Below are 72,089 nucleotides of genomic sequence, written 5' to 3'. Positions count from 1 at the left end.
GAAAATTAACACATTACAATAATGAGCTTTTACACACATGCTCATTACACAAGCTAACTTAGAGAACAAGTTAACTTAAACAATTGAGCATAACAAACAGACCCAATTCGACATGCTAACAATCCTAGTATATTTCAAGTATAACATGTGGACATACTTCGACGACATGTTAAGGTCATGTCGAATTGTCGAACCAAAAAACTACCCTTCGACCATACTAGAATTCGATCCAATATCTTACAGGTTTTGAAGTTTTCGAAAAGAGGTTGGGAAAAAAAATTCTGACTCAAAGGCTAAAGTGTTCCTTTCATTTTCAATAAGCATGTAATTTTAAAAATCTTAGATTAATCAATGTGACACAACTCTATTTGTTAATGAAAAATTTAAGACAGTTAGTTATTTAAAACCCGAGTTAATATTGAGTTTTTGTGTTAGTACTTCCCTCAACACTTGATAAGTTCATTTCTTGAAAATTCATTTTCACATGTATTCTTTCATGTTCATGTGCGAGCTATATTTTCTTGCAAATTGAAACAACTTCTGTCTCCAACACCACTTAAATGCAACTTTTTCGGCTCCACTCATCAAGATATCTACAATTGTAGCATTTTTATCTACAACTAAACTATATCATCTACTAAAGTTATCCCTTACCTACCACACTCATGTCAAAATGACGAATCCCTCCCATCACCAACCAACAACCACATTTCCCAATTTATTGAAAAACCAAATAGCATAATCACTAAAAAAAACCATTACTATTCAATATCCATTCATCCTCCATTGTATTGAATCTTTTTATAAACCCCTATCACTCATCCATTCAACATAATTTTGTGGAAAAAACTCAATTTAAAAAAAAAACTTTAAACTAAGGGTGGTGGGTGTATAGAGGTCAAAGTTAACTGAGTTTGACCTAATATGTTATTCAACCCTTTTAAATTTAATGAGTTGAGTTATTGTCTAATACGCAATTTTACTATCAAAACCAACTAAATCAACATAATCATCTGTGAGTTAATTTGGATTTCGTGTTGTGTTTTAAATAAAAAAATTAATATTTTTTTATTTAAAAAAGATTATAACACAACTCAATACAATTACAACTATTTCTAATAAATATTCACAAAATACGTTATTTACGTAAATGTTATAAACAAAAATAAGGTTTTGAACGAGGAATTGTGTATTAGACAATGATTATTAACATTTTTTTTATTTAAAACACAAAACACTCAGTCTTTAAATTACAAAGATTTATTGACCTAGGTATATTATTGGTGGTGAATAATTTTTTTTAGTAATATATTAATTTTATATTTTCATTTAAAATAATAATAATAATTAATAAATCATTAATACTATATCAACAAGTTGGGTCAACAGATTGAGAAACTCAAACTCGATACTCGAAACAAAATTATATATATTGTTGCGGTTTGAATTGGATACCCATAAATAAACAGATTCAAATAACTTATAAGTTAGTTCAATTTGGATCGACAAATTTGCGAGTAAATCGCACATATGAATACCTCTACTTAAAAAGTACAAAAATTATGATTGACTTCTTTCTATTTTTAGGCATAGTTAGTCCCTAAGTCCCTTAACTTTAAGCAAAGTTTCATTTTGTTCCTCTAATTAAAAAATGTTATATAATGGTCCTTAACTTCACTCTCGTTAAATTTTTTTGTCCACTCCATTAGTTTGAGTGAAAAAACGTTAACTATGGTTGAGGTGGCATGTCAGGTATGCTAGTAGTATAATGAACACTCAACTTTTATGTTATAAACGATTAAGGGTTCGTGGTTTCCTATTCCTCATCTTCGTTCTTCCATCTTCTATCTTTGTTTTTTACTATTCATCCATCTTCCATTAGTTTGTGGCTTCCTTTTCTTCCATCTTCCATCATGTTCCTTTTTCTTCTCCAAATTATGGTAAAATCACCATCTTCCATCAGTGCTTCAATGTTAAAGAATGCAAGCAGTGCTTCAATATCAAACAACCAAAGCATTAGTACATTTGGATCAATGCTTCGTAGAAATAAGATAATGAAGTGTTTTTGCCAAGATGAAAGTGTTCTTCGTATTGTTACTGATTTAAACAATATCAACTATGGAAGAAAATTGTTAGGTTGTAGAATTTACATGAATCGCATGGATAAGGGTTGTAATTTATTCAAGTGGTTAGGAGATGAATTTGTTAATGAAATGGATTTGAATCTTGAAAGACAAAAGAAGAAAATTAACAAACGGAAGAATGAGGTTATCCACACTAGAGGATGGTTGAAAATATCCATTGTGATTGGGATATTGAGCTTAGAGTTTAACCTTTTGTTTGTAACAATGTATTTTAATTAGGATTAAGGTAATTCATTATTCTATTTTCACATTATGAATTTACTCTTATGTTGGTTTAATGAAGAATGTTATTGTCTATTTTAACACATTAGTAATGTTTGTTCATTATTCTCTGTTTTAACACTGATACATAACTGGTATAAATCTTGGAACAAAATAAAACCTGTGAAACATGTAACTAAACAATATTCAATAACCTAATGTCATAATAAGGCATATCTATAACATTCCAAAAAGTGATACAAAAATGCATTATAAGTCATTGTCAGTAAGTCATTATAAGGCCTATCAATAACATTAAAAAGAGGCATTATAATGCATATCAAAAATATTACAAAAAAAACATTATAAGCCATTGTCAGTAAGCCATTATAAGGCACATCAATAACATTAAAAAAGGCATTATAAGCCATATCAGTAATCCATTATAAGGCATAACAAACATCACAACAGACATCAAGGTTGACTTCAAACATGCTTCCCACCCTTTTAAAGCTTTTTTTTTCTTTTCGGGTAGCGAATGAGTTGAAACTGTTGGTTGAAGTGACTGAATTGAAACAGATGGTTGTGGTGGCTAACTTGAAACAAATGGTTGTGGTGGCTAACTTGGCTCTAGCAGCTACAAAGACAGAGTTGAATGCCTCTGGCATATTATTGACCAAAGTGTCACAGTCTGTACTTGTCCTGAATCTTGATTTACTCCAGAATCGTGGTGGAATATTATTGATATGTTTGAATGCCTCTTCATTAACTCTCTTGATTTCAATAATGCAGACTTAAATACCTGTAACATTGAAGGGACTTAAATAATGCAGACTTAAATAATGTATACTTAAATAATGCAGACATTTCATACAGAACAATAACTGAGTTAAATAATGCAAACATTTTATACAAATAAAGGTATACCTAACACAAAATCTTTAGTCAACATTACCAAGTAACTCCTTAATAGCTGGTAACAAACCCTGCAATCAGAAAGTTTCTTGTTAGATTGATAAAACATTTGGTGATATTTTAAAAATTGTGAAATAAGTAGAATTCAAGGTGAGAGTTAACCTTTTATTGATCACTTATGAAGGTATAGGTTTTTCACAATCTGACTCCTCCCAAATCCGTTGTCAATAATTCTAAAAACCAGCTCCATAGTCTTTAGTTTCACCCTCAACAACAACATATGTAATTGGAAGCATTTGGTCATTTGGGTCTCTCCCAATGATAGCTAGTATTTGTCCATCATAGTATCCCTTTAAGAAACATCCATCCAATCCTATAATAGGTATGCACTTGAAAAAACTTTCCTTGTAAGCTTTGAAGCATATATACATCCTTCAGAAGTGAGGATTCATTTGCCTCTCAGGGTGTTCACTATTTTCCTCTTCTCTTTGAAATGGATAACTTGTAATTTTAATAGTTGATCATGGGTTTTCCCTTAACAGTTCATGGCCATAATCATGGATTCTTATATATTGCTCCCTAAATGAATCATCCACAATGTCAACAATATGTGTCTTTACTCTATATGCAAGTGTCTTTGTTCATTCCTACATTATACTTTTCATGTGTCTTCTCCATAATATCACTCAACTTCAAAGTTGGGTTCTCTCTAACATTGCTTTGAATCTTTTTGCCTAACCAATTGGAATTTAGGAACCTAATCTTATAATCCCTATTACATGTATGTTTGTCCACTATTGTCCTCAATTATAAAGTTTCTTGACCTTTTGTATTTGCACAATATGCCTCCCATGGACAACCATCCTTGCACTTCACTCTCATAAACCATAGTACATGCATGTTTGTCCACTATTGTTCATGTTTTTAGTATGTTACAGGTGATAAATCATACCTTAGTCGTATAGTTTTGTTATCTTCTTCAATGGAGTTGGTTTGTGGAACTATTGTTGCTATCGTCTTCAATGGAGTTGGTCCGTGGAACTATTGTTGATATCGTCTTCAATGAAGTTGGTATGTATAACTATTGTTGTTATCGTCTTCAATGGAGTTGGTAGTATAACTACCTAATCGTCTTCATTTTCCCTAACCTTTCAGCTTCATGCCTTTCTTATATAATTTCACAATATTTACAATAATATTAAAATAAATAAACTTCACATCATAAATAAATAGTCCAGTATGACATCTTTTAACATTTTTTCAATGGAAACTAACGGAAAGGGCCAAAAAAATTAACTAAAGTGAAGTTAAGAGACCACTATATAAGGTTTTTTAGTTAGGAGACCAAATGAAACTTCCTATTGTTAGCTAAGATTTTCGACGCCAAGGTTGGATTAAATATGATGGGCAAAAGAAATATTGTTTGTTTCAAATTCGACGAGAAGAAGGAATTATTGTCGAAGACGTTTTTTGTGTAATAGGGAAATGCTGGTTTTCAGACTTAGAAGTATTTCTGGGTTTATACTGCAATTTTGACAGAAGCAATACTGACGTTGCTTTGGACGAGAGTTTTTGAATTTTAAATAAGGATGATAATTGTCTTTTGTCCTTCTCCATTTATCTGAAAGGGACGTGTGTAAAGCTACGGAGAAGTTAGGACATGCAAGCAAAACATGTCGTTTTATAGAGGAAAGATCATTGATAGAGGTTATTTTTGACTTAGTATAATGTACATGATTTATGTGTGTTCAATCATTATACAAATACTCATAAATTACTCCAAGTATATAAGTGTATCTGAGAAATGTGATTGTTGAGAATGTACATGTGAATCACCATCTTTTCATTTTAATTGAAATTGTTTGCAGTTTATCCATTATTCCTACTTACTGCAATTTACTTTAAAGTTCTTTTATTGCAATTCCTTTACACATTTTTCATTTTACTTTTTAAACTTTAAAGCAACACTCTCAAATCATGAGCATTGTCGAAGTTTTCATAAACTATTTAAAAGAAATATTTAACAAAAACACATGTCCTAAGATTCACTGGTTGATCCTGTAAAGTAATCCATTTTTTGGAAACCAGAGATTGTTTACCGATTTCCACGGTAAACAAATTGGCACGCCCAGTGGGACGGTGCTATTGTTAAAAACAATTTTTCTTTTAGAAAAGGTTTTGTATTTGTTCTTCATTTTACTATCTCTCTAACTTCGTTGCATGAGACTTAGAAGTGGCCAAATAGCCACAAACAACGAGGAAAGACTAGGAAGAGGATACGTAAGGAGGATGGTGAATCAAAATCCACCAAATAATCAAAATCCACCAAATAATGGAGAACCACCTTCGTCGTCTTCGATAGGGGGAACTACGGTCACAAGATCTATAATTGAACCTGTACCATCCACGATAAATATGACGCCTGCGCAGTCGATTTCCCAAAGTGGTCCCATTTTGTCTTTTGTAGGGACACAGGGTCCACCAGTGACTCCCTCTCCAGTGCGGAATAACGTATTCAGGCCTTATATGCCTGAATTCTCGATGCCTTTAAATGGCCGCGAATAACCTTATGGCATGCCAACTTCGATGGTGGCAAGTTTGCACGATACAACATCAACGTTTATAGAACCAGTGTGATCACGACTTCGCCACTACAAGGATCCAACTCAGCCATTAATAACATGGTTAGCATGAATCAACCCTTGGGGATGGGATTTCCTACCGAAACGTCCAATCTTACCAATAATTCTAGGGCAATAATAAGGCAACAGATAGACGAAAGCAACCACGAAATAGTCCAAATGTTGGCTAACCAAATGAGTACAATATTTAACCCTCTGATCTAAAACACTACCCAAACGAACCAATAGATGGCAGCGCAGATGACACGCATTGGTGGCTTCTTTGGTGTTCCACAACCTCCTCGACATCCCTAGAATGAGTGGATGATAGAAAATCAAGGGATAACCTTTGAAGAAGATCCCACCATTAACCAAGTCCAACAAAACCAAAGAAATGTACCCCAGGAGAACGTGGTAAATCAGGGAGTGTGAGTCGAACCCCCTAGAGTCGAACCCTCAAGGGAGAGACAACCAAGGGTAGTAATGGTAAATATGAACCAAGATGTTGACGAAGTCATACATCAGATTCGACATGATAATATGGAGGAAGACAATAACCTAGAAGCCATGGTCAAAAGAACCATGGCGAGAAATGGGATGAATGTTGGCCCTCATAGGCCAAATTACACATCATCGTTGTTTGAATATATTCTGCAATCAGAATTTCCCCCCAGGTGGAAAAACTCCCCAAGTTTACTAAGTTTTCTGGGGATACTAATGAGTCCATTGTCGAACATGTGGCTAGGTACCTAATAGAAGCGGGGGAAATAGCTAATAACGAGAACCTAAGGATAAAATACTTCCCAAGTTCCCTTACAAAAAATGCCTTTATGTGGTTCACCGTGTTGCCAGCAAATTCAATCCATGATTGGACTCGACTGGAAAGGTTGTTCCATGAACAATTCTACATGGGAAAGTCGAAGATCAATTTGAAGGAATTGGTCATTGTTAAATGAAAATTCTCTGAGTCAATAGATGCTTATTTGAATAGATTCCGCTTTCTTAAGGCCTGATGTTTTACACAAGTGTTTGAACATGAATTGTTCGAAATGGCCGTTGGTGCCCTTAATTATTCCATTAGGAAGAAACTGGATACCCAATATCTAAGGGACATGACCCAGTTGGCTGACAGGGTTCGACAAGTAGAGCGCCTGAAGGCTGAAAAAGCTAGGGCAAATAAGAATAAATTGAGGGAAAGGGTAGCCTACGTCAAATTGGATGAAGAAGATCCAAAAATGTATAGTGATCCCCTAAATTTTGACGAAAGCAAAGTGGGTCTCGCTGAATTAAAGCAAGGACCACCTCACTCTTGCAGAGTCCTAGTGCCTACAAATGGAAAAAAACTCAGTCGAACCAGAAAAGAGTGATGCTTTCCTAAGAAAACATACACCTTCGATGTCACCAAGTGTGATGATATTTTCGATTTATTAGTTAAAAATGGTCAGATGATAGCGCCTCCTGGTGCTAAAGTACCCCCTCTAGAACAAATAAAAAAGAGAGGTTTTTGTAAGTATCATAATTTTTTTGGCCATAAAACTTCACAATATTTTCTCTTCAGGAATCTTGTGTAGAAGGCTATCAGAGACGAAAGGCTCAAGTTTGGAGATAGGTCGAAGTCTCAAATGAGGATTGACTCAGATCCTCTCTAGGTGATAGACGCCCACTTAGTTGAACCATCTTTTGTGAATATGGTGGAAGTGTCTACGAATTGCACCAAGAAAGATGAAATGGTCGAAGCTACTGAAGACTTAAACCAAGGAGTCACTGAAGGCTTTAACAAGGGAATCACTGAGGATTCCAACCAAATGATCACAACAAATGAAACTACTGAAGGTTTCATACAGGTCAATAACATAACTGAGGCCAATGAAGGCCTTAGAATCAAGATACATGATTTGGACATCACTGAGGATGCCAACTTAGCAGTTAACATGGTCGAAGTGACCCAAGATACTGCTATGGAGGTTGACGAACAAAGCCTCGGGAAAGAGGAGTATGTTAAAATAGCTTATCCCAAGCAAGACAAAAGCTTGGTCAAATTCCTTCACAGGTTCCAGAGGAATAAATATGAGGTAATGTTATGCCTAAGGTGCAACTCAGTCTTCGATAGAAAGGCAACAGAGAATGTCGAGGGGGTTCGACTAGCCAAGAATAGGAGAAACTGGAAAGACACCAACAATCGTTTTGTCTTCGACAGGAGGGGGTACCCAGGAAGCAAGAGGAAGGATGACCAGGACCCCATGGCTACAGACCAGCCACCTTCAAGCCTAAGATTGATACCCCTAAGGGTAAGTGGGTGAAACTTGTCGAAAGAGGTGAACAAGGCCATAAAAAGTGGCAAAACTTTGAAGTACAACGAGGTTCCTCACTTGCATACCGTAAGGAATCCCAAACCTCAAAATAGTTAGAGTATCGCTCTGAAAACTACAAAGGGAAGAATCCTATGTCAAAGTCTCAGTGGAGGAGACAGTAGAGGAGACGAAAGGATGAGAGAGAGGATGTAGAAATGGCTAAGGCAGAATCAAGTAGTAACGTAGTAACAAAGAAAAAAAGCCCGTCAAAAGGAATCTCTTTTCCTCTCAAAAGGAGAAATCTGCAGAGAAGTTTGACCAAGCAGCAGCATAAGAAGATATGCTGCCGGAAAATTTCAACATAGATTCAGAGTCAACATTGGATATCACGTGTAACATGGTGTCTGTGTTTCCCAAGGAATAAAACCAAATTATGGAAGTAGAGGAACCTGAGGATGCAACTGATGTGGAAATGGCCGGCCATAGGCCAGTTTGCCTTTACGTAATGAATAATGGGTGCGTAGAAGAGAAAACGCGTTTTTGAAAGGCTCGACTAAGGGATGAAGAACCAATTAAAACATTTTTTTATTAGAGGCAAAGTGGAAAACGTCGTAGTGAATAAAATCTTAATGGATGGTGGAACGACTGTGAATTTAATTTTGCACTACATGTTGAAAAGATTAGGGAAGGATGATACTGACACTAAACGCCATAATATGGTTCTTTCGAACTATGAGGGGAATGTGGGTACAATAATGGGGGTAATTCAAGTGGACCTCATAGTTGGCACCATCACAAGGCCAACTATGTTTATGGTCATAGCGTCAAAAGCAAATTATAATCTGCTTTTGGGTCGAGAATGGATCCATGGTATCGGTGCAGTACCTTCTTCACTACATCAAAGTATTTAAATATGGTGAAATGATGGAATATTGGAAAATATAGAGGCGGACCAGAGTTATTACATGGAAGAAGTCAACCATGTGGATAGCAGGCACTTCGACAAACACCTGGCACACATTTCCCCTTGCAATCCTACAGAGTTCGAATTTACGCCAGTTGACAATACATTATATTCCTTGTACCTACACCCAACCCATGGTTTCCAATGGGATATGGAGGTAGTAGGTGAATAGCATTTGGGATTTGGAGGAACGAAAGGAATTCGACCAACTGGTTAGGGAAGTGAATTTGTTGATGATGTTTGAGTCAGAGACATTAAAAAAGATTTCAGCTTATATAGCCGAAAACAATTTAAAAGAAGTCTTAGATGCTGAAGTCAAATACATGGTTGTCGAAGCCAAAAGCAATAAAGCACACTTAGAAGGTCCTGGTAAGGACTTCAATCCAGAACCATATGATAAGGTTCAGGACGAAGTGTAAGGCTAGAGGCTCGACGCCATTTATGATGATGAGCCTTTAGGTTTCGAAAAGGATCCGTTGGCAAACGACATAAATATGCTAGCACAAGATCCTTTAGAAGAAATCAACCTGGGAGAAGGGGAAATCGAAAGGCCAACATACACAAGTGACAACATCAGTCCAAAGCTCAAGGTCGAATTAATCCAACTGTTGGAGGAGTACAAGGATTGCTTCGCCAGGGATTACAATGAGATGCCAGGTCTAAGCAGGGAACTGGTCGAACTAAAGTTGCCTATAAAGCCTGGGAAGAAGCTAATCAAGCAGACTCCAAGGCGTTTCGCACCTGAAGTTCTATCGAAAATCAAGGAAGAGGTTGAGAGGCTTCTCAAGTGCAACTTCATTCGTACGACCAGGTATGTCGAATGGATTGCCAATATTGTACCAATCATTAAGAAAAATGGAACTTTGAGGGTTTGCATGACTTTAGAGATTTGAATGTTGCAACCCCAAAGGATGAATATCCAATGCCCGTAGCATAAATGTTGGTTGATTCCGCCACAGGGAACGGATATCTTAGCATGCTCGAAGGATATTCTGGGTATAACCAAATTTTCATTGCTGACGAAGACGTGCCAAAAATGGAATTTCGATGCCCCAATGCCTTAGGCACCTACAAATGGGTAATGACGACCTTTGGTCTAAAAAATGTTGGGGCAACTTATCAAAGAGCAATGAACTTTATATTTCATGACTTCATTGAAACTTTCATGCAAATTTATATTGATGACATTGTGGTTAAGTCTGTTTCAGGAAAAAGTCATATAGACCATCTTAGACAATCATTCGAAAGAATGAGGAAATATGGTCTAAAGATGAATCCTCTTAAATGTGCTTTTTGTGTGCAGGCTAGGAATTTTCTATGCTTTGTGGTCCATAATAAAGAAATCGAAATTAATCAAAACAAGACCAAGGCCATCATGGAAGCGAAAGCACCATCAATGAAGAAGGAATTATAGTCATTGCTAGGAAAGATCAACTTCCTAAGGAGGTTCATCTCAAATTTAAGTGGCAAGACTCAAGCCTTCTCACCTTTACTTCGACTCAAGAAGGAAGGTTTTGAATGGGGGCAAGGGTAACAGGAGGCTTTCGACAAGATCAAAGACTACCTTGTTCATCCTCCAATTTTGGCGCCTCCTTGTAGGAATAGAAGTATGAGATTGTACATATATGCATCTGATATGACTTTAGGGAGCATGTTGGCTCAAAAGGATGAAAATGGCGTCGAAAGAGCCATGTACTACCTTAGTAGAGTCTTAAATGATGTAGAAACTAGATACAATATAGTCGAAAAATTATGTTTATGTCTATATTTCTCATGTACAAAATTGAATCATTATATAAAGCCAGTTGATGTTTACGTTTCGTCACACTTCGACATTATTAAACATATGTTATTGAAATCAATTTTGCATATTTGAATCGATAAATGGGCACTGGCCTTGACTGAGTATTCTTTAACTTACATGCCTTTAAAGGTTATTAAGGGGAAAATGGTAGCAGACTTTATAGTCGACCACTCTATAGTCGAAAACTCCCTAAACTATCTGGAGCTTGAACCTTGGAAATTATACTTTGATGGTTCTATTCATAAAGATGGAACAGGTGTGGGAGTATTGATTATTTCTCCTAACAAAATTCCAACAAAATTCAAGTATAAGTTCGAAGGCCTTTTCTCAAATAACGAGGCTGAATATGAGGCTTTGATAGCCAGACTTGAGATCTTGTTGGAATTGGGGGCAACTCGAGTCGAAACAATGGGTGACTCCGAGTTAGTCATAAAACAAATCACAAAAGAGTATAAATGTGTTAAATAAAATCTTATAATGTACTTTGTGATAGCCAATAGACCATTATGAAGGTTCGAAATGACAAGCATTCGACACATACATCGACTTGAGAACCAAGAGGCCAATGACTTGGCCCAAATTGCTTCTGGATATAAGATTTCAAAAGAAAAATTGCAAGATGCAATCGAAGTTAGAGGAAGAATTGTGTCAACTAGAATATCCCCAACAGATTTGGAAACAACAAAGTTAGGGTATGTTGACGAAGATAATTTTGAGATACTAGCCATAGATAGATTGGTAGACAAAGATTGGAGAAAGTGAATTGTAGAATATTTACAAAGTCCAATAACATCTGCTGAACGAAAAATCAAGTATTGCGCTTTAAGTTATATTCTTATGGGGAACAAACTATTTAAAAAGACCCCAAAAGGAGTCTTACTTAAATGCCTTAGCAAATCTGAGGCATATTTAGCTCTCTCTAGAATCCATAGTGGGGCATGTGGGGCACATCAGGTAGGCCACAAGATGAAATGGTTGTTGTTTCCACAAGGGATGTATTGGCCTACTATGCTTAAGAATTGTATTGAATTCACTAAAGGGTGCCAAGAGTGCCAGACACATGCAGACATACAACATGTCCCTGCAAGCGAACTACACTTCATTGTGAAACCTTGGCCCTTTAGAGGTTGGGTGTTGGATTTGGTTGGATAAATTCGACCAACATCATCCAAGAGTCAAAGATACATTCTAGTGGGTATAGGTTATTTCACTAAGTGGATCGAGGATATACCTTTGGTGAATGTTGATCAAGAAGCAGTGATCGAATTCATCCAAAGGCACATCATTTATAGGTTTGGAATCCCAGAAACTATTAAAACTGACCAGGGATCAATTTTCACTGGTTGAAAGGTTCAGGAGTTTGCTAAAGAAATGGGGTTCATGCTATTAACATCTTCACCTTATTATGCTCAGGAAAATGGTCTAGTCGAAGCAGCAAATAAGGTAGTTATTGGATTGATTAAAAAGCACGTGGGGAATAAGCCAAGGAATTGGCATAAGACATTTGACCAGATTTTATGGGCATGTCGAACCTCCCCTAAAGAGGCTACAAATACTACGCCTTTTTGACTAACATATGGTCACGACGCGGTGTTACCAGTCAAAGTCTATCTTTAGTCAACTAGAGTCCAAAGGAAAAATGAGATTTCATCTCAATCCTATTGAAACATGATATTGGACGAGTTAGCTGACTTAGACGAAGAAAGGTTGAGAGCCTTAGAGTTATTAAAGAGGCAGCAAAAGAGAGTGGAGAAATCTGACAATAAAAAGGTTAAATTTGAAACTTTTTTGCCTGAAGACTTAGTTTGGAAAGTAATCCTACCCATGGATTGAAAGGATAGAGCATTGGGTAAATGATCCCCTAAGTGGGAAAGCCCTTTTCAAATTATTCAAGTCTTTTATAATGGAACATACGAGATCGAAGAATTAAATGAAGAATGAAGAGTCCTAAGAGTAAACGAGAAATATATGAAAAAATATAGGTTGCTGCTTCAAGAAGTAAAAATAAGGACAAAATAATTCATACTCAATAATTGAAGCCAAAATGGAAAGTTGAAATGAATAATGCCAAGATGGCTAAGTCGGTATACAAATGCCACGAAGGGCTTAAAGTCATTACATGAAAAACAAAAACATTCTAGAGTCAGAGGTTCAACTATTGCAACGAAACTAAAAGGAAGAGAAGCCTTCATCTTGTGATACTTCAGATTTTGAAGTCTCAAGCACCGTTCGTAGACAGATTTGTTTAAAATGAGGCTGTCAATTTCCTTTTCCAATTTCTAATCCCTTTCAACATGATGCATGCCAATTTGGATTTCCTTGGCCAATTCGTCCTGATCAAGCTTTTGGAGTTCATCTTTGCGCTCATTGGCCTTGGTAATCTTGGCTTGCAATTCTTTCATCTATTACTCCAAAGCCTCGATGTTTTTGTCACAAGCTTCAACCTCCTTTTTGTTCTGCTCAGAGCCATTCTCTAATTCTTCCACTTTTGCAGTAGATTCAGTGGCGACGTCTCATTCCGCTGCTTGGGTTTCTATTTTGTTGTGGATTTTGTTCGAAGCTTCCCTTATACGATTAAGTTCAGCAATGACTTGATCAATCAGAAATCCCAGATCCATGATGACGTCTGCAACTTCTGGGGAAGTGTTCAAGACGTTAACTTGTTTCAGGAGATATTTGATCCCAAAGCAGACAGTGGTGTCGTTTTCCAAAAGTTGGAACATATCAATGTTGAAGGCCTTTTCTTTGATTTTGAGGAGCAATTCATCACCAAATTTGTTAGTAGATTGGCCACCTAACATTGTTGAAGTAGTGGGGATTTTTTCAGTCTAACTACCCCTCGCACTGATAATGGCTTTCAGGTATTCCACTGGTTTGCTCTTTTTCAGTGCTTCGAGTTCTTCTGAAGAGAGGGCATCAATGTTTCCGGTTGAAGTTGCTATGGTCCTCTTGGCAGCATCAGAAGTTGGTTTGGTCTTTGGCATGTCTTTGTTTTGCTCATCCTCTGGTTCATTATCTTGGTACTCATCTTCGTCATCAGGAGGCTCCGTGTGAAGGTTAGACATGGAATGATCCTTTTCTTCATCATCATCTGGACTATCAGTGCTTGGATTTCCAATTGTTGGAGATCCATCTTCAGACATGTCTTCAACGATGTCACCAGCATCCTGCATCTCCTCATCCACTTCCCCTTCGATAGGGGCATTTTTCTCTTCTTCATCCCCATGCTCAGAATCATTGGTATGATATTTTTGAATTTCCTCAATAGGCTTGTCCACTTATTCTTTTGTCGAATCTTTGGGAGATGTGGGATGATAAGAGGGAGTGTTGGTAGGGTGATAAGAAGGATAACTACTACTTACTGGGATTATTTGTTTGATGTTTGATTGCTTTGCGCCATTTGCGACCCCCTGGAAAAGACAAATCAAACATGGATGAGTCGAAAACCAAGAGAAGCAATTAATAACTAGAGAAATTAAGATAGAGTTTTTACCTTAGGACCTTCAACCCCGAGGCTGGAATTGTCACTTTCAAGTTATTCATGAGTCTTTTTTGTTGGTGGTTCAGGATCAGTAAAAAGGTACCTTTGGAGTAGAAGCTTTAATAGCCTTTACTTTTGGGTGAGAGAGAGTATCAGATGTCTTTATTTGCTTATTTTTCTTGGTTACTTTTGTGGTATCCGGTGAGAGATCACCTTCATCTGAGTCGGTTATTTGGATTTGGGGTTCTTTTTGTTTTTGTTTTTTGGGTGTGAGCGGTGGTTTTCGACTTCCCTGAAAGAAAAGATGTCTCAACATAATAATAAAACGTGAAGGCAATACATAAAGCAAAAAAATAATAACAATATATGAAGTGTACCTTTGTTGTTGTTGTTATTTTGTTGGTGTTGCCTTCATCTTTCTCTTCGACGGTGTCTTTGTTTGTAGAAGTAGCTTTCTTGGCAGTTATTTTCACGACTGAAATAAAACCAAGAGAAAATTAAGGATTTGAGAAATGAAGTCGAAAAAGCTACCATTCCACACCTTCATATATTGGAGACTCTATGTTTCATGTTTTATGCCAATATGAAGATGGCCTTTGAAACTGTCTAGAGTATGCTTAGTCGGAACCATCAGTTGGGCACATTTTTGTGATTCTTGTCGAAGAACTTTTACAAAATCTCCATAAATGAACCAGTCTAGAAACAGAGGGCTAAAAGCCACGCCGAACTCGGCACTGGGAAGTCGAGGAAATTTTGGGGGATGCATGTTAAAAGCTAGTTTGTATCGTTGTTCAAGTTTAACGAACGAAGGTAGTTTTAAATCCTATATTTTCTTTGAAAATTTCTCTTTTAAAGTAATTGCCGCTTCACGAATGGTTCGACTAAGATCATCAGGTTTGTAGGCATTTTCAAAGTACTTTTCAAATGCTTGGATTTCTTTGACATGAGTTGAAGCTTGGCTTTGTCTTGCACAAAGGTGAAAGCTTTGGTCATATGTTGAGTGAAAGTAGGAAAATCGAAGAATTCTTCAGTATAATAGTTTCTCCACCAAGTATCAAACTCTTAGGTACATATAAAGTTTGTTTTGAATGCGACGGGAGTGAATTGTGTTCTGCCGGAGTATTGGGTTATTAATATGTCACTTTCGGCTTTTATGTGTATCATATTATAGAGGATAAGGGAGTTCTTTCTGGCGAAGAGTGGTTTTGGCATGATTTGAACAAGTCCAAACTGTCGAGAGACAAGATTAGGATGGTATCTCAAGAGGGTAAACTGGTTCCTCGATTGCTTGAGCCTAGTTAGCAGTAGTCTGGGGGTGAGAAATGCCTCCCATATGGCAAGGGATTCCGCTTCTTGATCTTTCGACAAAGTAGGGAATTTTCTTATGAACCACTCAGGGCCATGCATCTTGTGGGTGAAGGGAGCCATGGCTAGAGTGAAGTTATAGTGTTTGGAGAATATCATCATATAGCCAGTGAAGGTTTGTTGTAAATTCACTTCTTCATCACTAGGAGTCAGCATAGCAAGGCGCATCCCTTCGAACCTCCTATTTTTAATCTCCTCAGCCTCTGCATCTATGGGATTTCGAATTTGTAGAGATGCTTCGAAGGTAGCATTCAACCATAATTGCAGCAACCAGAAAGGACCAGAGAGTAACATGTTTCCTTTAGGTTGAATATTCTTGAGAGTTGTGACGCCTTCCCCTAGGGACTCATAGAGGCTATCCAAGATCATTTCTCTGAGACAAAGGTTATGTCCAGCATGAAGTTGGTTCACCATAGTCAGGAATTTCTTCACTACTTGTAGGGATTTTGAACAAAAGACGAAGTGAGACAACTAAAGTGCAAGGAAAGCAATATGTTCCTGATCAGAAACTTCGACATAACTCTTGTCATGATAGTATGCTATATAATGGTGAAAGCGACTTTGGTAGTGTCGAAAAAGATGGTGTTTTTCATCCATAACGTTTGGGTCATAAGTTTCCCCAGTCGGTTTGAGCCCAGTGATGGAAGTAATGTCGAACAATGTGGATGTGATCATACCATAGGGAAAATGAAAATTATTATGGGTGATATACCAGAAATACAGAGAAGAAACTAACATGGACTAGCAGTATCCTGGTCCAACCTTCGACAATTGAATCATGTCGAAGATACCCATGTTTTCCCAAACTTGGAATTTCTTGTTTTCTATCTTTTTTAACCAGCCTAGATAATCAGAGGGATCCTTGAATAAAGGACACGATCGAAATACCCTAAAACCATTATTCATATAATCTAGGTCAATGGGTTTTTCTATTGAGGGTGTGCTTTGGTTGTCAGGGTGTGGGTTTTCAGCAGTTGCATTGCTAGCCCTAGGTTTCTTCCCATTAGCTATGGGTTTATAGCGATGGTAGGTTGGGAAAAAATCCCTAAGACTATCAGGATTAACCGTTGTGTCTTGTAGGGGTCCTAACATAGCGTGTGTTTTTCCAGAAACAGAAATGGGAATTAATACATGTGATTGGTATATTCTTCTTTTTTCTTCAGCAAGTGGAGGCTCGGGTACATACTGTTGGTTACCCACAACAGTTGGACCTAATAATACCTTGTGAACTAGAGCGAGATCATACGATTTCATGGATTCTTTGTGAAATTCTGGCGTAGTCAGAATTCAGATGTTCTACTCCAAGTCATGACATCTGATCCAACATTGTAACATAGCAAGACAGTTAACACATTAAACCCTGTACTAAAGCACGCTTTCACAGATGTCACGACATCTCCTTCTATGTCACCCTAGAATGAAGGAACCCCTAGTCCTGTGCATCAGTTATACAACCTCAGCAGAGATCAATCATCGTTCTCACTTCTGTTGTTTTCCTACACATGTTATCTGCATGATGTCTTAATATTGATCATCTGTTACATTATTCCAGTGTGCTTGCCTTTTTCTTGTATTTCCTGAAATAAAGGTTGAATACCTTAATCTAATTACCACTTATTAGATTGCTAACAAATAGGCTATTTGTTAGGTTCATTAATTGTAGGGTAGTATTTGGTTTCCTGGATTTTAGCTCAGCTGTTGGATTCCTAAAGAATAGCCTGAGACAAATACTGAAACAGAAAAACTAATCATCCTACACTTTAGCACATGCTGTTAGGAATGAATGTCACAACATTCAGTTTGACATTCAGAACATATACATCATGCTGATTCTGTTATGTTCTTGAGAAACAAACTGTGCTAAATTTGCTGTACTGTAACAGACCAACCAGTCTCTAGTTCAGTATCAGCCTACATGAACAACTGTCTAGACATCCAGTTTGACAGCTTCACAATGATCCTTTGGCCAGGTCTGTTTTCACTTGAAAACCAGACTTAAATATATACTGAGCTGAAGCACAAAAGTCAACCTGCCTATTATTCAGTATATGCTGTCAATGATGAATGTCACGGCATTCTGATTGACATACAACCAGAAGGCTATGTATCAGGTCTGTTATTATCTTGGTAGGCAGACTGAAATGCAAGCTTAGTTATGGCATACAGGATTATAACATATGCAGAAGGAAAACAAACACAGGAAATTGTTAACCCAGTTCAGTCCAACATGACCTACGTCTGGGGGCTACCAAGCCAGGAAGAAGATCCACTATCAGCAGTATTAATTTAGAGTTAAACTCCCCCGTTTACAACTCTTCACTTAATCCCTACCCAATGCAATCTATACCTAGGAACTCCTAGATAGAAACCTCCAGTTTCCATTCCTATCACTACAAATACAATGTAATGTTAACCAACTTGAACTTGCTTCACAGCTTCATTCAAGAACATAATCACTCTTGCCTACAGGCTTTGAGTTACAAAAACTCTCAGCTTTGAACACTGAGAAACATATGGTAACCTTCCCACAGGTTGGGAGGTTTACCTCACACACACCCCTAAATTTTCATTCTATGAGGCTTACAAAAACTAGGTTACAATAAGCTATTTATAACCTAATCACCCAACTGGATTTGGGCCTTCAGAAATCGCAGCAAACTTGTTCTTTGCTGTTACAAATACAGCAAAACATTTCTGCTATAAACAAGGTCTTCAATCCTAAAATCTCTCCATATATATCTCCTTATTTTGAGCCTATATATGTTCTGATTGAGTCTTTAAGACCTCCACATGGGAGTTAGGATATTCACCAAATATCCTTACTAATCCCAGAATATATACTGAATTAATTAATTCAGTTTTCTACACATGTACGATGTCACAGGCATGATGTCGTGACATCGTACATGACATGTTGGTCCAGATGTTGAACTTCTTCAACCCAACATATTAAAACAACAGAGATGATTACATTATTTGTTTTACAAAATTAATGCCAATCCTAAGGTATTAACAATCTCCCCCTTTGGCAAATTTTGGCTAAAACAAATAAACATTGCACTGGACAAAACATCCCAATAAGGGTATGCTCTTCATCTCTGTCATTGACTCCACCACCACAAACACCAAAGTTGGTGTACATGAGGAAGTAGAGGTACAAGAATCAGTTGTACCAGAACCCTTCCCCTCAACAGGAGAGCTTCCTGAAGAGTATGTAATGCTTAGTACATAGGCAATGTAACTCGGATCACAAGACATAGCTGTCTTCTTAACTCAGATCACAAGACACAAGTGGTATACCCAGTTGGTGGATTTTGTGCCTGACGCCAGTTTCTGTTTGCTACCACAACTGTAACACCCTTCTACCCAAACGACATATTTAAATAGATTATCAGAGTACAACATGTAGAAGAGTTTACATTTCTTACAACATAACAATTATCGCATCACAACATAAAACATATTATTTATTTTATTAAAACTTCGCAGCGGACAACAACATTAATATTATCATTCATCATATAACAATTCATAATAATGGTTCAACATTATCTCAACAAAACATCTCAACATGTTAGTCATCATAAACAACGTAAATAATAATCAATTATCTATCGAATCCCATAACCCCGGTGTCACATGACCAGAGCATTTGACTCGACTCTGTAGAATAACTCTACACTTATTCTTCAAACCTCAACAATAGCTACTCCTCTTTATCTGCACATTGCTCATCATAGATGAACATAAACACATGCAGAAGGGGTGAGAATTACATTATTAAATAATAATATAACGACAGAAATATAAACATAAATATATTTCACATATGCCAACACAGCTCATCATAATCATCATAATCAACATATTCATGAACATCAACAAAACAACATATCAAATGCAATGCACACACCCATGCATGACTCAACACGACTCGGTATACCCATTTTGTGACCAACTACAGGATCACCACTCCCAGATTCATCACCATAGAATCCGAGTTCCCCGCAAGGAACCAAGCCTCTCAACAAGCCCGGAGTCAACAACATCATTGGAACTCAGTCCGTTCATCACTATGCATCGGCCTTTCATGAATGCATGCACACCAAGCATGCATCATAATCAACATAGCAACAACAGCATCATATAGTCATGTTATCATCATCATTAACACATTCTATCACAAAAGCATATCACATCATGCCACATAATCAAACACAGTATTATCACACTCTACTAATATCTATACCACTCAAAGCAACGGGAAATGATCCCTCGTATACCATGCATCAGCTAAGTTACCTCGCTCAGCCTAAACAACCAAAAACTGCACAACAACAACCCAGGAAAGACCACAAGTCTGCCCATACGCGTATTGCCTATGCCCATACGCGTATTGCCCACGCCTGACCAAATCCATACGCGTATTGCCCATGTCCATACGCGTATGCTACGCGTATCACATTCCCATACGCGTACCAACAGAGACCAAAACACGTTCAAACATCATCTTCCTCATCCATACGCGTATTGCCTAGTGCCATACGCGTACCAGCAATCTCATACGCGTATTGCCTAGTGCCATACGCGTATGACCAGAAACCAGATTTCCAGATCTGCAATGGCTTTCTCTGCTACGAGATCTATCCAAATTCATCCTTCCACAGTCCAAATTTCACACAAAATCACTCATATCATCTAATACAAATAGTCCCCTATTCGATTTCACAAATCCTAACATCATTGCATATAATTTCTACGAATTCCTTCGATTAAAATCCCAATTTCGTTCATCCAATATTTCACCATTTTCAGCATATTATTGTTTAATAAGGTTCAGACCCCTTACCTCTTTGGATTGAAGGAAGCTCTGAGCAATCTTTGGCCTTTTCCTCTTCCTTCTCTTTCTCTTCAGCGTTTCTCCCCCTTTCTCTGACTCTGAGGCAAAACACGTGAAACAACCTGAGTCCTCACTTTGGCCTCTTTTATCCAATTTCCACTTTTACCCTTCCACTCTTCATATTCCATTTATTTTATTTATTTAATTATTATTAAAATAAATAACATCTATAATAATAATAAAAATAATCCAATAATTCAACTTTATTTAATTAAATTAATAAAATAATATTAACTCAATTAAATAATTCTCTTATTTTAATCGGGGTGTTACAACTCTCCCCCACTAAAAGAGTTTTCGTCCTCGAAAACATACCTCAAGTAAATAGAGCCGGATACGACTCCTTCATCTGATCTTCACGCTCCCAAGTCAAGCTCTCACCAGCTGGACCTCCCCAAACAACTTTCACTAGAGCAATCTTCTTACCTCTCAGGGTCTTCTCTTCTCGGTCATCTATCCGAATTGGCAACACCTCAACGGTCAAATTATCCCTCACCTGGATATCATCCAACTGAACAACATGCGAAGGATCCGCAATATATTTTCTCAACTGAGATACATGAAACACATCATGCAGATTAGAAAGCGACGGCGGTAAAGCTATCCGATACGCCACTTCCCCAACCCTCTTCAAAATCTGATACGGACCCACAAACCTCGGAGTAAGCTTTTTAGACTTTAAAGTTCTACCCACACCTGTCGTCGGAGTAACTCTCAAGAACACATGATCTCCCTCTTGGAACTCAAGTGCCTTTCTCCTGTTATCATGATAACTCTTCTGACGACTCTGAGAAATCTTCATTTTCTCCTGAATCATCTTAACCCTTTCAGTCGTCTGCTGCACAATCTCAGGTCCGAGTACAACACTCTCACCTGATTCATACCAACACAATGGAGTTCTACACCTCCTACCATACAATGCTTCATATGGAGCCATACCGATACTAGCATGAAAACTATTATTATAAGTAAACTCCACCAACGGCAAATAACTATCCCAAGAACCACTCTGCTCCAACACACAAGCTCTCAACAAATCCTCCAAGGATTGGATAGTTCTTTCAGTCTGACCATCAGTCTGAGGATGATAAGCTGAACTCAACCTCAACTTAGTCCCCAACGCTTTCTGCAAACTTTCCCAAAATCTAGAAGTAAATCTGGGATCTCTATCAGACACAATACTGGATGGAATACCATGCAGCCTCACTATCTCCTCAATATACAACTCTGCCAACTTCTCTAAAGAGTGATTAATCTTCATCGGCAAGAAATGCGCCGACTTAGTCAATCGATCCACAATCACCCAAATGGAATCATTACCTTTCGTCGTCCTCGGCAATCCCGTCACAAAATCCATGGAAATGCTATCCCACTTCCATTCAGGAATCTTCAAAGGTTGCATCATACCTGCCGGTTTCTGATGTTCAATCTTTGACTTCTGACAAGTCAAACAGGCATACACAAACTTAGCAACATCTCTTTTCATACCAGCCCACCAAAACAACTTCTTCAAATCTTGATACATTTTAGTTGCACCTGGATGGATACTCAATCCACTCCTATGGCCCTCTTCAAGAATACTCTTTTTCAATTCAGACACCTCAGGAACACAAACTCTACCTTTAAATCGCAGGATGCCATTCTCATCAATCTCAAAATTACCACCATTACCCTGGTTAACCATAGTAATATGACCAACTAGAGCGACATCAACTTGCTGACCATTCCGAATATCTTCCAGAATTCCACTAGTCAACTTCAGCATACCCAACTTTACACTATCAGCGGAAACTTCACAACCCAAACTCATATCACGGAACTGTTCAATTAACTCGAGCTCCCGAACCATCATCATAGACATATGTAGAGACTTTCTACTCAGCGCATCTGCAACTACATTAGCCTTACCGGGATGATAACTCAATTCAAAGTCAAAATCCTTCAGTAATTCTAACCACCTTCTCTGCCTCATATTTAACTCTTTCTGATCAAACAGATACTTCAGACTCTTGTGATCACTGAACACTTCGAATCTGGAACCATACAGATAATGCCTCCACATTTTCAACACAAATACAACAGCTGCAAGTTCTAGATCATGCGTAGGATAATTCCTCTCATGAACTTTCAACTGTCTAGAAGCATAAGCTACAACTTTACCATTCTGCATCAAAACACCACCAAGACCCATCAAAGAAGCATCACAATAGACAACGAAGGACTCACCAGGATTAGGCAAGATCAACACTGGAGCACTGGTCAACCGCCTCTTCAACTCCACAAAACTCGCTTCACAAGCTGTATCCCACACATATACTTGACCCTTCTTAGTCAACTGCGTCAACGGCAATGCCAACTTAGAGAAGCCTTCAATAAATCTGCGATAATAACCAGCTAACCCCAGAAAACTGCGTATCTCAGTAGCAGACTTCGGAGTCTCCCACTGTAATACGGCATCAACTTTAGCAGGATCAACAGAAATCCCACCACTCGAAATCACATGGCCAAGGAAACTCACTTCCTTCAACCAGAACTCACATTTAGATAACTTTGCATATAATTTCTTTTCTCTTAACACCTGCAAAACAATTCTCAGATGTCCTGCATGCTCTTCTTCCGTCTTAGAATATATCAATATATCATCTATGAACACCACAACAAAATTATCAAGGTACGGATGAAATATACGATTCATATATTCCATAAACACACCTGGAGCATTAGACACACCGAACGGCATCACAGTGTATTCATAATGACCATACCTCGTACGGAAAGCAGTCTTCGCAATATCATCTGACTTCACTCGGATCTGATGATAACCCGACCGCAAATCAATCTTACTGAAAACATGAGCTCCAACCAACTGGTCCATCAAATCATCAATCCTCGGCAATGGATACCGATTCTTGATAGTCACCTTATTCAACTGCCGGTAATCGACACACAACCTCATCGTACCTTCTTTCTTCTTCACTAACAATACTGGTGCACCCCAAGGAGAAACACTTGGACGCACAAACTTCTTCTCAAGCAATTCTTCAAGTTGCTTCTTCAATTCAACTAATTCAGTTTCCGACATTCTATAAGGAGACATCGACACTGGACTCGTACCTGGTACTAAGTCAATGGCAAATTCGACTTCCCGTTCTAGAGGTAATTCACTTACATCCTCCGGAAACACATCTTGAAATTCACAGACAACAGGCAAATCTACGCTCACCACTTTCTTATCCGCTTGCAGAGACGCAAATAAAGCGAATATCTGAGCTTCATCTTTCACAAAATCCCCCACCTGCCTAGCAGATAGAAATCTTGCCTCATCATTCTCACCAACTTCAGAAAACCGCACCGTCTTCCTATAGCAGTTGATAAACACGCCATAGAATTCTAGCCAATTCATTCCCAGAATAATATCAATTTGGTGCAAGGGTAAGCACACCAAATCAACCACGAACTCTCTCTCAAAGATCGTCAAATGACAACCTCGACAGACAACAGAAGTCTTCACAGAACCATTAGCAGGAGTATCTATCACCATACTTCCGCCTAGGGACGACATAATCACACCAATCCTGGTCGCACACTCATACGAAATGAACGAATGAGTAGCACCAGTGTCAACAATAGCAAGCAATTCAACATTATTAATCAAGCAAGTACCTTTAATCAGATTATCTTCTTTAGGAGCTTCAGCCCCACTCAGAGCAAACACCCTACCAGTAGTATGAGCTGCAGTAGCCGCCTTCTTCGGTTTCGAGCACTGCGAACTGATATGGCCTTTCTCGCCACAATTAAAACATGTCGGACCAGCATCCTTACATTCCGTAACTCTATGACCAGCCTGACCGCATCGGAAACATCTCAGCACTTTCTTGGTACAGCTATCCGCACGGTGGCCTGGCTCGCCACACTTGAAACATTTACCAGCTATGGGAGATCCTCCTCCACTTGGCTTCTTCTCATCTACCACTTTCTGCTTACCTTTACCATTCGGAGATGCATAAGGACTACCACGATCCTTATTCTTCTTCTCACTAAGACTCTTGTAATGAGCAGTCCTAGCCTTGCTATCTTCATCAAATATCCTGCACTTATTAACCAACGTAGGAAACCTACGAATCTCCTGGTAACCAATGCCTTGTTTGATCTCGGGACGCAACCCGTTCTCAAACTTGACACACTTGGATTCCTCAGCATCAGCATTATTATAATGAGGACAATACTGCACCAGCTCCTCAAACTTCGAAGCGTAATCAGCAACAGACATGTTACCCTGCTTCAGTCCCAGAAATTCCATCTCCTTCTTACATCGCACATCAGCAGGAAAATATTTCTCCAGAAAGGCCGTCTTGAACCTTTCCCAAGTCATCTCAGCACCTGGTACTTCAATCCTCTGTCGAGTGTTATCCCACCAGTTTTCAGCCTCTTCAGATAACATATGCGTACCAAACTGCACCTTCTGTGCTTCAGTACACGTCATCACCCGGAAAATCTTCTCAATTTCCCTCAGCCAAATCTGAGCACCATCTGGATCATAGCGCCCTTTGAATGTAGGAGGATTATTCTTCAGAAACCTTCCCAAATTCTTAAACTCGTCGACCGGCGGATTCTGCTGCGCCTGCATAGCCTGCGCCATAGCAGCCAAAGCCTCAGCAATCGCACGGTCATTTTCTCCAGCCATACTCTGCACGACACAACTACAACCGTTAAATATCGACAGTGTCATTTACACTAATCGACCAACAGGGAAAACATCACATTATGACTCGACTGGACTGACCATGCTCTGATACCACTAATGTAACACCCTTCTACCCAAACGACATATTTAAATAGATTATCAGAGTACAACATGTAGAAGAGTTTACATTTCTTACAACATAACAATTATCGCATCACAACATAAAACATATTATTTATTTTATTAAAACTTCGCAGCGGACAACAACATTAATATTATCATTCATCATATAACAATTCATAATAATGGTTCAACATTATCTCAACAAAACATCTCAACATGTTAGTCATCATAAACAACGTAAATAATAATCAATTATCTATCGAATCCCATAACCCCGGTGTCACATGACCAGAGCATTTGACTCGACTCTGTAGAATAACTCTACACTTATTCTTCAAACCTCAACAATAGCTACTCCTCTTTATCTGCACATTGCTCATCATAGATGAACATAAACACATGCAGAAGGGGTGAGAATTACATTATTAAATAATAATATAACGACAGAAATATAAACATAAATATATTTCACATATGCCAACACAGCTCATCATAATCATCATAATCAACATATTCATGAACATCAACAAAACAACATATCAAATGCAATGCACACACCCATGCATGACTCAACACGACTCGGTATACCCATTTTGTGACCAACTACAGGATCACCACTCCCAGATTCATCACCATAGAATCCGAGTTCCCCGCAAGGAACCAAGCCTCTCAACAAGCCCGGAGTCAACAACATCATTGGAACTCAGTCCGTTCATCACTATGCATCGGCCTTTCATGAATGCATGCACACCAAGCATGCATCATAATCAACATAGCAACAACAGCATCATATAGTCATGTTATCATCATCATTAACACATTCTATCACAAAAGCATATCACATCATGCCACATAATCAAACACAGTATTATCACACTCTACTAATATCTATACCACTCAAAGCAACGGGAAATGATCCCTTGTATACCATGCATCAGCTAAGTTACCTCGCTCAGCCTAAACAACCAAAAACTGCACAACAACAGCCCAGGAAAGACCACAAGTCTGCCCATACGCGTATTGCCTATGCCCATACGCGTATTGCCCACGCCTGACCAAATCCATACGCGTATTGCCCATGTCCATACGCGTATGCTACGCGTATCACATTCCCATACGCGTACCAACAGAGACCAAAACACGTTCAAACATCATCTTCCTCATCCATACGCGTATTGCCTAGTGCCATACGCGTACCAGCAATCTCATACGCGTATTGCCTAGTGCCATACGCGTATGACCAGAAACCAGATTTCCAGATCTGCAATGGCTTTCTCTGCTACGAGATCTATCCAAATTCATCCTTCCACAGTCCAAATTTCACACAAAATCACTCATATCATCTAATACAAATAGTCCCCTATTCGATTTCACAAATCCTAACATCATTGCATATAATTTCTACGAATTCCTTCGATTAAAATCCCAATTTCGTTCATCCAATATTTCACCATTTTCAGCATATTATTGTTTAATAAGGTTCAGACCCCTTACCTCTTTGGATTGAAGGAAGCTCTGAGCAATCTTTGGCCTTTTCCTCTTCCTTCTCTTTCTCTTCAGCGTTTCTCCCCCTTTCTCTGACTCTGAGGCAAAACACGTGAAACAACCTGAGTCCTCACTTTGGCCTCTTTTATCCAATTTCCACTTTTACCCTTCCACTCTTCATATTCCATTTATTTTATTTATTTAATTATTATTAAAATAAATAACATCTATAATAATAATAAAAATAATCCAATAATTCAACTTTATTTAATTAAATTAATAAAATAATATTAACTCAATTAAATAATTCTCTTATTTTAATCGGGGTGTTACAACAACCACAGTTAGCTTGCTTCTGGTACATTCTTAACCTCAGGACTATATTTCTCTCCCCCTTTTTAGCTAAACATTTGTAAAGGAACCCCTCACAGAACCAGATCCAGGCGCAGTTTGCCCAAACCTTAACATACCCCATGATTCAGAGGGAATGGAGTGTTTCTCTTGTGAGAAGGAGGGGGCTATTACATCCTATAAATAGTCCAGCCCGTGCTTAGGAATTAACGGTAGGAATAAATGCTTGGTCAAGATTCATTAATATTTGCTGAGAAACAGTCAGAGAATCACCAACAAAATCTCAGACTATCTTTGAATACCTTTTATAGCTCTTGACTGTTTCTTTTCCAAAACAGCAGTTCCAGTGCATGGAGACTATTCCATATATGCAGTCAGACACGTTGCACGCGATGTCTTAACATTCCACGCGGCTTTTCCCTGCATTCTGCCAGTATTCATCATTTCCTAAGACCACTTTCATACCTCAAGTAGAGACTTGACATCTGGCACTACTAAAGCCAAAATCACAAACACCAGTAGATGGTTACTCCCCCTATAACACACAACTGTAGCACTCAGGCTTACTCTGATATATCATAATTAGACACATCACATCCATATTTCCTAATGAATGTGAGCTTCAGAAGGAAACCTATTGTCCCAGGTAATGTCATGACATTCGGTCAGACATTCTTGTGCTCTCTCAGCATTGACATGCATCACATCATCCCAATAGCTGACAAGGTTCCATGCCTTGTTATCTGAGAACACATAGACCACCCGCTTGATGATTTCTTGCAGCACAAGGATATAACTCCCCCTGTCATGGACATCCAACTCTCCTCTTGATACTTGGTGATCACACAGAAACATATCCAACACCCCAGAGTTGGACCTTCAAATACTTCTTGATTCAAAGAGAACTCAGACCACTTGATGAATGGAAAACATAAGACGCATCTTCATGTCTTCAAGAGCACACCCTCTGTTCAACCCTCTTGGCTGAACACATCCACACTCTGTGTCAATCTCTCTTTTAACCAGAACAGAAATCCGTTTCACAAAATGTTCTAACATTAGTTAGTACATCCTCAAGGCACACCATCTGATAATCTTCAGATATCACTGAGTCACCAGCTTAATCCAAAAGAACCACACAAATTGGGACATATACATTCTCATCCCATTACAAGAGATAATCTTCCATAGATAGCTTAGAGCTCCTACCACAAGCTCCAAGAGATGAATAGAGAGACATCTCCTTTTGTCTTCAACTTACTACTTTTCTGCTCAAAAGTAATTTGTTTCAGACTTTCCTCAAGCATAATCAGCTGCCATATGTTGATTATCTTGATCCTTCGAACTCACTTCTGAGATAGACCAAATGCCACTGGTTGATTACCTCCTTCATGAATCCTCACATGAAAAAGTCAAATGCCACTTTTTGACCTCTCCAAGTTTATCAGACTTCTCCCAAAGATATTCTGACCTTCCAAGTGAGATTTGAACTTCCAGCTTTTTGAAGTGTCCAATCTACAACCCTGTAGACCCTTCTATCTCAAGTTGATGTGCCACTTCACCAACTAAGAATCTGATGTTGAACCAAATGTCACAGCATTGTGTTTTGACATCCATCTATTAAATTCAGCTCCTTCTTCTGCCACTTGAAAGAGCTTCCTCCCTTCACAGAACAAGAGTTCAATGTCTCTCATAGACTTGATTGTGGAACCAAGTTTGAGTAAACAACCTCCATCCTGCAGGTTTGCAGTTCAGTCATCCAAGTTCACACCTTGATGAATCCCTGCTTCTTCTCCAAAGACATCAGACACTCTGGTGCAAGAGTCTTCAGAAGGACCAGTTAGCAACTAACCCTTCAGCTATACCAAGGATTCTTCTTCCTAAAGCAAGACTGTTTCCATGATGTTGAGAAAGTTGCCACTTGTTCTTAACTTCATAGTGTGCATTAGCCAATGCACTTCCTTACTTAGATCAGAGATGAACTGATTCAAGTAACCACCATCAAAAATATGATGTCTTCTTCTTCTTGTACACACCAAGGCTGAACATGTTTCTTGCCAGGAAACCTTTTCAGAGATCATATGCTTTTGCTGCCACCAAAGAGATAGATCATAAACCAATGTACTATCCTTCCTGTGATTCTGCACAGGGTCTTGAAGAAGAGATGTTCCAACATCTTTAAGAACATCAGTTATTTTGAGCTCCAAGGATAATCAATTAACTACTTGTACTTGGCACAAGTTGACATTGATCTTAAATCCTTTCCCAATATTCCTTTCAGATACTTCCACCATAAGACTACTTTGAAAATACTCTTCTAGTGTCAACATCTTCTGCTTGCAAGCACTTCAACAGTTTTGAAACTCTTCTCAGATTAAATTCACCCTTAGGAATGAGAGAGATGAATTTTTCCTTGCAGATGTGTCACACAACCACCAGAACTCATGTGACACAGGTCAACAGCCAACCAGACCCTAGGCTGACGAAATGTGAGGAGGTTAACCAAAACTCCCCCTTAAATTAACACTCATGGAAACTTCACACCAATATCCATGCATTGTACAGGCATGTCTCAACATACACCATCCCTACCAGTGGCACCTAACTCTATGAGTTATACCTATACATACTCCAATCACACCAATCAGACTTCAGTTGACCATAAGTACTAGTGAAAGACAACACCAGTCAATAGTAGATATGCATTTCCAGAGCATACTACCTCAACCAACCTCTGAATCTTCATATTCTCACTCCTTGAAGGAACTGCCACTTCTGAGCGAGGTGTTTGAATAACAAGATTCATGGTCCCAATCCCCTTAAATGGAATAGCAGTCAGGTTACCCCATTATTGACTTCTATCATCCAGGGACTTGTCTTCCAGCACAACATAGTACTTCAGGGAACAACTATCCAACCCTAATCAAGTTATAGGGATAAGGCAAATAGCAGGCAATTGCACAATGTCACATCTCAACCAGCTCCACTTCTAGAGAACAGATTTCTAAAAGTGACCTTCTTGAGCACACACACAGTTGACCCTACCCTTGTCAACTTAGCACACATAGATGTCTCCTCTTCCAGGTCAGGAGTAGGTTTCAAACCAAAGTATCCCTTTGTTTGACACCTAAACACATCTGCTCTTCAACCAGTAGCTGCATACTTGTTGAACAACATGTTCTAACATCACATAGAACATTAGTTTAACCTCCTTGAAGCAAACCCTTGCAAGTCTTCAAGGTCTTCATATACACTACCCAGGAGAGTACAAGAATCAGTGATCAGGTGATTCTTACCACGAAGAGTGGACTTGATGAGACTCAAGTATCTTTGACATCTTCAGTGGAATATGATGAAATCTTGAATACAGCAGCCTTTCATCCACATGGGAGAAAATACATCAGAGTTTGAGTTTTGCCAGGTATTATGCAGCGGAAATCATAATACAACTCAACCTATGAACACGCACTTCACCAGATCAGCCTCCAAGACCATACCAAGTTTGAATGTGATTCAATACAGGCACAGTTGTTCCACACAAAGGCCAATTTCCACCCTCCAGAGACAGGAACACACCATTCCCGTCATGAACAGTCCATCCACCTACTTCAAGGGACCACTCAGGGAGATTACCGAACCTTTCACCGGTTCCAGCATCAGTACTAACATAACTCCTTGTAAGACACCAAAAAGTATCAGCCATGGATCTCATCCAGAAACAGAACAGGATGCCTGCTCTGATACCATTTGAAATTCTGGCGTAGTCAGAATTCAGATGTTCTACTCCAAGTCATGACATCTGATCCAACGTTGTAACATAGCAAGACAGTTAACACATTAAACCATGTACTAAAGCACGCTTTCACAGATGTCACGACATCTCCTTCTATGTCACCCTAGAATGAAGGAACCCCTTGTCCTGTGCATCAGTTATACAACCTCAGCAGAGATCAATCATCGTTCTCACTTCTGTTGTTTTCCTACACATGTTATCTGCACGATGTCTTAATATTGATCATCTGTTACATTATTCCAGTGTGCTTGCCTTTTTCTTGTATTTCCTGAAATAAAGGTTGAATACCTTAATCTAATTACCACTTATTAGATTGCTAACAAATAGGCTATTTGTTAGGTTCATTAATTGTAGGGTAGTATTTGGTTTCCTGGATTTTAGCTCAGCTGTTGGATTCCTAAAGAATAGCCTGAGACAAATACTGAAACAGAAAAACTAATCATCCTACACTTTAGCACATGCTGTTAGGAATGAATGTCACAACATTCAGTTTGACATTCAGATAATATATATCATGTTGATTCTATTATGTTCTTGAGAAACAGACTGTGCTAAATTTGTTGTACTGTAACAGACCAACCAGTCTCTAGTTCAGTATCAGCCTACATGAACAACTGTCTAGACATCCAGTTTGACAGCTTCACAATGATCCTTTGGCCAGGTCTGTTTTCACTTGAAAACCAGACTTAAATATATATTGAGCTGAAGCACAAAAGCCAACCTGCCTATTATTCAGTATATGCTGTCAATGATGAATGTCACGACATTCTGATTGACATACAACCAGAAGGCTATGTATCAGGTCTGTTATTATCTTGGTAGGCAGACTGAAATACAAGCTTAGTTATGGCATACAGGATTATAACATATGCAGAAGGAAAACAAACACAGGAAATTGTTAACCCAGTTCAGTCCAACATGACCTACGTCTGGGGGCTACCAAGCCAGGAAGAAGATCCACTATCAGTAGTATTAATTCAGAGTTAAACTCCCCCGTTTACAACTCTTCACTTAATCCCTACCCAATGCAATCTATACCTAGGAACTCCTAGATAGAAACCTCCAGTTTCCATTCCTATCACTACAAATACAATGTAATGTTAACCAACTTGAACTTGCTTCACAGCTTCATTCAAGAACATAATCACTCTTGCCTAAAGGCTTTGAGTTACAAAAACTCTCAGCTTTGAACACTGAGAAACACATGGTAACCTTCCCACAGGTTGGGAGGTTTACCTCACACACACCCCTAAATTTTCATTCTATGAGGCTTACAAAAACTAGGTTACAATAAGCTATTTATAACCTAATCACCCAACTGGATTTGGGCCTTCAGAAATCGCAGCAAACTTGTTCTTTGCTGTTACAAATACAGTAGAAAATTTCTGCTACAAACAAGGTCTTCAATCCTAAAATCTCTCCATATATATCTCCTTATTTTGAGCCTATATATGTTCTGATTGAGTCTTTAAGACCTCCACATGGGAGTTAGGATATTCACCAAATATCCTTACTAATCCCAGAATATATACTGAATTAATTAATTCAGTTTTCTACACATGTACGATGTCACGGGCATGATGTCGTGACATCGTACATGACATGTTGGTCCAGATGTTGAACTTCTTCAACCCAACATATTAAAACAACAGAGATGATTACATTATTTGTTTTACAAAATTAATGTCAATCCTAAGGTATTAACACTTTGGTAGACTTTGACTAATCTTTAGTAGTTTTAATAGAAGACGCCATTGATGCAGTGGGATTGAAGAAGAAGAAAAATTGGGTTTTATTTTTGTGAAAGATGAAGAGTTTTAGGAAGAACTTTTTCGGTAAGAGAAGTTTTCAGGATGGAGAAAAGTGAAGAAAGATAGTATTCATTGTTTATAGATGAGTGAAGTGGAAACGATTCATTTCAAGCATTAATGACTAAAGAGATGGTAGGACACGTGTCAGTCGGAGAACATGTGATGGAACGGTGGCAGTTGAAGCTAGCCCACAATTTCTTAGGTGCTAGAAACTTGATGATTGCAAAAAAGATTTGCGCATGCTTTTGAGAAGACGTTTAAGAAAACTTGTCATGATGGTCATGACGTCATAGTAGATGGAAAGTCTATAGCGTCGAAAGAGACTTTCAAAAAATGCATTTCTCTCCTTTTGGCCGAAAACGACATTTTGGGGGGGAGGATTTCTTAGCTGAGATTTTCGACGCCAAGGTTGGATTAAATATGATGGGAAAAATTAATATTTTTTGTTTCAACTTCGACAAGAAGAAGGAATTGTTATCGAAGAGGGAGATCTTGTCGAAGAGGTTTTTTTGTGTAATAGGGAAATGTTGGTTTTTAGACTTAGAAGTATTTCTGGGTTTAGACCGCAATTTCGACAAAAGCAATACTGATGTTGCTTTCGATGAAAGGTTTTGAATTTTGAATAAGGATGATAATTGTCTTTTGTCCTTATCCATTTATCTGAGAGGGACGCATGTAAAGCTACGACGAAGTGAGGACATGCAAGCAAAACATGTCGTTTTCTGGAGGAAAGACCGTTAATAACGATTATTTTCGACTTAGTATAAATAAGGGTCTTAGTGTATAGAATTTCTGTGTGTTCAATCATTGCACAAATACTCATAAATTACTCCAAGTATCTAAGTGTATCTGAGAAATGAGATTGTTGAGAATGTATCTGTGAATCACGATTTTTTCATTTTAATTGAAATTGTTCATAGTTTATCCATTATTCCTACTTACTCCGATTTACTTTAACATTCTTTTATTGCAATTCTTTTACACATTATGCATTGTACTTTTCAAACTTTAAAACAACATTCTCAAATCATGAGCATTGTCGAAATGTTCATAAACTATTCAAAAAAATATTTAATAATAGTAAATGTCTTAGGATTCACTGGTTGATCCTATAAAGTAAATCATTTTTTGGAGGCCAAAGATTGTTTATCGATTTTCACGATAAATACCTACAAAATTAAGGGACTAAAAAATGCATTAAATTCTATATTTAATATGGTATTAATTGCATTTTTTATTGTCCTCTTTAATTAATACTAATTGCATTATTTTTAATTAATTAGTTTTAATTTAGTTAATACAATAGGTGACAAAAGTATCAAAAATAAACTTTTAAAACCAAATAAATCCTAATATATATATATATATATATATATATATATATATATATATATATATATATATATATATATATATTTGGGGTTAGACATAAACGAGAGAAAACTAACAAACCGAAAAATTATAATCAAGAGACAAGAACAATCAACATCTCTAATAAGTAATGGCATACCTTCCGGCATGTCTATCCATCTCCCATACCTCCAATATTAAAATCAAGCAAATCATAATTAGGTGATTCCAACTTAACTTTATAGAGCACTTCTATAATGAAATGAGGAATCGAATCTTACCGCTAAAAATCCCAGATCGCATGATCATAATTAGTGAACCTATATGCATACTTGTTAACTTCTATTTAAATATGAGTCAATGTATTAATTATTCTAAGATTTTTGCAATTGGCCCAACTTTTCCGAAGCTCCCATGGCATCAAATCCTTATTAATGATGCAATTAAGAGCTCTTTTGGAAGTCACTTTCTATCCACACTTTTGGCCTACTTTTAATCTCCACATTTCCGAGCACTATCATAATTGAAATAAGTTCGCATGCATCACATTGACCAGACCTAGATTAGTAGCAAAAGCACTTAGAAACCCTCTTTGATGGTCCCTTGCAAATTGGCAAATTGCAAATGTCTCCCTATGTGACTAAGTTATCTTGAACCGGTCGGTCTATGTTTATTTTCATGCACCCCAAATTCGGTTTCTGCCAAAGAACCGTATTTATTCTAGGTGCGTTTCTATATCTATGTTAAATTTGCAATCCATCTAAAATATCCAACTCTTTTTTACGGTGCGCAATCCAATCCTTTGAGATAAAGGAACTAACTTTAGTATGAGTAATAATGGTTCCCACCGTTATTTGAACATTCAGTGTAAAGCGGTTTAATCTCCTCTCATTTCTGACAAGTCAAATGCGATGGACCATGTGAGTCCAAACTGCTATCGTAGTGTCTTTAAGTTTGGAATGTCAATCTAGTATTGTCATATTCAAAAGATCCTCAACTAATTTTAGTAAAATTATTATCTCAAATTTCAAGGTTATCTCCTTTCAAATAGCCACACTAAATTGACAATTAATCAAAAAGAATGTGGACTGAAGAATTTGTATGATTGTTACATAAGCCACACATTGATGTCAAACGACATCCCCTTTTCTGCAAATTCACATCACAAGATAATTTTTTATGAATGAATCTCTTCGTCCAATCCTGGGAATTTTGACGATTCGACAGTTTCCTATGTGCCTCTTTCACTAAAAGAATTTTGTTGCTAGCGTGCTTCCAAACTAATTGATTTTGAAGATAGTCCCCCGAGATTAAGATTTGGGTGATACATAAATGTTTGAGTGCTCAATTGTTATGAAATTAGGGAGAACCCACCTCGCTTGATCAGATCATTGACCATAGTGGACAGTACAGTTCTTCCATGTAAAGGAATATCCAGAACCTCACTGATCGGTTGCCCCTAACCAATTGTTATTGGAGTAGTTAATGTTTTCTTCATTACCTATCATTCATCTGGTATCTACCATAATTGTGTTAAAGTGATGGTTTGTACATGACTATATGGAAGAAATAATGTGTTACAACTTAAGGCGATTATTAGAAAAATATCTCGACCTACATATAATAGCCCATTCTTCCTTGGACGTGATAAACCTCCATGTAAGATTCTGAATCAATGTCTCATTCATCTACCTTGTCGATCTAATACCCAATCTGCCCTGCTCCATAGGCTTAAAAACATCTTTCCAAGCGACGATGCAAATTTGTTGGGTTAGGATATTACCATTCCACATAATTTTTCTAAACCAAGTATCTAATTGGGTGAGAACCTTAGCTAGCCACCGACAGATATGTAAAGAATAGACCAACATGCTTTGGACTATCGACTTTATTAGTTTGGATAAAATTTTGTGAGCAATCCTTTGGAAGTGGATATGTTTTGGTTTTTCTTTAAACATCAGACACACCGGATAATAAGACATAATTCGATCCTGAAGAAAACTCAACCAAGTTTGTATATTGCAAAATAATTACAAAGACGTCACTCTTATATAAATTTTACTATTTTCTTTATTAATGATATACCCTGACGTTGAACCGTAATCATTGAAGATCTTCAGGATGCAGTGAACATCTCTTTTGTTGGCTTGATAGAACATCATGATATCATCATCATAGAACAGATGAGTTGGAAGCACTATCCCCTTAATAATTGTCATCAGTTTGATTTTCCCTTGTCGAGCGGCAAATGTCAATGCCCAACTAAGCACCTCTTCCACTATGCAAAAAAAAAACAAAGGAGATAAAGGATTCGTATATCGCATCCCTCTTTTGTAGCCAAAAAATCCTCTCCAGTTATCTTGGATAAAAATTATGTTGAATATGACTCATATTAGTGAGATAATTATGGATTATTGAGATAACTATAGATTGTTGAGAGTATGATTCAATGTTGAGATAATTATGGGTTGTTGAGATGACTATAAGTTGTTCAGAGTATAACTCATATTGTTGAGATAATTATGGATAGAGATAATGGTTTGTTGAGAGAAACTAGGGATTAGGGTTTTAGATAAACTAAAACCTAGTATTATATATATTGTTTGTAAGACTGTAATCCAATGAAATTTTCACAAGACATAAATAATGGGAAGTATAGTTATTATATAGTCGCAAACGTAGGCAATTAGGCCAAATTGTATGAACAAAGTTTTTGTGTGTTTATCTCTAATCTGATCTATATTCGCGTTACTTTTTTGACAATTGGTATCAGGTGACGCTTAATCCTAGAGGTACGATATTCGAAGTGACTCGATTTGAGGGAATGGGTAATTTCAGTTTATGGAAAAACATGGTTAAGGATTTTTTGGCTCAACAAGGTTTACAAAAGGCGCTTTGGGGTGAGAAACTGACAGACATCAGAGTCATTGATTGGAACGAGATGAAGGAGAAGGACGCATGTTTTATAAGATTTTGCGTTTCTAATGACGTGATGAATTATATCCTGGACCTCGCAACTCTGAATGATGTCTGGGATAAATTGGAAAATCAGTACATGTCTAAGACACTCATGAACAAATTGTTCACGAAGCAGTGTCTCTATAGCCTAAAGATGTAGAAAGGAGGCGATTTACAGACTCACGTTAACACTTTCAACAACATCCTCGCTTATTTGACACGTCTTGGTGTGAAAGTTGATGATGAAGATAAAGCCATTATTTTTTGTGCTCTTTACCAAGCTCTTATGATAACTTGGTGACCACTCTCACATACAGGAAGGAAACAATCACATTGGATTCTATTTCTTCTACCCTTTTTCAACATACATAACATTGCCAAAGTGTAGAGGAAGGTGGAGGAAGTTCAGGTGAAGGTTTTTTTGTGAAGGGAGGTCAAGACTGTGGCAGAGGCAATGGTAAAGCAGTGGGTTCTGGAAAGAAAAAGAGGTTCAAGTCCAAGGACAGAAAAACAAAAGAATGTTGTGGTTATAAGAAAATTGGACATTGGAAGAGGGATTGTTCAAACAAGTCATGCAACAATAGTTCATCAAATGTAGTTCAGACTGATGGTTCATGTAGTGAAGAGGATTTGCTTTGCGTTTCATCTTCAAAGTGCATTGATGCATGGATCATTGATTCTAGGTGCTCCTACCATATGATGCCGCACTAGGAGTGGTTCAACTTTTTAAATTAGGTGATTTTTCATTTTCTCTATTTAGGTGATGATAAAACTTGTATCATCACTAGAAATTGGCAAATTAAAATTTCTTTGGATGATGGTGGCGTGTGCACATTGAGTGAGGTGCGTTATGTTCTGGAATAAAGAAAGAATTTGATTTATCTATGAACTCTTCAAGTGAATGGTTATTCATTCCGGTCAAATGGAGAAAGATACATCATGAGGGTTAGCAAGGGTGCAATGACAATGATGATGATAAAGAGGACCGTGGGAAACATTTATAAGTTGTTGGGAGCATAATTATGGGTGATGAATCATCTATTGAAACTGATAATGATGCAACCAAATTGTGGCACATGCACTTGGGTCATCTCATTAAACTTGGGATGATGGAACTACATAAGAGGAATTTATTGAAGGGTGTTCATAGTTGCACAATTGGATTATGCAAATATCGTGTTCTTGGGAAACCGTGTAGAGTTCATTTCAAGATTGGACAACACAAGACCAAGGACTCAATCTCTACGGTCGTTAGACACATTTCTATCAGAACAGTATTGGCCCTGGTGGCCAGCAGGAATACGCATTTAGAGATGATGGATGTGAAAATAGCTTTCATCCATGGTAATCTAGAGGAGCAAATCTACATGGAGCAGACAGAGGGGTTCAGTGACACTGGACATGGAAGACTTGTTTGCAAATTGAAGAGGTCTTTGTATGACTTAGGGAAATCTCCAAGGCAATGGTACAAGTGCTTTGATTCATACATACTCCAAATTGGCTATAGAATGTGAGATTATGATTGTTGTGTTTATGTGAGGAGCCTTACTGATGTCTCTTTTATTTTCCCGTTACATTATGTTGATGATATGTCGATTGTTGTCAGCCATTTGGATGATGTAAATAAGTTAAAGACCAAGTTGGGTAAGTAGTTTGATGTGAACGATCTGGGTGCTGCAAAGAAGATTCTTAGGATGGAAATTCACAGGGACAGAGGAGCTAATAAATTATGGTTGTCTCAAAAAAGCTATAGTGAAGGTGTTTTAAGCCGATTTGATATGACCAAAGCAAAGCCTTTGAGTACTATATTGGTGAATCATTTTAAGCTATATTTGGAATAATGTCTGAAGACGAACTGGAGATTAAAGGTGGAGTTCAGTTGCATTGTGATAGTCAAAGTGCTACCTATTTGGCAAACAATCAGGTGTATCATGCTAGGACCAAACATATTGATGTGAGGTTCCAAAAGATCAAGAAGTTGTTGACGTCTAGACATATCTTATTTCAGAAAGTTCACACCTCAGAGAATGCGACTGATATGTTTACCAAGTTAGTTGGAAAATTCATACTTTAGGGTTTTATATTAAGTCAAACCTAGTATATATATATATATATATATATATATATATATATATATATATATATATATATATATATATATATATATATATTGTAACAATGTAATTTAATGCAATTTTCACGAGATATAAATAAAGAAAACTAGAATTACTCTATAATAGAAGACATAAATAATATAGTCAAAATGCGTAAACAAATCGATTGTGTGTTTTTCTCTACTCTAATATATATTCATGTTATTGTTCTAATAAATTGGGAGTCTCCGTACAATGAGAAAATCTATATACAAATTGTGTGCAAATTCTACCTAAGGAACATTTCTATACTTGACTCTTTACAAATTAAATTGAAATAATCATAAACTCATGATTCCATTTCAGTTTCACTCTGATAAATAAGTTAACCATAAATAAATAAGTTGGTGGTTCTCTCTTCTAAACTAAATTTCTTTCCACCAAAAAACTAATACATGTTTCCTTTTGACAAAAACATAATTACAGATTTTCAACAAAAAGAAAATCCCTCTTTTTTATAAACACTCAAAGACAAAGTTTAAGATTCGATATTAAAATGTTGATACATACTACAAGACATAAGTCCGGTTCATTGCTGCCTATAATTTATTTGAGATATTTGAAACTACACTTAAAGCGTGGTTCGCATGGACCATATTTTATTAACATAATTCTCCACGCACAAGCAAACTAAACAGAAACACCACTTTGAAATTTTCACACTATCCTCCACCATTTCATGTTCCCTATAACTTTCATTTCACACCCCTTTTCCCTCATCACAAACTTTATTCCTCTCTTCATATCATATCATACCATAGTATCTATTCTATTATCTTCATGCATCAAACTCATGTATCAACCTTGTTACATATTGTCTAGTATGCAATGAAACCTTATCAGTTATCATCATCACATAATAATCTTTTAACCATGTCTTTTTCTTCTTCTTCTTCTTCATGGCTAACTTCACCTTCATGCACCCTTTTACCTATAGATTCATCTTCCTCTACACCAAACCTCGTGCTTCAGTGGTTAACCTTTCTTTTTCTATCTCCATGTCCTCAAAGACTTCTTCTTTCTGCTCTTGATTCGTTGTTTTTGCTCTTTCTCTTAGCTTTTGCAGCTCACAAGCTTTACTCAAGATTCAACTCAACTACCAACTCTACCTCCTCAATCACAAAATCACTTCTGCAGGAGAAAGATTCTGACTATAGGATCACCTTTTGGTTCAAACTACCTTTGTTGGTAACTATCCTTTTGGCTATAGCTTATACTGTTCTAGGAGTCTTGGCTTTTACGCAAACTAACTTTGCTTCATGGAGACTAATAGAAGCACTTTTTCGGTTGTTTCAAGCAATAGTCAACATAGTGATAGTGATTTTAATGATACATGAGAAAAAATTCAAATTTTCCAAACACCCTTTATCATTAAGAATCTATTGGATAGCAAACTTTGTGATTGCTACTTTGTTTGCTGTTTCAGCTATTGTTCGAGTAGTAACTGTTGGTGAAGCAAACCTGGAACTTAGTTTGAGAATAGATGATATATTCTCATTGATTAATCTTCCATTATCTGTGTTATTTTTTGTGATAGCTATAAAAGGGTCATCAGGGATTCATGTGATAAGAATATCTGATGCAGTAGTAGCGACATATAGGTCGATTTCAACCGATAGAGCTTTGAGTCCTTATGCTTGTTCGTCATTTTTGTCCAAAACAGTGTGGTATTGGATGAACCCTTTGATTAATAAAGGTTACGAAACACCTCTTAAACTTGAAGATGTACCTTCACTTCCTCTTGAATTTAGAGCAGAAAAAATGTCAGAGCTTTTTCAAAATAATTGGCCAAAACCAGAGGAAAACAGTAAGCATCCAGTTGGAGTAACCTTATTTAGGTGTTTTTGGAAACCCTTAACTTTCACTGGCTTCCTTGCAATCATTAGGCTTTGTGTTATGTATGTTGGTCCAATGCTGATTCAGAGCTTTGTTGATTTCACATCAAGAAAAGATAGTACTACTAATGAAGGCGTTGTTTTGATATTGATCCTTTTTGTGGCAAAATCAGTTGAAGTACTTAGTGTTCATCAATTCAACTTCCACTCTCAGAAACTTGGTATGCTTATTCGTTCGAGCATAATCACTTCGGTTTACAAAAAGGGTTTAAGGTTGTCAAGTTCTTCAAGACAAGCTCATGGAACTGGCCAGATTGTGAACCACATGGCTGTTGATGCTCAACAGCTCTCAGATTTGATGATGCAGTTTCATCCTATTTGGATGATGCCATTACAAGTTGCAGCTGCGCTAATTCTTATGTATAGCTATGTTGGTATATCAGTACTTGCAGCATTGCTTGGAACCACCGTTGTGTTTCTCTTCACGCTATATCGGACGAAGAGTAGTAACAGCTTCCAGTTTCGGATAATGACGAGCCGCGACTCGAGGATGAAGGCTACAAACGAGTTGCTTAACAACATGCGAGTGATAAAGTTTCAAGCGTGGGAAGATTATTTTGGTAACAAAGTTCGACAGTTTCGTGAAGCTGAGCATGGATGGATTGGGAAATTCTTGTACTATTTCGCTGTTAACATGGGAGTTTTGTCCACTGCTCCACTAGCTGTAACTGTTCTTACCTTCGGAACCGCAACTTTTATTGGAGTTCCTTTGAATGCTGGCACTGTTTTCACCATAACTTCGGTAATTAAGATACTTCAGGAGCCTGTGAGAACTTTTCCTCAGGCTCTTATCATGATTTCGCAAGCAACAATCTCTTTAGGAAGGTTGGATGAGTTTATGGTGAGTAAAGAAATGGATGAGAATGCAGTTCAAAGAGAGGAGAATTGTGATGGTGATGTAGCTGTGGAGATAAAAGATGGGAAATTCTCATGGGATGATAAGGATGAGAATGAGACTTTGAAAGTTGATGAGTTGGTGATAAAGAAAGGGAATCATGCTGCTGTTGTAGGAACTGTTGGATCAGGCAAGTCTTCATTATTGGCTTCTGTGTTGGGAGAAATGTTCAAGATCTCAGGAAAGGTACATATGCATGCTTTTGAATCTTCTAGTTTCTTTATTTTTTTTGCACATCAAGTTATTTGCTTCTTCTTCTATGTGTAATATTTTTGTTACAAGAATTCATGACTGTGCTTTTCAAATTAATGCAAAGTATAATATTGATATGTGAGTGTTGTTCTGTGAGAATTTACTTTTGTCTTTAACATTTGTTATAATTAATTATAAAATCTTACAGGTTAGAGTTTGTGGGACGACAGCGTATGTAGCACAAACATCATGGATTCAGAATGCAACCATCAAAGAAAACATATTATTTGGTTTACCAATGAACACGAACAAGTACCGGGAAGCTTTAAGAGTGTGCTGTCTTGAGAAGGATCTTGAAATGATGGATGATGGTGATGAGACCGAAATTGGAGAGCGTGGAATTAACCTCAGCGGCGGTCAGAAACAACGCATACAGCTTGCTAGAGCTGTATATCAGGACACTGACATCTACCTCCTTGATGATGTATTCAGTGCTGTTGATGCTCAAACTGGATCTTTTATTTTTAAGGTAAGCACAAAGCTAAAATTTCTAGTTTTTCAGATTACAAACAATACATTATAGTATCAATCAAGATGATATTGGTTTCCATTATATATGAATTTTCATTTTAAATTTCTAATACAAATCACAACTGATTCTCCATGTTTTTGCAGGAATGTATCATGGGAAGTCTCAAAGATAAGACTGTTTTACTTGTGACCCACCAAGTTGATTTCTTGCATAATGTTGACTCTATAATGGTATGCATATGTTCACAAGTCCCTAAAATGTTTTGCTTTTTCTGTATATGATGGTTTAATTCAGTATCTCCCAAGTTATCTTACCAATATATTTTGATACAATTTTTGAAGGTGATGCGTGAAGGAAGAGTAGTGCAAAGTGGAAAGTATGATGAACTTCTCAAAGCTGGCCTAGATTTTGGTGCACTTGTGGCAGCTCATGAATCCTCTATGGAGATAACAGAAACAGGTGATAATTCCAATGATGATTCTTCTTCTCAGTCTCCAAAACTCGCCCGCATCGCTTCAAAAGAAAAAGAAAATGCGGGCGAACAACAGTCTTCTCAAGATAAACCTAAGCCTGATAAGACAGCTGCAAAGCTCATTGAAGATGAAGAAAGAGAAACAGGACGTGTAAACCTTGAAGTATACAAACATTATTTCACAGAAGCATTTGGATGGTGGGGAATAGCACTCATGGTAGCAATGTCAGTGGCTTGGATGTTGGCATTTTTGGCCGGTGATTATTGGCTAGCATTTGCAACTTCAGATGATTCTAGCATTCCTTCTTTCACTTTCATTATTGTCTATGCTGTTATAGCTGTTGTTGCATGCATAGTGGTTATGGTAAGAGCTTTCTTGTTTACATATTGGGGTCTAAAGACATCTCAAAGCTTCTTCATTGGAATGCTTCAAAGTATCCTTCATGCACCAATGTCATTCTTTGATACCACTCCTTCTGGCAGAATTTTGAGTCGAGTGAGTTTCATTCAACATCCCTTTTAATGTTTGGTTTATGCTTTAGTAGTGTTTGGATTTGCTAACTCTACTCTTGTTATGAATTGTTTAGGTATCTACTGATCTACTTTGGGTGGATATTTCAATTCCAATGTTGCTAAACTTTGTAGTACTAGCATATTTATCATTATTCAGTATCCTCATTGTCACATGCCAGAACTCTTGGGAGACTGTCTTCCTCTTAATTCCACTGTTTTGGTTCAACAACTGGTATAGGGTATGATATACCTACTCCTATAGTAATGTTATATGGCAAATTAGTACTATTTTGATACTTACATTGTTCTGGTTTGCAGAAGTATTATCTTGCAACATCTAGGGAATTGACTCGTCTTGATTCAATCACAAAAGCTCCGGTGATTCATCACTTTTCAGAGACCCTTTCTGGTGTTATGACAATCCGTAGCTTAAGAAAGCAGAATGAATTTTCTGATGAAAATATTGAGAGGGTGAATGCAAGTGTAAGAATGGATTTCTATAACAATGGTGCAAATGAATGGCTTGGTTTTCGCTTGGACTATATGGGAGTGGTTTTCCTTTGCATGGCCACTCTTTTTATGATCTTTTTGCCAAGTGCTATTGTTAAGCCAGGTAGAGTCCCTTTCATCCTCTTTTCATTTATCAACCATCATGGTCAATCACTATTTTTGATAACTCGTGGAAAGAAACTGGAAACGGCCTAATGTTATGTCATAAGTTGTTTTCACAAATTCTTCTAAACAGTCTTTTAATAATTTCGGTTTTGCAGAATATGTTGGTATGTCTTTATCCTATAGCTTGGCTCTGAGCGGTCTCCTGTCATTTACCATAACGATGACTTGCTCGGTTGAGAACAAAATGGTTTCAGTTGAGAGGATAAAGCAGTTTACTAACCTCCCATCAGAAGCTCCATGGAAAATAGCTGACAAGTCTCCGCCTCAGAATTGGCCTAGTCATGGAACTATAGAGTTAAATAATTTACAGGTATATATTGTAATCACAATGGCCTATTACACATATATTGTTTGCAAGATTAAATAATTTAATATATGAAATTGTTTGAGCAGGTTAGGTACAGGCCAAATACTCCTCTAGTTCTTAAAGGAGTCTCTCTAACCATTCAAGGTGGAGAAAAAGTTGGCGTTGTTGGGCGTACAGGAAGTGGAAAATCAACACTGATCCAAGTTTTATTTAGGTTGATTGAGCCTTCCGCTGGGAATATAATGATTGATGGTATCAACATTTCCAGTGTTGGCCTTCATGATTTGAGGTCGCGTTTTGGAATTATTCCACAAGATCCTGTCCTCTTTCAAGGAACAGTTAGAAGCAACATTGATCCTCTTGGATTGTATTCAGAAGATGAAATTTGGAAGGTATATATATAGATATTTCATGTATGAGGGAACTTGAGTTAATATTTTTTAGGTTCTTATAACTAATAACTTAATGTTTATTTGTGTTGCTGCAGAGTCTTGAGCGGTGTCAATTGAAAGAAGTGGTGGCTGCAAAGCCCGAGAAACTCGAGGCTTTAGGTGATCATATACTCTCATTTTTTAATAGGTTAATGGAATATGATAAGAAAATATGATCTGAAATATGTAAACTATTTTTTGATAGTGGTTGATGGTGGAGACAATTGGAGTGTTGGACAAAGGCAGCTTCTATGTTTGGGAAGGATAATGCTAAAACGCAGCAAAATATTATTCATGGATGAAGCAACTGCATCGGTTGATTCACAGACCGATGTTGTAATACAAAAGATCATCAGAGAGGATTTTGCAGATCGTACGATCATTAGCATTGCTCACAGAATACCAACAGTTATGGATTGTGACAAGGTTTTGGTCATAGATGCAGGTATGTACTTTATGTTATTAATAAAGAAATGCATAGTTATTTAGATAGGAGTAATAGTAATGAATGAATTTGTGTGGCAGGTTTGGCAAAGGAATATGAGAAACCATCACGTTTGCTTGAAAGAGCATCACTTTTTGCAGCATTGGTTAAAGAGTATTCTAATAGATCAACTTAGTTATTTTTCACTTATTATGAAACTGTTCTATCCTTTCTGTACTTCTATCTATTATTTGAGTATGATAATATTGCAAGAGAGAATTATTTAGTTGTAGAAATCAAATTTGGCTTAAGGTCTTTATCCAAGCACAAGACATAAGGTCATTTTTTGTTAGATTATATATATATATATATATATATATATATATATATATATATATATATATATATATATATATATGCTTTTCTCTTTCACTTCCTTCTCTCCAGTGAAATCCCAACCTTTCATTTCTTTCGATTTGGACAATAAAATATTTTTAAAAAGCATCAGTGGTTAGGATGTCAACTTTATTCTATCCAATGAAAAATTAAATGAAGACAATCGTATTCCTTGGCCATGTCTGTGTTAAATGGGTCTTGAATGTCCAATCTCCTACTTTGCAAGAGCTGGATAATTTCTTAAGCCCTATTTAGTGAATTAACCGATGATTTTTTGGGATGCTCTGTCCATTTTTACTGTTCTCCTCCACTATTATGAAAAGTCACGAATATTTCTGAAATTCGGAGATGCATCTCCGGATGCATCTTTGTAAGTCATTTTACAGAGCAAATTGAAGAGGCACTTCTATTATGTCAAAATTTAATCTAGAGATGCATCTCCGTATGAAAAAATGGTGAGTCCGAAGATGTATATACGTATATACCATTAACTCAAAATTCAATAGGTGGTACGGAGATGGATCTCTGGACGGGGTGAATACTTTAACCCGCACTAGAACCTTCCCTCTTCCTTATTCATTTGCCTCAAAACTCACTAAACCTCAAAAAAATCCAATTGATGCTCTTCTTCCATTCAAACTTTGTTTTCCCAATCGAGATTCTCACTGCATTCTATTTGTTTTCCTACATAGATTCTCACTTCATTCAATCTTCTCTTTCACAACTTAGAATTTGGTATGTTTTTCAAAAATCAATCATTTTTGTGTTTTGAATGAGCTTTTCAAAAAAATAAGTTATTTAAGTTGCATTAGGTAGTGTCATGTCGAAAAAGGTAGCTTCTTTTGGACATGCATTGAAAGTTTCTTGGAGTTTAGGATTGCAATGGCGTTTCTGTCATTACTACAAAATTGCAGCTTTGTTCGGAGATACATCTCCAGATTCTTTCTGAACTTATTTTGGAGATGTATCTCTTGATTACTCGGTGCCTGAATTTTGCATGAATTTGTGACGTGAGTGTCATTTTCAACGCATGTGTAATGGATGATAAAAACCCTAGCAGAATTAGGCTCGACCGCGTGTCCCAAAGCGCAATGGTACGATGTGAGAGGGCCGCAACGAGGACCACGACGTCACGGTGATGATAACTTGTTTGATGGCTTGCAACACCGAGGTTCTCAACCATCTGGTTCTGCTTCTTGTAGTCGCCTCTCTCTGCCATCTACTTCAAGGGGACACGAGTCCCTAGATGATGCAGTAGAGCCTAAAATCCCTGAAGCCCAGGAGAAAGCTATTGTTGATGCCTCTTTAGAGAGTTATCGAGGATGGCCCTTTGACATTTCCTTACTTCATATATATATATATATATATATATATATATATATATATATATATATATATATATATATATATATATATATATATATATATATATATATATATATATATATATATAGACCATGTTGTTATGCATGTCTGGGAAGGAGTGCTTTTTTTATAATACATATGTTTTCAACTAATTAAATCGATATTGATGGTGATATTCTCTTTTTACAGCAGCGTATGTGTCTGAAATGGGTAAACAACGGCAGGAAGATACTGGAGTTGCCACAACCCACTACTTCTTGGTTCATTGATGTTATATGTTATTTTGATCTTGTCGATTTACGTTATGTTGTGTACATGACCATAAACCACGACATGTGTGGCTTTTACATATAGGTGGCATTTTAAGACGTCATATTTCCATCTTCCTATAAGCGAGATGACAATCACCTTTGATGATGTCTCATGCCTCTTGCATCTTTCCATCAGGGTGAGATTACTGGACTACAAAATGATTGGGCGAGAGGATATCGTCGATATCATGGTCATCCATTTAGGGGTTGACCCTGCTAAGGTTGTACGGGAGGCCTCTGACACAAGAGGTGCTCATGTGAGATTTAGTTTTTTGGAAAAGCTTTATAAAGACCATTTGGAAGGGGTATTGAATGTCGAACGGGATGATGTGCATGTTGAGTATCACCGACAGTGTGCATTGAGGTGTTACCTTTTGTTCCTAGTTGATACATCCATATTTGTGGATAAAATTGCAACCTATATCAATATGGTCTATCTTAAGTACTTCATCGACTTGACTGCGATTCACGAGTACAACTGGGAGCCACCTATTTGTTCTATATGTACTCAAAGTTGAGTGAGGATTATCTTTGAAAGACAAAATAGATGAAAAGGAGTTGCACGCAACTTACGTTAATTTAATGTTACTAATATTTTCATCATACCCAAAGAAACATGAAAGGAAGTTGTGCATACTACAATTAATTCATCATACTTATGAAATATATATGAAGGTCTCACATTAACTAAGAATTTGAGGCTTCTAAACGGTGCTTCAAATCCAAATAACGAGGAAAAGAACCAATTATCTGAGTAGGTTTTGGGCATTAGTGGTGGTTAGGGATGACAATTTGACTCATCTTCGATCGGCGCCCACAAAATTACCCATAATGGATAGGATAAAAACCCGCAAAAATGCGTACGGACATGGGCTCGGGTAATTACCCACAAAAATAAACGGATATGTGCACCTTGATACCCACTCCGCCGCATACCCACACAATATTTATGTATTTTAATTTATATTTATATATTTTAATTTATATTATTATATAAAAACATATGACTATCAATTTTAAAAAGTATATAAATGTTAAACCATTTACGTATTTAATATAAGTATTCGTTTGTTTTAACAATAATTCTTTTTGAAAACTTTTTAATGTTTTTAAAATTTTAAAATAATATGATATTTTATAATTGATCTATTTATTTTTAATAGGAATGCGAGTAATGGGTATGGGTATTTACATACCCATAGGACACGGATACATGTGCTAACTTTAGCATCCAAGTGGGTATTGGGCCCGGGCACGGAGATTTTTTCAAATCAGAGGTATGAGGATGGGTAATATAGTATCCTGCCCATTGTCATCCCTAGTGGTGGTTCAATTGGAGACTCTAATGACATTGATTTGACACTTGATATTCCACATGACTTGTTTATTCCAATTTCAAGCAATCCTCTTGCAACGATTGTCGATAGCACATATCTAAGTATTTTAGATAACATTAGTGATATATCATTTTCTTCAATATAGAGTTATATTAGCTCCAAAGAATTATATTGTTCATATGATTAATGATTATTTATGTGTTGGATTTAATTTTATTTACTAGAGAAGAGAAAATATATTTGAATTATGGTAGTCTGTATTCATTCAATTTTCAAAATGATTGAGTTACTATGACAAATAACACTTTTAATAACGAAGCTTTCACATTGAACATGTCAAAAACCAAGCGTATAGGTCCTGAGAGCGATATGTTTGATTTTTTTTTAAAACGACATTTTTCCTCAGTTTTATAAAATATCGAGGTAATATAGCTATAAGTGAGCGCCAGATTTTCTCCATAAAATAATAATAAAGTTATTACCTCGGTATTTTTGAAAACCGAGAGAATATAACTATAAGGGAACACGCTTCGAATCCCTTGTAACTGTATTTAAGTTTTTTTTTTCAATGACTTCTCACTTGGCGCCTTCCAATCTTCCCTTTTTTTTCTTAGTTAATTTTTTTTTTCATTTTTTTCTTGTTAATTAGTAATTCTCAAAAAATTTGTTATCAATAAAAACGAATAGGCAATAATATAAAAGGAAATATTTCATTAATTAAAAACAGGACAACAAATAACTATTCCACATATTCAAAATTCGGACTCCACTCAACTTCAATAATATCACTATTAACTATCTCTAATTGAGAAAAAAGTTCAGAAAGAATTATTTTATATGGTATGAGGAAAGTCACTTACTTCCTAGAGATGATTATAATTTCCTTTAAGAAGTTAAAAATGGTAAGAGGAAGATTAACTTTGATGTTCTTTATAAGGAATAACAAGAGATACATGTCATCCCAAGTAAGTGTTTCCAGTTGTTTCTCTCTTGGACGGAGATTTGACACTAGAAGTTGATACAAAACTTCTCCAATTGGTAGTAGAGTAGCAGAACTGTTGAGATTATCGTAGCTGGCATAAATTAGATGAAGGTGATCTGAGTAGACTTTGTTGAATCTATAATGTTCAACATAATAATCTTCCTCTTCATAGTTTATTGTCTTAGCAATAAGTGACTGAGTAATTATGATAGAAGAGTCATTGACATAGGACTGGATTGACTCAGCATCATGACCAGATGACTCAACGGAGGCATTTAACTAGAACTCTTTAATGAGATTAATGTAGATGGGTCCATGAAGAATGTTAAAGTAACCATTTAACTTTTATTTGCGAATAGTTTTCCTTAGATCAACATATTACTTCGGTTTTTAATAAAACCGATGGGACAATTAACTTATTATCTCGTTTATTCAAAAAATCTGAGGGGAAAACTATTCAGGAACTTTTTTTTTACTATTATATATTTTTTGTAAACTAAATGACATATCCAGTCGGTTTTCTTAATAACTGAGGGATAAAATAATCAAATTTTACTACAAAAGTACTCGTTAAACAGATTTTACCATAATCCTAACTTATCTGTAGCCGCTCCAAATCGAAGGATAACTTAGCATGATAACTTTAGATATTGATCACCATCCTTAAACAAATATTTTTCGTCCATTTCATGATTATCAATGCTCAAGACACTATCATTAGTGATCCGTGTGAAACCTAAAAAAATTCTAGTATAAAGGTGTTGGGGTTTGTTAAAATATACATGTTAATACTCTTTATGGTGGAGTATAATTGTCGGTGAAGACAATGAAAGTTTATGTATTATTTTTAACCAAGGTGAAGATTATTGGGGTTGGTTGAAAATATACATGTTGAAGAAGTCTCACATCGCTTAGTTTTGTGAAGAAAGAGGAATTTCAAGGCTATATATAGGATTCAAGTTCTTCATTCCAAAATGTATCAGTCAAAAACACTTTAAGTTTGTATTTGACGTTTTTATATTTTTCTCTTATATACTCTTTGCTTAGAGTGTTGTGAGAGGTAGTTAAATATTTACTTTGGAGAATGCGGGTGTATTGGGGACTTGGGGTGGTTAAGGATAGTCTATATGTTGTAACAATTTTCATATAGTGTTAATCTCTTGTGTTGTTCTTGTGTTCCTCTTTTTTCTCTATGTTTTGTTTGTTTTTTTCCCAACAACTAGTATCCGAGCTTTTGATTTGATTTGAGGATTAGTGTTCTTAGTATGCAATGTGGTTGAATTTTTGTTTGATCTTCCACATCATAAAATAATGGTAGTGTTGTGAAATAGTTGTTGAGATGCAGTTACAAGTTCCGCTGTGGAGTTTGGGCTAGAGAAAATTGACGAAAGAATTTTTTTTTAACTTGTGGAAAGTTAAAGTCAAAGATGTGTTCAATCAAGATTACACAAGGTGCAAGATTATGTCGATAGTTTAAGAGCTTCCTACCAACAAGGAAGTTGCACCATAAAGTTTCAACCTGGTTTTCGACATGTGAAATTTTTTGAAGTGATTTAACTTCAAGTGAAGTATACTCTTCTTTATGTAGAGTATAATAGTTTCTTAAAACTATGATAGTCGGTGAACACAATGTAAAAATTATTGAAGTGGTTTACCTTCAATTGAAGTATACTCTTCTTTAGCCGGAGTATGATAGTTTTTTAAAACTATGATTGTCAGTGAAGACAATGTGGAAATTCTTGGAGCAGTTTATCTTCAAGTAAAATTTGTTCTCCATGATAAAGTATATACTTTTGTGTTAGAATTAAATCAATTTAATATACATGCACGACAGATTATGACATGTATTTTATGCGGAATCAAAATAGTCATACAAGCATATATAAAATTATAGGATCGATAAACTAATTATAGAATACTTTGATTCATTGAGAAAATTGCCTTTGACGGTAATCCAAAAAATCCCAGAAGTTGATGGTTTTTGTGGTTCTTCCTCAGTCGGTACTCCTTATCCCTCGAATTCTCTTCAGATGGGGAGAAGAAATAATTTGCTTGTGTACAGTATATTGGGGACCATAGCTTATATATTGTGTGATGGCCAATTAGGATTATCATTATTCCCAAATGGGTCATCCTGACATTCACTCATATTTGAGCTCATACCCGATTATTTAATTAATTAAATAATTTCTAAATGAAATCTAATCAATCTTTTAACTTTATTTGATCACTTAATTATTTAAGGCATTTAATTGATAAAATAGTTTATATATATATATATATATATATATATATATATATATATATAATAATCACTGGGATATTAAAATTATATATATATATATATATATATATATATATATATATATATATATATATATATATATATATATATATATATATATATATATATATATATATATATATATATATATATATATATATATATATATATATATATATATATATATATATATATATATATATATAATATTTCAACAATCTCCCACTTGGACGATATATCTTAATAATTATATCACAGTTCTTTAGGCGCGCATCTGAATGCTATTTATCCTTAGATTTCAAACTTTACAATTTGGTTCACCTCATACATCAGTAATGTGACCATTACGACTGTAGTCACTAACGTATAACGTGACATAATCATGACGACCACCACATCAACATACCTGATGACATAGATCGATATGGATGAGTGGCGTGGAAATTTCATGCAATGTGATCTCCAAATCATGCATATTTCCAACTGGTCCTACTGGAGTTCTATAAAGAATAATGTTTTTACAGTACATTCACAAGGTGTATTAGTACAATATATAGAAACATATTTTCTGTCATAATAATTGCTTCCTACTGTTGTTGCTTGATTTTCTCTAATTAGTTATAATTTGATTTGATTGCTTGATCCTAAAATAACTCTCATCTTGAATGCTTGATCCTAGAGTATCTCTTAATTTAAATGCTTTGAATCTGTATCCTTAACACGCCCCCGCAAGATAGGGGTACCGTCAGATACTCCTATCTTGAATCGAAGATCTTGATGACGCTGCCTGGACAAGGGTTTGGTAAGACAGTCTGTGAGTTGATCTTTAGTTGAAACATGTTGAACCCGAATCTTGTTATTGCGAACATGATCTCTGACAAAATGAATATCTATGGCAATGTGTTTCATGCGACTATGGAAGACGGGATTGACGGTGAGATAAGTGGCACCGAGATTGTCACAGTAGATGGTAGGAATAGTTGGTACATTGACATGTAGTTCAGAGAGAAGTGATGACAGCCAGAGAACTTCTGCGGATGCAGATGCCAGAGCTCTGTATTCGGCTTCAGTGGATGATCTTGCAACAGCTTTTTGTTTAAAAGACTTCCAAGAAATGGGGTTACCACCATAAAATGTAACATGTGCAGAAGTGGATGTATAGTCATCTCGATTTCCAGCCCAATCGGCATCACTAAATGCATAAAGATTTTCGGAGGATGAACGTTTTAAGTGCAGCCCATGAAAAATGGTGGCTTTGAGATACCGAAGAAGTCTTTTCAAGGCTGTGAAGTGTGTGGATGATGGATGTTGCATGAACTATGCGAGCTTATTTACGGTGTAGGCTATGTCAGGCCTTGTCATGGACAGATATTGTAGAGCCCCTATGATGCTTCTGTATTCCATAAGATTTGTTGCACTTGCGCCATCAGATTTAGTAAGATGAGAAGATGTGGACATCGGTGAATGGACCATCTTTGCATCTTTCATCTTTGTGCGATCAAGCAGGTCATGAATATATTTGTATTGACTCAGAAATAATCCTTGAGTGGTGGGAATGACTTCAACACCAAGAAAGAAATGGATGGATCCTAAGTCTTTGATGGAAAACTTAGTAGCTAGTGTTGAAATGCACTTAGCAATTGCTTGATTGTTGTTACCAGTAATTAAAATATCATCAACATATACCAAGGTGTAGACTTTGACATCTCCTTTTAGATAAATGAATAATGATGGGTCATATTTGGAGTTGACAAACCCATAAGAGAGTAAAAAAGAATGCAAGGTGTTGAACCAAGCCCGAGGGGCCTGTTTTAGGCCATACAAGGACTTCTTTAGCCGGCAAACATGGTCAGGGTAATCTAGATGATGAAATCCTGGTGGTTGTTGCATGTATACAGTTTCTAGGAGCTTACCATGCAAGAACGCATTGCTTACATCCAACTGTCGAATGTGCCAACGTTGTTGAATGGCCAATGTGAGAACCAACCGGACTGTTGAAGGCTTAACCACAGGGCTGAATGTTTGATCATAATCTAGTCCAGGGCGTTGATGAAATCCTTTCGCGACTAGGCGTGCCTTGTATCTATCAATGGAACCATCTGGCCGGCGTTTTACTCGAAACACCCACTTACATCCAATGAGATTAGATGCTGTGTTTTTGGGAACTAGATCCCAAGTTCCTTGTTGCATCAATCCGTTGAATTCGGATGCCATGGCAGCACGCCATTCAGAGGAAACCATCGCTTGTGATACACACGTGGGTTCATGGGATGATGGTAAAGGATGTTTTGTGACAAGTAAATATTTTTTGTTTGGCTTGTGTATGTTATGCATGGACCGTGTGATGGGTCTCGAAGGTTCAGAGGATGACGTTGATATGCGTTCCAATAGTGGTGTGGTTTGTGGTGGGGATGTAGGTGTGGGTAAAGGTGATGGTTGGATGTTATTTGAGTTTGAAGGTGTAGGTTCAGTTGATTGAGGTGTAGTAGAAATGGCATGGTTAATATTGGAGCTGGTTTGAGGGGAGTCATGTGGGGCTGTAATGTGAGGGATTTGTAGTATGGAATTAGGAATGATGGTTTCGGATGTGCTAGGTTGATGTGGGTGAGACAGGATATTGGGAAGTGGGAGCCATGAATGTTGCGGCAGTAATGGAGGTGAGAGTTGAGGGTTTGGGTGTGAGAAGGGAAATTGGTCTTCAACAAAAACAACATGGCGGGATAGATGCACCCTTTGAGTGGCTCGATCTAGACAAATGTAACAGTGATATTGTGTAGAATAACCAAGGAAGACACGGGGTGTACTACGTGGAGATAATTTGTTTGGAGCATATGGACGTAGCCAAGGATAACAGAGACACCCAAAAACTTTGAAATTTTTATAGGATGGAAGTTTGTTGTGAAGACATTCAAAAGGTGATTTGTCACAAAGTAGAGGCGTGGGCATTCTGTTAATGAGATATATAGAGGCTTGAAATGCATAACACCAATATTTTAATGATATGGAAGCATGACTTAATAGTGTGAGGGTTGTTTCAACAATGTGTCGATGTTTACGCTCAGCTAGTCCGATGTGCTCCGGGGTGTAGGGTGGAGAGATGAAATGGGATATACCATGTGTGGAAAAGTGGGATTTTAATTTTATATATTCTGTCCCTCCATCAGTGTAAATGGATTTAATTTTGAAGGAGAAATAGTTTTCAATAGTTCTTTGGAATTGAGGAAAGATTGTGACAACTTCAGTTTTTTGGTTTAATGGATATAACCACGAATATCGAGTGAAGTGATCAACAAAGATAAGATAATAGCGATAGCCATTAACAGAGGTTATTGGAGAGGGACCCCAAACATCAGAAAAAATTAATTCAAGTGGAGTAGAGGTTTCTATTGATGATTCATGAAATGGTAATTTGTGACTTTTATTCAAGAAGCACGAGTTACATGTGGAACTTAAAATATGAGAATTGGAAGGTAGAATGTCTTGAGGGCTTGATGAAGTGTCTTGGGTGAGGGGTGGCCTAGTCGAGCATGCCAAAGGGTGTTGGTGGACCGTGATGCGTGAAGGTTGGTTGGTGGAGTGGGGAGTGAGGGTTGGAGGGTGTAGAGATCACCACTAGTTGGACCGCACATCAACGTCGCCCCTGTCTTGAGATCCTTCACAAAAAAGGAGAAAGGGTGAAACTCAACATACACATTGTTTTGTTGACAGAATTTGGCAACAGAAATTAAATTGTGACTTGCTTTTGGAACACACAAAACATTGTTAAGATTAAAATTAGTAGAAGGAGTAGAGAAATGAGTTGAACCCATGTGTGTAATGGCTAAACCTGAGCCGTCTCCAATTGTGACCGAGTCAGGGCCTTCATAGTTGGAATGAAGACTTAAATTGTTCAAGTCTGCAGTGATGTGATGATTGGCTTCACTATCAAGGATCCAGTTTGTATTTGCAGCAGCATAATTAGCAGTAGGACTGGATTGCATAAGTTGTGGGCAATATTTGGCTATATGTCCAGGAAAGTCACATAATTGGCAGCGTGGAGGTGGACGATTCGCTCGATGATTGAAATGGTTTTGGTTCCTCGATGGTCCTTGATAGAGAGTCCGATTTGTACTATGATTGTTTGAGGCATTTTGGTGGTGTGGGGCTGACTGCGTCGGGTGGAATGAATCTGATGGAAAAGGATTCATATTTTGATTCGATCCATGACGGCCGCCTCGACGGAAAGAACTACGTCCACGAAAGTTCCGAGATCCATTTCGCTGATGGAAATTTGTTGTTGGGACAGTAACATCTGCAGGTGCATCTTCTTTCTGCAGGAATTCTTCATGTGCAATGAGATGGCTGTGTAACTCTTCAAAGGTGAATGAGCGTTCTCTAGTTCGGATGGAGGCAGCGATGTCGCGATAATCAGATCCAAGACTGTTGAGTACATAGAGAGTGATGTCGTCATCTGAGATTGCAGCATCCAAGACTGCTAGTTCATCAGGGATTCTTTTCACCAGAAATAAAAATTCAGTGACAGTTTGAGAGCCTTTACGGCTTCTCTGCAGCTGATTTTTGAGAGACATCACATGAGCTCGTAATGGATTTGCATACTTGGCTTCAATGGCCAGCCATAGTTGACGAGCAGTGTCACATGAAGAGAAGGCAACGCTATCGCGTTCATTCATGGAGGCGAGTAGAAAGCTAACAATAAGTTGATCATTAGCAAACCAATCTTCATAGGAAGGATTGTTGGTTGAGATGCCATTTGTGGTGATAAACTCAGGTTGTGGTTCTTCTTTGCCGGTGATGTAGCCTATGCATTTCATGCCAGCAAGTAGTGAATTGATTTGGCGGCGCCAAGCGAAAAAGTTGGACGCAGAAAGCTTAATGGATATTTGGGCACCATGTTTTAGAGGTGAAAGTTTGATAGGTTTTGAGTTTGTGTTTGAGGAATCTGTAGACATGATGGATCGTGCACTCTTTGGAGTCTGAGAGGCAGCTGATACCATATAAGGAATAATGTTTTTACAGTACATTCACACGGTGTATTGGTACAATATATAGAAACATATTTTCTGTCATAATAATTGCTTCCTACTGTTGTTGCTTGATTTTCTCTAATTAGTTATAATTTGATTTGATTGCTTGATCCTAAAATAACTCTCATCTTGAATGCTTAATCCTAGAGTATCTCTTAATTTAAATGCTTTGAATTTGTATCCTTAACAAGTTCCTTAGGTGCAATTCAAAAAAATTTAATATTTGCACATAACAAAAAACTTAGGTGCAATTCAAAAAAATTTAATATTTGCACATAACAAAAAACTTGATATTGTTATAACAATAGTACCCCATAAGTTTTTATTTATGTAGAAAATTAAACATAACATAAAGTTTGTACCAAAACAAAACCAAAACATAGAACATACAAAAATGAAGAAAAAACTCCCACTAATCAAAGGAAATCTCAAAATCAAGACTCGTGTGAACAACATGCTCATGAAAAGCCTTAGGTGTCAAACCTTTCGTTAGTGGGTCAACTAGCATTAAGTCAGTCCTTATATGTTCTATCAAAATTTGTTTATCATGAACTCTTTTTTTCACAACAAGATACTTTATATCAATAAATTTTGATTTTATAGAACTCATATTGTTGTTGGAGTATAGCACAGCTGCACTATTGTCACAATAAACCCTTAAGGGCCTTTCAATGCTTCTAACAATGTGTGGGCTTGTGACAAAGTTCCGCAACCAGATTGCATGATTTGATGCCTCAAAGCAAGCCACAAACTCTGCTGCCATGGTGGAGGGAGCCACTAAAGTCTGTTTGGAAGACTTCCAGGAGACGGCTCCTCCAGCCAAGAGAAAGATGTAACCAAATGTGGAACGTCTGCTATCCGGGCATCTTGCAAAATTTGAGTCAGGATATCGAATGATCTCCAAGTTATCTGACTTTCGATAAGTGAGCATGAAGTCTCTTGTTCTCTTCAGGTGGCGCATTACACGTTTTACTACTATCTAGTGTTTCATACCATGGTTGCTTAGATATCTGCAAAGAAGTCCTATGGTGAATGCTAAGTCGGGACGAGTGCAAACTTAAGCATACATAAGACTTTCCACAGCTGAAGCATATGGAACCTTATGCATATCTTCCTTTTCAAGATCCGTAGTGGGGCACTGTTTGAGATAAAAACTTGTCTCCTTTAGCAACAGGTGTGTCTCCTGGTTTACTATCTTTCATGGAGAATCTATCCAGAACTGTATTAATATATCTCCTTTGTGACAATCCTAAAATACCTCGAGAACGGTCTCTAAGTATTTGAATTCCTAAGACAAATGAGGCGTCCCCAAGATCATTCATCTAAAATTTATTTGTGAGAAATCTCTTGGTTTCGTGCAATGAGCCTATATTATTGCTTGCCAAAAGGATATCATTTACATATAGTACCAAGAAAACAAATTTACTCCCACTGAACTTTTGGTATACACAATTATCAACTGGATTAGCCTCAAAACCAAATGAGGATATTACTTGATGAAATTTGTAATACCATTGACGGGAAGCCTGTTTAAGGCCATAAATGGATTTCTTGAGTTTGCAAACCATAGACTTTAGGTCTCCTGATACAAAGTTTTCTGTTTTCACCATATATATTGTCTCTTTAATGTTTCCATTTAGAAATGCGGTATTTACATCCATCCAATGCAACTATAAATAAAAATGAGCTACCAATGCCATCATGATCCTAAGAGAGTCTTTCGAAGAAACTGGAGAAAAAGTCTCTTTATAATCAATTCCTTCCTTTTGAGTAAAGCCTTTTGCGATAAAACGAGCTTTATATCTCTCAATATTACCCTTTGAATTCCTTTTGGTTTTAAATATCCATTTGCGACCAATGGGTTTCTTTCCTTCAGGTAATTTAACGAGATCCCAAACATCATTGTCAACCATCGACTTCATCTCATCTTTCATAGCATCAATCCACTTATGAGAGTTTGGACTCCGCATAGCTTGACTAAAGTTGATAGGATCTTCCTCAGTCAAACCAATGCCATCCTCATGCTCCTGAAGAAATACAACATAATCATCTGAAATTGCACTCTTTCTTTCTCTAGTGGATCTTCTTAATGGTGGCTCTTGAGGTTGTTGAGTTTGAACTATATGTGGTGCTTAGGGAACAAACTCAGTTTGTCTTGTTCTTGAGGGATGTTAGGAATAACATCATTGTTTATTTTAGGATCTATTTATGGAACAAAGATAGGTACAAAGACTTGATCATTGTGAAAAACAGTTTCTTCATCAAAGACAACACTCGTTATGCCTCCTTCCCCTCCAAACTCTGCATCCTCAAGGAATCTTGCATTTCCCGTTTAAAAAATTGTTATAGTGATGGGATTGTAAAACTTGTACCTGTAAGAGCGTTCGGCGTATCCAATAAAATAACAGCTAATTGTCTTTGCATCCAACTTACCTTCATGAGGCCTATAAGGTCTCGCTTCAGCTGGACATCCCCAAATGTGTAAGTGTCTAATGTTAGGCATTTTCCCAGTCCATAGCTGATAAGGGGTTTTATCTACTACTATACTAGGTACTCTATTAAGGATATAAATTATGGTCTTTAATGCTTCTCCCCAAAATGACTCTAGAAGTGAAGAATGACTAATCATACTCCTTACCATATCCTTAAGAGTTTGGTTTCGTCGTTCTGCAACTCCGTTCATGTTGGGTTTTCCCGGCATTGTGTATTGTGGAACAATTCCACACTCATTAAGTAAAAACGCAAAGGTCCATGGACGTTGTTCCCCTGATCCATCATATTGACCACAGTATTCACCACCACATTCGGATTTGACAGATTTTATTTTCTTTCCAAGTTGAAGTTCGACTTCAGCTTTGAATGACTTGAACACGTCCAAAGATGAGATTTCTCATGAATCAAATACAAGTATCCATACCTCGAGTAATCATCTATGAACGTAATAAAATATCGTTGTCCATTCCAAGAATTTGTAGGGAAAGGACCACATACATCAGTATGAATTAGTTCTAAGACATCCTTAGCTCTTTCAGCATGGAAATTCCTATTGTTTGTTTGTTTACCCTTAATATATTGAATGCATACTTGAAAGTACGACAAATCAAGGGATCTAAGAACGCCTTTCGACATAAGCCTCTGAATTCTTTATTTAGATATATGTCCTAATCGTGTATGCCATAAAGTAGTGGAATTCCCATTTAATTTACGTTTTGTCCCATGTGACTCTATTTGCATTATTTTGTTATAAGGACATTTAATATCAAGCATATAAATATTATCATTCAAAGAACTGTAACCAACAACGTTTGAATCATATGAGAGGCTAAATTTATTATTTCCAAACGAACAAGTATAGCCTGATTTGTCCAAAATAGAAATAGAAATTAAATTATGTCTAATAGACGGTGCAACAAAAGTCTCAATCAAATCCAAATGAAAATCAGTCTTTAATAATAATCTAAAAGTCCATATAGCCTCTACTGCAACTTTATTGTCATCGCCCACATAGATGAATCTTTCAGCATCATTTGGCGGACGGCTCCACATGCAACTCTGCATTGACATACTAAGGCGAGTAGTAGTACTAGAATCTACCCACCAAGTATCCTTAGGCACATAAACTAAATTAATTTCAGAACAAACAAAAGTGAGAAAATTACCTTTCTTTTCATGCCATGCAGCATACTTGGAACACTCATTCTTCATGTGTCCATCCTTTTTGCAAAATAAGAAAGTGGTCTCCTTAGGTTGTTCTTTTGCCTTCTTATTTTGAGAAAAATTTCCCGCAGGTTTCTTCCTTTTATTCTGAGAACTGGTAGCCAAGTGAGCACTTTCAGTCTTATCTCTTTTTAGCCTCTCTTCCTCCTGCACATAATGAGATATGAGCTCATTGAGAGACCATTTGTCCTTATGAGTATTGTAACACACTTTGAATTGCCCAAAGTATACCGGGAGAGAGATCAAAACCAAGTGCACAATCAAATATTCAGAAAGTTCTAACTTCAATGCCTTGAGTTTTGATGCGAGATTGGATATCTCCATGATGTACTCCCTTATGTTCCCTTTGCCTTTATAGACCATTGAAATGAGTTTGTACAAGGTATTACTTGTCTCAGCCTTATCATTTTTAGCAAAGAATAATTCCACAGTTTCAAGGAACTTCTTGGCGCTTTCACTCTCACCAATCGAGGCCCTAATCATTTCAGGTATGGATCTTTTGATCATCATGAGGCACATTCCGTTAGATTTGTCTCATTTTTCTATTTTAGTTTCATTTGGATTCTCAGCAGTGGTGGTGGGACGCTTCTCCCTCAAAGATAAGTCTAAATTCATGCACCCAAGAACGATCTCCACGGATTCTTTCCAAGACTTAAAGTCCGTCCCACTCAGCATAAGGATAGAGTTAATCTAAGCAACAAAATTTGGAGCGGTAGTAGTGGCAACTGGATCCGTTGAAAAGAACAATAAATATACAATAACATTAGTAGGCATGCTAAATAACCATATAGACATGCACAATATTCTTTATATGCAAATTTAATAAGACATGGACAAGATACCAAAAAACATCATCAATTCTCAATCTTTGATTGCAAGAATTAACTATAAGCGGTACTCTCACGTAATGATCAAACATTAGTAATAAGTCATGTTAGATAATGGATGCCTTTGACATCAATCATTAGTCATATGGATAAACTTGATAATTACTACATATTTACCATCACATGTATGCAAATTTTCGGCCAAACAGTGTCTTCCTTTTGGCCGACCATAACAGTTCGCATGAAAAATTATACATTACATCTTTTGTAATTCTAATTGAATCAAATTCAAATAACATATGTTACTTTTGCAACTTGTTTCAACTAACTCAATCAAAATCACTAGATATTTTTTATTTAATAAATTAAATGGAAAGGTCTTTAAAATTCACATAATCATTACCTGTAAATGTAATGTTAAAAAATTGTATGTTTACCTAATTGTGTTTATATCATGTACATACTGGTATACTAAACTGATTGTACTCGAATGGTGTTAAAACTTTTTTAATTAAATTAACACTCATAGAAAGAAATTTCTTAATAAAATAAAATTAACATTTAAATTTTCTCACAGTTAATGTAATAAAGTTGAATCCATAAAATAATTTAAAATTTTGATATAGTTAAGCATCAAATAATTAAACAAAAAATAAAGTATTTACTAAATAGGTGTAAATTTGCAGGTTTTAAAAATATACGGTTATAAAACCCTTGAAGTATATGAACATAAAATAAATTTGTTTACTGTTATGGCAATAGTTGTTATATGTGGCACAAAATCCAAATCCAAATTCAACACACAATAGCATCACGCAGTATTGTTACGGTGATAGTGTGGTACGAAAAAATTGCAGAATCATATTATATATTTGTGTAATGTTACGATAATGTTACAGTACAAAACAATATGCGTAATCAAAGAATCAAATTACATATATGCTATGACACTTTTATGATATCTGCATTAGAACAACTTTATGGGAGTTCGATACTATTCATATTTTAATTGGATTAATTTCATTCAGAAAATTATAATTCCAATTTTAATTCAGGCTTAAAAATATCATTTAACCAGCTGTGATACCATTTGTTAGAATTAAATCAATTCAATATACACGCACAACATATTATGACATACATTTTATGCGGAATCAAAATATTCATACAACACATGTATAAAATTATATGATCGATAAATTGATTATAGAATACGTGGATCCATTGAAAAAATTGTTTTTGACGGTAATCCAAAAAAAATCAGAAGTTGATGGCTTTTGTGGTTCTTCCTCAACTGATACTCCTTATGCCTCGAATTCTGTTCAGAGTGAGAGAATAGATAATTTGATTGTGTACGGTATATTGAGGATCATAGTCTATATATAGTGTGATGGCCAATTAAGGCTCCCATTATTCCCAAATGGGTCATCCTGACACCCGCTCATATTTGAGCTCATACCCAATTATTTAATTAATTAAATAATTTCTAAATGAAATCTAATCAGCATTTTAACTCTATTTGATCACTTAATTATTTAAGGCACTTAATTGATAAAATAGCTAATATATATATATATATATATATATATATATATATATATATATATATATATATATATATATATATATATATATATATATATATATATATATATATATATATATATATATATATATATATATATATATATATATATAAAATATTCCAACATGTCGGTGATGATAGTGTGAAATTCTTGAAGTGATTCATATTCAAGTGAAATATATTTTTCATGAGAGAGTATGATAGTTTTTAAAACTATGATTCTCAATGAAAACAGTGTTAAAAAATTTGGAGTGGTGTAGCTTCAAGTGACTATACTCTTTATGATGGAGTATGAATGTCGGTGAAGATGATAAAAATTTATGTATTATTTTTAATCAATGTGAGATTGTTGGGGTTTGTTGAAGATATACATATTGATACTCTTTATGGTGGAGTATGATTATCGGTGAAGATAATGAAATTTTATGTATTATTTTCAATCAATGTGGAGATTGTTGGGGTTAGTTAAAAATATACATGTTAAAGAAGTCCTACATGGCTTAGTTTTGTGAAGAAAGATGGATTTCAATGCTATTAATATGATTCAAGTTATTCATTCCAAGATATACTAGTCAAAAGCACTTTATGTTTGTATTTGATTTTTTTTATATTTTTCTCTTATACTCTTGGTTTAGAGAGTTATGAGGGGTAGTTAAATATTTATTTTGGAGAGTGCGAGTATATCTGGTTTTAGAGTTTCCACGTTAATCTCTTGTATTGTTTTTGTGTTCCTCTTTTTCTCTATGCTTTGTTTATTTTTTCCCAACAACTTACCAAGCTCTGATACCACTGTTGGGGAGTTCGGGAGCACCAATGAGACTAATGGTTCAGAACCACAAGAGAGAGAAAGACACCACATCTCAACCTAATACCTAAAGATTTTGTGTGAGTATGTGATGTGTCTCTCACAAAGGTGTTGGTCAAAAAGAAGTTCCATAATGCTCAATTCTCCCTAGTAAGAAATTCCCCCAGCAGTGATATTAGAGTCTGGTTCGACTTTGTGGGGGAGCGAGAGTTGGATCTGGTGTTGGATCCTATTATAGTATGTGGAGAACTCACACTTGTGAGGATGAATGTTAGGTGCAAGTGTGAGTGGTTAAAGTCTCACATCACCTAGGAATAGGTGAAATGTTGGATTTATAAGAGAGATGATTCATTTACCTAACACCTTAAGGTATTGGGTTGAGATGTGGTGTATCTCTCTCTTATGGTCCTGGAGTATTAGACTCATTGGTACTCCCGACTCATCTGGACTCCCCAACAAAAGGCCTTTTGATATCTATAATTGATATAAAAAAATCGCCATGAAGCGCTTGAAACTATCTACGGCCTCCACTTTAACTTTTGCCATTAAGAGTTCTCTGTGATGGGTTGTGTTTAAAAAAATATTTTGGTTCAAGATTTGTGTTTTAAATATTCATTTGAGCATAAAATCATTTACTTTCTTAACCTTTTTTTTTTGTTTTATATCAGAAATAAATAACTACAAGGTGAATCATTTGATCTTCCCCAAATATTAAGGAGTCGAAGATCCAACATATGATCTTCAGGGATAAATTATTTTTTATTTTAATATCTTGTGTAAACAATATAATATTTTGGATAAACATTGTAGTTTGTAAACAAAATATTTTTATTTATTTTCTGTGTAAACAATGTAACGAATTTCAATTAAAAATAATAATTTATCTTACCCCTCAATTTTATTGTAAACTGAGATGTATGAGGCGCTAGTTTTATAAATGATAAAAATGCAGATATTGAGGTTCGAACACATGTGTAAATTAATTTATCCACTGGTGTTTAAAAAACCGAGGTGATAAGTTGTTACTTTTCATGACGCCTTTTGTTACCTCAGTACTGCAATCGAGGTAAAATGCATTTTGTGTCCGACGTTAAAAGCATTTTTTGTAATAGTGAGTTGATGATGTTCACACCCTAAAGTTTCATAAGTTACTACATCTGAACTTCTAAATCACATGTTGAAATTTAAAATTGGGGTACTAATAATGTTACTAAAAAAATATAGATGAGTCTTCAAAATTGTTCAACGGAACTCAACTGATAATTAAAAAGATGGAAAAGTATGTTGTTAAAGGAAAGATGATTTCGGAGAGTAATATATGGGATAATGTTTGCAAACCTTTATTGTCCTTAACATCATCTTAACATCATCCGCTGTAAGAATTCAGTTGAAATTTCAGCAGTGATCATATGTTGTTACTTTTGCAATGACTATTAATATAAGTTAAGATCAATCACTTAAGAATGTTAGAGTATATATTTCTTCTCCAATCTTTTCGGTCAATTATATATGTTACAATTTCAAGAGTCATTTCCATATGAGAATTAAAGTTGCCGATAATCGATAAATACATATTCAATATATTAATTTGACTTCAAATGTTATGAATGGAGATTTTTTTTTGAAATTTGTGACATAAATAATAACGATATAATACATTAATTTATATGTTTTTTATGCTAAACTAGTAGAAGACTTGTGCGTCCGCACATAAAATTTTATTTATATACTAAATTATTTGATAAAAATGTTATTATGAATAAAAAATGTATCAAATATTGCCTAACTTATACTAAATGGAAATGTGGATGCTTATATATATATATATATATATATATATATATATGGTCGGTCTTGAGTAAGGGCAAAACGACCCTTAACTCAGGGCCTCCAAATTAAGGGGTCTCATTTTATTTTTTTTAAAGTAAAATATATTAATATTATAGTTAATAAATTATAAAATAAAAAATAAATATGAAATTGTCATTGGCTAAGCGGTGATAGAGCAAATTTGAAACATGTGTAGGATAAGGTTGTGAGTTCAAACTTCTTTATTATACTTTTGTTAGATTTTTTTTTTAAATAATCAGTTTTTTTAAATAAAGTCCCTAAATAGCCAAATTTTCAAAAAAAAATCACTTTTTTCACTAATGCGTCAGTTGAACAGGCGCATCCAACTAACCTACATAGGAGGCGCCAAGGCACTAGGTGCATGCATGCAAAGCAAATGCATGTAAGTGCCACATGCATTGGCGCATACATGTGTGTGTGCGCCACATGCTTTGATGCATGAATGTGTTATGTATGTGTGGAGCCTAGTGCATTGGCGCATGCATGTTTTGGTTCTTCTATAAATACATGCGTATCTTCCATAATTTTTCACACAACTTCTTACCCTCCTTCCATTTATCTTTAATTTCTTCAATCTCCTTCAATTTTATTTTCTTTAATCATGTCTGAACATATTCACAAGAGAAATATCGATTTAATCTTTTCAGTAGCGCAACCTCCGATAAAGATTCAACTTTGGAATATAGAATCATTAGAACGTCTTAATCAGACGTTGAACCGTTGGTTAGATGGAGAAATTGCAGAGGGTGAAAGGATTAGAAGAATTCAATGGCTTTAGTCCACGTTCAACCAAAATGGAGAATTTCATGTATGAGTGGATATTAAGACTCATAGAGACGTTCACAAGATGATGTATAATATGTTCAAAATTGTTTTGATGGTTGTAATCGCATAGTTATAGTAATGGTATTTTATTTGTTGTAGTCTGTTGTGTTGTTGTTTATGTGTTGCTTGTGTGTTAAATGTGTTGTATTTGTTTGTGATGGTATTTCCTCACAAAGTTATCATATGAAATAAATTTTATTTTTAATATAAAGCAAAATAGGTACGATTAAAATTATCTTATTGTGCTTGTTCCAACACTGGGACAGTTAGTACGATTATGACCAGGCTGGAGACATGAACTACATAATCGAACCATTTTATTGCTTTATCCATTTCGGTTCGAATACGAGTGCTATTTGGGCAGCCATTTTTCTTTCTTCGCATTACTTCAATGTGCTAGAGAATGTCCCCTTGATATTCAGGTCAGTAATCCCCTTTTGCTACCACTGAAAAGCTAATTTTGTAAACATTGGACATCCTTATGACTTTGTAAACATCAGATAGTAAGTAGGATGGATCCCGTCGAACCTTTGAATATGTCACTATGACATGGGAGCAGGGCATACGAAAGGCTTGGAAATTTCCACAGTCACACAAACCTTTATCTGGTTCCACTCTATGTTGTCCCCTCGGTATGCCTTCATTGTGATCCATGGACTCAGCAACGTTGTACCAACCTTTAGTACGGCCAAACACCGTGACCACACGTGTGTTAGCTTTGACAGCTTCGTGTCTAATGAATTTCATTGAAGCATCACTAAACAACTGCCTAAATTGTAACACTGAACTCCTTTTGGACCGTCTGGTCTCAAACAGCGCCCTAGCCTGAAATAGGTTATTTTCACTAAAGTGGTTATAGGTAGGTTTCGGATGCCTTTGAAGACAAAGTTCATTGATTCCACAATATTTGTTGTCATGTGGCTCCAACATTGACCGTTGTCGTATGCCCTAGTCCACTTCTCCAATAGAATATTGTCGATCCACCGTACTGCATTTGCGTTTGACAATCTGATGTCTTCGCGGTAGTGTTTGAAAGAAGGTTCTGTTAATGCATAACCTGCATTAACAACCTTTTTCCGCAACATTTTGTCTTTGATCTCCCGCATAAAATCTTGAGTGATATGTATAATGCAGTAGACATGCGTCGGCGGAGGATCATGCCAACCATTATCAATGTTTTTGTAGGCACACACTATTGAAGGGTGTCGGTCAGAGATCAAACATAAGTTAAGTTGAGGATCAACGTGCAATCGGAATTTTTTTAGGAGAAAACTTCATCCCTCAGCAGTCTCCCCTTCAACTAGGGCAAAAAAGATTAGAAAAATGTTGATGTTGCCATCTTGTGCCACTGCCATCAGTAGCGTTCCTTTATATTTCTCGTATAACCATGTACCATCAATTTGTATAATATGTTTACAGAAAGCAAAACCTTTGATGCATAGTTTATACGCTCAAAAGTGTTGGTGGAATATTCCATTTCTAATAGCACAAGCCCCGTTTGGGGTATATGCCGACAACGTTTCCAACTTGATAATAGTCCCTGGAGCATACTGTTTAAGAGCCACCAAGTATTTTGGAAGTTATTTGTAAGACTCCTCCCAATCGCCATACACTTTTTCAACCGTATTTGTCCTAGCTATCCAAGTCTTTCTATATGACGAAGTATAGTTGTATTGTGTTACAATATGCGAGATTATTGTACTCACTTTTAACGATGGATTGTCACTAATGACTGATAAAATTTCATCGCATATTATTCAAGAATGCAGTTTTGGTAATCTACTCGACATAGTCTCATACTCGGTTGACTATAAATTTATTCTTGCTTTGTTAGAGAGATGGAGACCCGAGACCCACACATTTCACCTTCCTTTCGGTGAGTGTACCGTCAAACTTGAGGACGTCTACATGTTGTTAGGTCTACGTATCGATGGTAAGACCGTAAATGGTAGAGTTAATCAGGATAACTCTATACGCAATGAATTGTTGGGTGCCCAATTGTGTGATGACTCAACTACGGGAGAGACTTCTGGTCAAGCTATGAGTCAAGGTATTAACTTAAAATATCTTAAACAATATTATGCAAGTATAACATTAACCGAAGAATCTACTTGAGGACGTCTACATGTTGTTAGGTCTACGTATCGATGGTAAGGCCGTAAATGGTATAGTTAATCAGGATAACTCTATATGCAATGAATTGTTAGGTGCCCTTTGTGTGACGACTCAACTACGGGAGAGACTTCTGGTTAAGCTATGAGTCAAGATATTAACTTAAAATATCTTAAACGATATTATGTGAGTATAACATTAATCGAAGAATCTACTGAGTATAAAAAAATAATTAAAGCTCGGTGTTATATTATGATACTATTTGATAAATTTTTATTTCTTAAAAGTACTAGTAATACGGTAAATATTATGTATTTGTCGTTGTTACGAAACATAAATAAGGTAAGCACATATAGTTGGGGGTTCAGCTGTTTTGCCCCTTCTATATAGTGCGTTGTGTAAAAATGCCAAAAAAAATACTTTTACGTTTTATTCATGCGCGTATTTGCTACAAGCATGAGGTTGGTCAAGAATGTCGTCACTCGTCCCGGTAAACGAGAAACCATTCATATTCCTCTTTGCAACAAAGTAAGTTTAAAATTTTGTCATCTAATTTATTAGACTTCATATTACAACTAACTGTAAATAATATTTTTTAAATATTTTCGATCTAGGTGGTCAGTTAAAGGGATGAACTACAACAGGTGTCTGAAACACGATGTAGTAGTCTATCGCAATCTATTAGACCACATTGGACCAGACCAGGCGATGTAATACTACAACACAACTTTACATTTGATTTTTTAAAAAAATATCCAATTACATATCATCTAATCATGTCATATTCTTGTACAGTTTATCTGGAGACCATATTTGGGTCTTGATCATCAGTTTAACCATGATGATGATGCAGTTTGGACAACAAAAACACCAATTATCCGGTTCACTACTGTGGAGATGCACCAGAGTGACTGTGTAAATCTGCAGTTCGGCATGCACATCAAATTCCAGAACCTCTGACGTGTTTGGGAGATTGGCATAACAAAGAGTTGATGCCCAATGGGATTATTCTGACTGAAGAGACTTCGCAAAAGAGATGTGTTGTCATTGGAGGGATCAACGACAACACATCTTAAATGAACCAGCCACACAGGGTGCTAGACCAACTTAACATTATATGGCATGGTTTATGTCGGTTACAATGCCACAATTTGTGTCTGAGCCAAGGTATTTGATTTATCCACGCCAACGAGCTTCGTCATCATATGCCCAACAATAAATCCCCGTCCAAGAACAATGTCAACCCACCCAAACCCAACGATCAACCTCACACCATCACCCTACCATATACATCCAACAACCAAACACCCAACCTCACAACTCATTCATGCCACACACACAAACTCAAAACCAAGAATCAAACCCTAACCACCAACGACCATACGTAGCCACCACAACAATCTATAACTCAGATGATTCATACGATTCAGCGGCATGCCATCGTAGCCCCCCACCAATGAACACCCAAACATCTCATCGCCACAACATTCAACCATTGTTTGACTATAGTACACCCCATAAACCATTATTTCGTTTCTAAACCAATTCAATGTCTCAATTCGGCCAACCATACCATCCATAATTCACCCAACCACAACGACCCAACTACGACAACATGAGCACCGAACTCAATTACGGAAGCGCCGTTGGCGACAATCCCCCTCAGCTATTAGGGACAAATGATGATACATCTATCAAATACCCGTTAGACTTTCCACCGGACCTTCACACCAGCCATCATTGGATCATGTCAACATTCAAAGACCCCAAACACCTCAAAAAAATCGTAGGAGACCTCGAAGACAAGCTAACACACCTGATGTGGAACAGGGGGCGTTTCAATCGGGCGGATCATTGAATTTCTTGTCAATTCTATGTAATTTTTTATTATAATATAATATAATTTTTATTTTCAGTATTTCATTTAATTAATTATAATGATAACATTTAAAATTTAAAATATATATATATATATACATATATATATATATATATATATATATATATATATATATATATATATATATATATATATATATATATATATATATATATATATATATATACACTATATATATTGTATGCATGCGCAAATGCATGTGGCATCAAGACATGCATGCGCCAAGGCACACATGCATTGGCTTTGCATGCATGCGTCCAGTGCCTTGACGCCTCCTATGTAGGTTAGTTGGATGTGTCAGCTCAACTAGCGCATCAGTAGAAAAAAATGCTTATTTTAGTTTTTTTTTTTTTGAAAATTTAGTTATTTTAGAATTTTATTTGAAAAAATTGATTACTTTTATAAAAAAATCATTTTTTTATGATTATTATTGCTATTTTTTATTATTATTATGTTAAATATTAATGATTTAAACTATTTAAAGATGAATAGAAAATATATAAAATAAAATAAAATTGTAGATTTAATGTTTTTCATTTATTTTTTAATTATTAGTTTATTTTTTAATTATTTTTTATTTTTTATTTTATAATTGTTAAATTTTAATTTATAATTTTATTTATTAATTACTTAACAATCTTTTGAAAACATTAAAATATAACTGCTTCAATTTATTTTTTTAGAATGACTCTTTTTAAGTAATATGATAAGAATTTAATTGATATACATTGTCAGTGTAAAGATTTTTTACACTGTCAGTTAATCATAACCATTGATTTATTTAAAATATTTGACTTTTATTTTAACCACTTGAAAAATAATACAAACGGATGATTGTGATGTATTGACAGTGTAAAACTTTTTACACTGACAGTACATACCAATTAATCTCGATAAGAATATAGAAAAAGCTAATAATTGCATTAAGTATAAACATGTGCTCGTAGTAGCAATGATGATATGCAAGAAATTGATAGAAGAGTTACATATGAGAAATACCAACACGAACCATGATGAAGGTCGAGAAACGCGAGTATT

At 36.3% G+C, this 72,089-nt stretch overlaps 2 protein-coding genes across 2 annotated transcripts; both read left to right on the top strand.

Annotated features, from left to right (window-relative positions):
* Positions 1-1,937: 1,937 nt before the first annotated feature.
* LOC127108788 (uncharacterized) lies at positions 1,938-2,363 on the top strand. Its single transcript, XM_051046024.1, has one exon. The coding sequence runs from the start codon at positions 1,938-1,940 to the stop codon at positions 2,361-2,363; it is 426 nt and encodes a 141-aa protein (XP_050901981.1).
* A 37,650-nt stretch (positions 2,364-40,013) lies between these two features.
* LOC127138692 (ABC transporter C family member 14) lies at positions 40,014-46,054 on the top strand. The gene is made up of 11 exons (XM_051065195.1): positions 40,014-42,370; positions 42,585-42,905; positions 43,052-43,138; positions 43,250-43,876; positions 43,968-44,132; positions 44,212-44,506; positions 44,664-44,878; positions 44,962-45,267; positions 45,363-45,426; positions 45,512-45,751; positions 45,832-46,054. Exons 1-11 carry the CDS (start codon positions 40,223-40,225, stop codon positions 45,924-45,926), a joined length of 4,563 nt encoding a protein of 1,520 aa, XP_050921152.1. The 5' UTR covers positions 40,014-40,222; the 3' UTR covers positions 45,927-46,054.
* Positions 46,055-72,089: the final 26,035 nt, after the last annotated feature.

The sequence above is a fragment of the Lathyrus oleraceus genome, chromosome 1 (genome assembly GCF_024323335.1).
Source record: "Lathyrus oleraceus cultivar Zhongwan6 chromosome 1, CAAS_Psat_ZW6_1.0, whole genome shotgun sequence".
In the NCBI taxonomy this organism is placed as follows: Eukaryota; Viridiplantae; Streptophyta; class Magnoliopsida; order Fabales; family Fabaceae; genus Lathyrus; species Lathyrus oleraceus.
Note: the sequence above shows the minus strand (reverse complement) of the source record. Positions and strands in the feature narration are given on the sequence as shown.

Excerpts from the sequence above, each read along its gene's own strand:
- LOC127138692 (XM_051065195.1), top strand. The coding sequence starts at position 40,223 with ATGAAACCTTATCAGTTATCATCATCACATAATAATCTTTTAACCATG. Across the intron at positions 42,906-43,051 it reads CTGGATCTTTTATTTTTAAG|GAATGTATCATGGGAAGTCT; the intron begins GTAAGCACAAAG and ends ATGTTTTTGCAG. Across the intron at positions 43,139-43,249 it reads ATAATGTTGACTCTATAATG|GTGATGCGTGAAGGAAGAGT; the intron begins GTATGCATATGT and ends CAATTTTTGAAG.
- LOC127108788 (XM_051046024.1), top strand. The coding sequence starts at position 1,938 with ATGGTAAAATCACCATCTTCCATCAGTGCTTCAATGTTAAAGAATGCA.